This window comes from Panthera pardus, unplaced genomic scaffold (assembly GCF_024362965.1).
Source record: "Panthera pardus isolate Hobbes unplaced genomic scaffold, ASM2436296v1 HiC_scaffold_11, whole genome shotgun sequence".
Taxonomy (NCBI): Eukaryota; Metazoa; Chordata; class Mammalia; order Carnivora; family Felidae; genus Panthera; species Panthera pardus.
Genome location: NW_026526666.1, coordinates 76,009,173 through 76,078,871, shown reverse-complemented (window position 1 = coordinate 76,078,871; position 69,699 = coordinate 76,009,173). Strand labels below are relative to the sequence as shown.

The window sequence follows — 69,699 nt, the reverse complement described above, 5'->3', positions numbered from 1 at the left end:
TTTTCCTTTGGTTCTATGAACCACCTACATCCCTCCCCAAAATTTCTTTTCTTTTCTTTTCTTTCTTTTCTTTTCTTTTCTTTTCTTTTCTTTTCTTTTCTTTTCTTTTCTTTTCTTTTTTCTTTTCTTTTCTTCTTTCTTTCTTTCTTTCTTTCTTTCTTTCTTTCTTTCTTTCCTTCTTTCATTATCTAGAGGAGACTTCTACTTGCCTGCAGAAAACATGTATGAGCTTGGCATATTTCTCTCTGTTACGACTCTTGCTTGCAAGTGACACAGAACCAAACTCACAATGGATTCAGCAAAAAGTAACTGTAGTAAGAGAAAACCCAGGAGGAGATTGGACTTTGGGGATGGCTTGATTCAGGGGTTTATATAGTGTGATTAATATCCGACCCCTTTCCAGGGCTTGGCTTTGCTCTCCCATGTTGACTTCATTCTTGAGATCCACATAAAGGCAAGATATCTGCCAACATCTCTGGGCCAACACACTCTCAGGTTGGAGTGCCACAGAAAAGAAGAGAGTTTCTCTTCCCCCAGTGCAGGTAGCCAGCATTCTGGGATGGTTTTCACTGGCCTGGTTTGGGATCCATGCTAAGCTCAGAACAGTCACTGAAAACAGGGGATACAGTGCACTGATTGGCCAAGGCTGAGTCACTTGCTCACCCCTAGATAAGGTCAGCTCCTCCCAAAGAGTGTGTACCCAGAGTAGGGAAAGGTGGGTGTTCTTACCAAGGACAGCAGAAGTTGCCAAATTATAAAAACACATCCAAACTCTACTATCAGGGTACTGACAGGAAACAGATGGCACTCAAAGAGATGACTGAAGATAGGTCAGTGAGGGAACTATTTGCACAGATATGGGCAGGGTTGAGAGAAATCAACAAGGTATTATCCAACACTGGGGCTAGCACCCTTGGAGAGCCATTACCACCTCCAGACCCCAAGGGGCAAGGAGAGGGAGCAGAGCTGTTGTAGAAGGGAGTCTTCAAGGGAAGCTACGGTCTTTGGTAAGGAAACACAGCACTGCCAGCACATAGCCTGATAGGGAGAGACTGAGGGTGGGTAGAATAAGCACCTTGACCTCCTTTTTTTTTTTTAATGTTTATTTTTGAGAGAGAGAGAGAGAGAGAGAGAGAGGAGAGACAGAGTGTGAGCAGGAGAGGGACGGAGAGAGGGAGACACAGAATCTGAAGCAGGCTCCAGGCTCTGAGCTGTCAGCACAGAGCCGGACGCAGGGCTCGATCTCATGAGCTGTAAGATCATGACCTGAGCCAAAGTTGGTCGCCCAACTAACTGAGCCACCCAGGCGCCCCAACCTTGATCTCCTTCTATTCCCACATCCCAGAAGTCTCCTACTTATGTCTCCCGTTGGCCAAACCCAACTGGAAGCCAGAGGGCAAAAAAGCCCCACTGATGCAATCCCCACAGCAGCCTCCTGGAGCAGCACACAGAGGGCAGAGAGTGGAGGCAAGCAGAAAACAAACCTAACAGGAATAGATGATGCCTATACCTATATCTCTCTGTATACACACATTATGTATTTGTATGTAAAGTATCTATATATCTATCCAAGTGCTTAGGCTTTCAAGTTAGACAGCCCTTGGACAAGTCATTTCACCCCTCTGCAGTTCAGTTTCCTAGTCTGTAAGTGGGACTAATAAAATGAACTACTTGTTGTGTGAGGGTCCAGTGAAGATAGTCTTTACTGAAGTGCCTGTCATTCACATAAGCATATGAACCATGGCTGTGAAAGTGCTGTATTTGTTGGAGCAAAGGCTAAGCTGCTGTAACAAATACACCCCAACATACAATAACTCAAAGAGAAGTTTATTTCTTGTTTACATAGAGTCTAGGGTCGCTGTCAGGTGGATGGGTGGCTCTCCCTCTTGCAGGGATTTGGGACTGGGACTCCATCTACCGTGCGGTTCCACCATTCCCTGGGATCTCCAGCCAGTGGAAAGGGAAAGAGAGAGTGGAGGAAGCAGACGGTGAGGGTGCCCAGAGAGTTCTAACTGGAGGAGGCCACTACCCCCACCTAGGCTGGAGGGGCAGAAGGGAAAATGAAGTCAGCCAGAGCCCATGCTCACTGCACCTGCTGCTGCCATCACCAGAGCCAACACTGCTGCTGCCCTGAAGGAAGCCAGGAACTCACCCTCTTGGCTGATGCTACAGTCTGGAAGTCTGAAGTCACTTGCTGTTGCTGTTGGACACTGAAAGCACAGCAACCAACATGTGGTTACTCGTGCAGGGAATGGCGGTTATGACCCACAGGAAGAAGCCTACTCCAACTCACTATGGGCAGTCACATGAGAACCCATTTTTTCCTTTCTCCCTCCACCCGAAAGCCCACACCAGAGAAGCAATCACAAGGAAGGGGGTGAGTGCCTAAGAGCTCCCTAACTGCCTCCAGCCGCTGGAGCCTTAAGTCTGCCCTTCACGGGGTGGGGCTGAGAAAGAGCTTTGAGTCAAATGTGAAACGGAAATTTTAATTGAAATTCAAGAACCAAAAGCGATTGAGATGATGGGCTCCCTTGGTCCGGTGCTGATCTTCTTAGTGACCTCCTTCTCCTGTCTGCCATTGCCAATCCCTGGCACAGCTCCTTCCTTACCCTGGCTCTGGTTTGCTTAGCCACTGAGCCCAGGGAATGCCTGGTCCTTTGGCAACCTGCATACACACACCCCAGCAGTCCTGGCCAGCTCTTAAGACTTCCAAGGGCCTTTGGGAATACAGGAGCAGATCAAGGCATTCACGGGCCAGCCTGGCCATTAGAGGAGGTAGACCCACCATAGAGGCCCCATAGCCTCAGTCTGTACTCGTGGAAGACATTTGGCTCAAGTTAGACCAGTGAGATGTTGTCTCCCGGGAATCTGGAATTTTGAATGGAGAGGCACAGAAACCTCAGTGTCTTTACAGCAGAAGCACATTGATCGAAGTGCTCTGGGAGAAAAGTCCTCTGGTTTCCTGCGGGGGGCGCTCTAGGTCTGCCCTTCTGTGAATCGCCTTGGTTGTTCAACCCTGTCTTGGAATCCATGCGCTACTCCATGACCCTTCTAATGTTCATCCCATGCTCTCCTCACTCATCCTCCCTCCCCCCCACCCACACACACACCTTTTTAAGTTAGCCAGAGCTGATTTCCATGGCTTTCAGCCAAATGGCTCAACTAATAAAAGGCCATTTAAGGTCAGAGACGGGAGGTGCAGTGAGAGGCAGATGCCAGCAGAGGGCACTGTGCGCTCACTTAGGCCCCAAAGGTTCTGGAGGCCTTTGAAGGGAAGATGGGTGGAGGAGCCAGGCAGTGGGAGGAAGGCTCTTCCTTGTAGTTTTTTATCCTAGCAAGTGTAGGGAGGACACACAAGATGATGAGATGGAAAGTCGGGACCTTTGTTGCAATTGTATCTATGTCATTCATCTCACTGTGTGACCTTGGACAAGTCATGTAACCTCTTTGGTTTCCCCATTTGTAAAACTGGGATAAGACTTGAAGCTGCTTGATGAGGTTGTCGTGAGGATTAAATAGAACAATGCCTCTTCAGTGCTTAGAACATTATCTGGCCTATACACTGTTAATACATTTTAGCTATTATTGTTACTCTCATCTCACCGAGCACATAATCAAAGGGCCAGAGATAGAGCCAGAAAATGACAAGGGGCACACAAAAAAAGCCTACTGGACAGGAGTCACAGACTTCAGATGATTCCAGAGAATGGGAATGTTATCAGGAGGTCCTCGGTGCAGAGGAAGAGGAAGAGAAGGGATGGAAGGACAATTCTGAGGGCAAAGGTTGGTGGAATGATCTGAAAAAGGGAAATGGGGACACTTACCCCTTTGAGGTGAGAGGAAAGGAAATCAGGAGAAACACTGGAAAAACTGGGGACAGATGTGGAAGTCAAGAGGCTTCCTCCCCTTACACAGGCCTCTAGTCTTTGGGAAGCATGCCATGCGCTTAGTTGGGGTGGTGGGGGTGGCTGAGGAGGCTCAGCTTTCTCTACCCTCACAAGCCTGGGACTTTTTTGTCATGTGAGTCCTACTTTGTCTTCTTTTAGTTTTTACCATTCATCCATTGATCACATATTTATTGGATGCCTATTAAGTACTAAGCTCTGGAAATATAAACGAGTCTCTATTAGTCTGGGTTCTCAACAGAACCAAAAGAAGATAATAAGTAGATAGATAGATTGATTGATAAGAAGAAGGAATGGCTTCTGCAGCTATGAATGCTGAGAAATCCCAAGATCTGCAGTCAGCCAGCTGGGGATTCAGGAGAGCCTATGTTCTACAGTCTGGTCTTTGTCCACATCCGAAGACAGGAGACCAGTGTCCTAACTCAGAGATAGTCAGGCAGAGAGAGCAAATTCTCCCTCAGCTTTTTGTTCTATGTAGGCCTGAATGGATTGGATGCTGCCCACCCACACTGGGAAGGGCAGTCTGCTTTACTGAGGCCACTGATCCAAATGCTAATCTCCCTCAGAAACACCCTCACAGGCACACCCAGAATAATGTCTGGGCACCTCATCGTCCAGTCAAGCTGACGTGTGAAATTAACCATCGTAAAGACCAACATGGCAACTCCTTTCATGCAGTTTATGGTCAGACAGGAGCACCAGACACAACAAGTAAAACAATGACTGAGACAAATGAACAGGGTCTGTGATCAAATAAGCGGGTCCCAAATGGAATGCAGATTGCAGGTTCGGGGGAGCATCTCCAAGAAGATGCCATGTTGAGGATTGGAAGTGGACAGCCAGGGGAAAGAAGAGGAAGAATATTCTGGTGAGGGAGTGAGGCTCAGGGAAGTGTGAGCTCAGAGAAGATCTTTGTGGCAGAAAAAGAAATGAGTTTGCTGAGAGAAGTGAGTTCACTGGATTTTATCCTAAGTACCATCAGACTGTTTTGTAGCTGGGGATGGGCTACACATCCCGAATTCCATTGTTCAGGGTTACTCAGGCTTTTAGCTAGAGACTGGGGCAGGGGCGGGGGGCGGGGGGTGCTGCAAGTAGAGGTGGGAGAATGGGAGTGGTGGAGGGCTGGAATCTGGGCTAGAGAGCCAGCAGCCCGATGGAGAGGGATGACAGGTAAAACTTGGGACAAGGGTCTGCAGACCTGCTCCCATGGCCTTCCATACCAATAACATGGAAGGTAACTGGGAGCTTGACTCCCCGTTCTGGATATTGGGAGCCTCTTGGGTGCTGGGTGGGAAGGTGCCTTTGTATCAGGGTACTTGGTGGGGGCGGGGGGGGGGAACCCTAACGGTAGCCAACCCACTGAGAGGGAAGCACTAAACGTATTCCTCTCCTCCTGGCAGACAATGGCTAGCTAGATTGAATTCTGGGGTCAATTCCAGATCTGAGTTCTAGCTTCTGCTCTTGGGTGAGCATGTAGGAAGGGAAAGAGCAGGGCTCAAGACAAATCTGATTCGAATCCCAACTCTGCCCTGTACTCCCTGCTGGGACTTCTCCTTCACTGATGCTTGGTGTCCTCCTCTCTGAAGTAGGATTAATAATGGTCCCGGGCTCATAGGATTTGTTGTCAGCATTAAACGAGGCAATGGATGAAAAAATACATCGCTCAGTGTCAGGCACATAGCAGGGATTCAACAAATGGAAGCTGCTTCCCTGTGCCTTAGAGAAAGCTCCAGTTTCCAGCTGAGACTAGAGGTGCCCCATCTGGGACCAGGTTGTATGACCTGGGGGGCTCTGCGGCCTAATTCACCCCCTATCTGCAGACAGAGCCTCATGGGGTGGAGAATCTGGCTCCAGATCTGGAAAATGGGGAGGTAGCAGTGGAGGGTGGGGGAGAGCAGAAAAAGGCAGAGTTCGAAGTGATCCGGAAAATATCACACTGTCTCAAAATTGGAAACTCTGGGGTGACTCATGGGAATCGGCATTTTCTGTACACTGAAGTTCGCAGACTACTGACTTGTCTATCTTATCCATTTTCGGCTCTGAAAGACTCAGGCCAAAGGAGGAGAAGCAAAAAGCAGAAGAGTGCGTGTGCTTGGGTGAGGAGCACTGGATGGGAAAGAAAGGCCCCCCGCAATACATTAGATGTACAAAGGGTGAGGTCCCAGGTTTTGACTGCAATGGGAAATGTTTTTCCCCTTTGTTTAAAAAGAACAAACAAAACACTTTTGTCATTTGAATTCTGAGAAGAAAGTTTGCAAGTGGGGAGAGATTTCTAAGTAAATCGCCCAGTTCTGCCCCACCTACAGCCCCCACGATGGCAGGCACTGTGCTACACAGGGCTGCTGAGCAGGTGTGCACCCTTACAACTGGGACAGCTGATGAAATGTTGCCAACTGAACGCCCTAGTTGGCCAAAGGTACACGGTAACTGCACTAAATAGTAAATTATTTATAAACATATGTTGTAATACAGATTCATTAGTTCATTGGGTACCATCATGAACATCGGTCAATGGTCCTCCTAAAATAGTCACTTCTGAGAAACCCCAGTGGCTTTCTCTGCTACTTCGCCCACGTCTCTGCAGACAGCACATGCTGCGTTGCTCATTCTTTATGAAGCGCTCTGTGCTCTAGAGGAATCATCAGTTTATCTTTATCCTCAAATTGCTCACATGTTAGAGCTTCTAAATAGTTTACCCTTTCCGCTGGCTTTCTTGTTGGTGCATTATACTTGTATAACTAGTAAGTGGGCAGGGTTTTAACATTTTCTTAGAAGATCCAGAACTTACAGAAAAAAAATTTTTTTTATTTTAATTTTTATTTATTTTGAGAGAGAGAGAGAGAGAGAGCACAAGAAGGGGAGGGGCAGAAAGAGGGAAGGAGAGAGAGAATCTTAAGTAGGCTCTGCACTACCAACACAAAGCCTGATGCAGGACTTGAACTCACAAACTGAGATCATGACCTGAGCCAAAATCGAGAGTCAGGCATTTAACCGACTAAGCCACCCAGGCACCCCACAGAAAAATTTTAAAGATGAACATCCAGAAGAAAGGGACAGTGGTGTTTGGGTGAATGTTTCTTTTATTTATATATTTTTTAATGCTTATTTACTTATTTTTGAGAGAGAGAGAGAGAGAGAGAGAGAGAGCAGGGGAGGCACAGAGAGAGAGAGGGAGACAGAGGATCCAAAGAGGGCTCTGTGCTGACAACAGAAAGCCTGATGCGGAGCTCGAACTCATGAACCATGAGATCGTGACCTGAGCTGAAGTCAGATGCTTAACTGACTGAGCCACCCAGGTGCCCCAAGGGTAAATGTTTCTTTTATTTTTATTTTATTTTTATTTTTTTAAATTTTTTTTTCAACGTTTTTTTTTTTTTTTGGTTTTTTTTTTTTTTTTTTTTTTTTTTTTGGGACAGAGAGAGACAGAGCATGAACGGGGGAGGGGCAGAGAGAGAGGGAGACACAGAATCGGAAACAGGCTCCAGGCTCCGAGCCATCAGCCCAGAGCCTGACGCGGGGCTCAAACTCACGGACCGCGAGATCGTGACCTGGCTGAAGTCGGACGCTTAACCGACTGCGCCACCCAGGCGCCCCAAATGTTTCTTTTAAATATCAGAAAGAAAAGTCTTCTGAATCTGGGGGAGAAATTTTTTCAAAGATATTAGTAATTACTAGTAATATAAATGTTGAATTAAAAAGTACCCCAATTTTATTAGAAGTTAAAGGCGCCCACCTTCTGTGGCACTTGTACCATTCAGAATGGCAAGCATGTTCGGCCAAAGTTCATGGTTTGTATCAGTCAGGGTTGGAACAAATAAGCGGAAACAGTATGAATAATATAGAAAAAGGAATTCATCAAGGGATTAGAGTTTATGCAACTGTAGGGTTTCCTTAAGGTTGAGGAACCTCAACCTTAAGGTTGAGGGGGGTGGCTTCTCTCTGTTCCCCAATGTCTGGGAAAATCTGACACTGAGGGCTAACATTATCTGGAACCATCTTCACACATACATCAGGTGCTTGATCCTGGTGTCAGTGGGGACCTCAGCTGGGGCTGTTGTTGTGTAGACATGAGACTGAGATCTGGCCAATGAAATATGAGTGGAAGTGATACTGTCTCTTCTAGGCCTGGCCCATACAAACTTCTCGTATGATCCTTTCTCTTTTCCATCTATCAGCTGAATGCACAGGACTTCAAAGACCTAGAAGAAGGTAAACCCAAAGGTGAAAGAAGTCTGGGATTCTGAGGGACTGTGTAAAGCAAAGCCCTCAAAGCCCTGAACCGGACTGTGACATGAATGAGAGATTACTTCCTATTAAGCCATCTACAGTTAGGAGCTGTGTGTTACAGCAGCTAACATTCATTACCCTGACTAATAACCATCTCTGTTCATTTACTAGTTACAGACGACCAGAGGTTTTCATCTGGTGAGATCCGGTGAGCTGTAAACATCTCTAGTGGTTGAGGTCGGCATCCCCACTATTTCAAGAGCCCTTGGCACGGTCACCGTGTCAAGGGATGGTCTCGTAACTCCTATCAGCTAACACGTGTTTGAAGGAATTTTGATGATCTCATATGCCTCTTTCTGACAATGGTCACAACTCATGGGTTTGTTTTGTTGGCGCTTTGTTAGGGAAAAGGGCAATTTCCATTGTCTTCCATCGCTAAGTTTATAAAAGAGCTGATATCTGGATCCATCTCTTTTGTGCCCATGAACATGGAGAAGTGTTCACCTCCCATCTAAAGGCAGTCCAGGGTACAAATGTCTTCCCCCTTGCCGAATCCAACAGTAATTCTATGGTGTTACCCCTCTTAATCCCCTCAATAAGGCAGTTGAACAAACTCCTCCTTGAAACACTTTCTTCATTTGCCTCCTATAACACACCTTTCCTGTAACTTGCTGGCTTCACCACGGCTCCTTCTGCAGGCTCTTCAGTGGCATACTAATAGGCATCTGAAATCAAACAAGCCCAATTAGAAACTCTTGATTAACCCCTCCAGATCCAGGGCGCCCACACGCATCCACATGTCAATCCATAGCACCACTCTGCACCTAGTGGTCAGGCTGGTCACCCAGGAATCATGCTTTTTGCCTCCTTCTCACACCCCCAACCTCTAATCAATCAACAAACCCTACCGACTCCAACTTCAAGGGATATACACCAGGATCAATCGACTTCTCACCGTTTCTGCTTTTACTATTCTACTTCCAACCACCGTCATCTTTTGCCTGGAAGACAGAAAAGCCTTGGAATTGGTTTACCTCCTCCACCCTTCTTTCCACATTGTTTATTCTCCACAAAGAAACCAGAAAGATCTTTAGAAGCAGAAGCCATCCTTTCAATTCCTTAAACATACTAAATTCTTTCCTACCCCAGGGCCTTTGCACTTGTGGGTCTCTTTTCCAGGAACATCCTTCTCATTGAATGGCTATTTCTTATGCTTCAGGTCCAAAACTGCATGTCATATCCCCAGAGAGCACTTATCACCCTGTATGAATTAAGTTCTCCCTCTTGCTGTGCTCTATCACAGCACCCTGTTTATTTTTCAGTAGGACTTGTAACTATATTTCTGTTTACATGTTTATACTGTTGAATCGTCAACCTTCATGAGGCGATAATCTCCATAAGGGCATGTGCTATGGACTGAATTGTGTCCCCTCCCACCAAAATTCATAAGTTGCTCTAACCCCCAATGTATTTGGAGATATATAGTCTTTAGGAGGTAATTAAGATTAAATGAAGGATGGGGTGCAAATCTAGTAGGATTGATGGCGTTAGAAGGGAAAGATCTCTCTCTCTCAATCTCTGTCTCTCTCAGGACATCTGGATGGCTCCGTCGGCTAAACGTCTGACTTCGGCTCAGGTCATGATCTCATGCCTTGTAAGTTCAAGCTCTGCATTGGGGTCTGTGCTGACAGCTTTCTCCCCACTTCCTCCACACCAAGCATACCGACAGAGAAAAGGCCATGGAAGGACATAGTGAGAAGGTGACTGTCTACAAGCCAGGAAGAGGGCCATCGCTGGGAACTGAATCGGCTGGGCCTTTAATCTTAGATTTCCAGGCTCCAGAACTGTGAGAAAATACAATTCTGTTGAAGCCACCCAGTCTGTGGTGTTTTGTTATGGCGGCCCCAGCTGAATAGGACAGGAGGGTTAAAGAACCTGTTTGCTTCCATTTTTTTATCGCTCACACTGAGCTCAGTGACTGGTACATGGTAGGCACGGGAAAATTATTTCCTGAATAAATGAATGGACTCCACACAAGCTACTTGTACGACTGCTTCGGCTGTATATACCACCCTTGTGCTGATCCTCAAACTCGCTAAATATTAGGCCCATGTTAGAGGAAGTTAAAGAACAGCTTTTCCTTTCCCCTGCCCCTTTACTGATTACTGGAAACATCACTGATAGCTTACTGCCCACTTCCCCCTCGTTAAGACACTCTACCCAGAACTTAACTAATCAAGACTGGCCCACAAGATGAAACCCGTGTGCCTCCCCTGGACTAACTGTAACCAGCTCTGGTGAGAAAACGAGGCCCGTCCACTTGGCCCTCGCTCAGGGCTGGGTTAATGGGTAACCAGGTTTGGGGTTTTCCGGGCTCCTTCCTGTTTTCTGTGGAAACGGTGATCTGCAGTGTGAGGACCCGGTGCAGAGAACAGCCTGGAAGAGGTGTGGGTATTACCTGCCTGCCCCGGGTGGGACCGGCGTGGGGAGCTACAGCAGGCTCCAGGACACAGCCCACAGTGAGGTGCTGAGGGGAGCACACAGGCCCGAGTCCCAGGCAGAGCACTGCTGGCCTCCCTGTGTGGTCGAGGGCCAGGCGGCTCCAGGCTCTGAGCTTCTTAGCCCAAGCCCCCAAAATCCAGAGGCAGGCGCCCAACAGCCAAATCTCTAAGAGGCACCTGTCCACTCTCTCCATTAGGTCCCCCAAGCTTTCACCTCCTCACCATCCCCCTGCTCTGCCCTTGCCCCACAGCCCATTCTCCTTACAGCAGCCCCAGCAGCTTTGAACATGCAAGGATGAGGCCACCCTTTTGCTCAGCACCCTCTATGGCTTCCTCCCCCACGAAAGCCCACAGCCCTCCCCACGGCCACACGGCCCCACATCGTCAGCTCCTCACCCCACGCCTCACCCCAGGCCCATAGCATAGAACTCTCCCTGTCACCGCCCTCTTGTGCTACCCTGGCCTGCATTAGTCTGATTATTTCAGAGAAACAGAACCAATAGGATGCACATTATGTATTTAGAGAGAGATTCGTTTTAAGGAATTGGCTCGGATCGCATGGGGGCAGGAAGTCTGAAATCTACAGGGCAGGCCAGCAGGATGGAAATTCAGGCAAGAGTTGATGTAGTCTGGAGTCCGAAGGCTGGAGACTCGCGCAGAATTTCTGTGTTACGGTGTGGGGGCAGAATGGCCTTCTCCCTCAGGAGGACCTCAGTCTTTGTTCTTAAGGCCTCTACTGATTGCACGAGGCCCACCCACATCATAGAGGGTAACCTGCTTTACTCAAAGTCCGCCGACTGAAACAGCGATCACATCCAGAAAGTGCCTTCACAGCAACAGCGAGAAGGTGTTTGACCAAAGAACTGGGCACCACGGCCTAGCCAAGTTGACCCATAAAATTAACATCATGGCGACTCTGCCATTCTTTGAAGGCGGGCACCTTCCTGTCTCGGGACCTTCACCCTCACTCTTCTCTCTGCCCGAATGTTCTGCTCCAGGATACCCACCATGACTCCTGGATATCCAGAAGTTCCTCCCTCCTTTTCTATGGGTTTTGCTGGATGTCATTTAGTGACACCTCCTCTGACAGCCCAGTGCTCCCAGGTTCCTGTGCTGGCTTCCCTGTATGGAGGTCTCAGGTAAGGCTTGTCTCTAAGGCATAGCTTTCTACTAGTACAATCTCACTGTGAACAATTTTGTTGCTCTGGACTAGAAACTCCTTAATAAAAGGATCTTATCTAACTTGGACAGTGGCCAGTGCTTTGGCTGTAATCTCTCTGCTTCAAACCCCACCCCTCTTCTATCCTGGGCTTTGTGAGGCTGGAGCTGGGACTCTGAGGCCCACGTTCTGCTTTGCTAGCTGGCTCCCTGTTGGGGTCTGCCAACGAGGCCACTACAGACTGCCCTAAGGGGATCTGGGGTTTGTTTAATCAGATGAGGTGGGACGTGCACACACAGAAATGACTGTCATGAAGGAGGATGCTTAGTCACGGTCCCTAGAAACAGGAAGACAAGGCACACCATGCAGGGCCATGTGGGGGAAGCACCAGGGTGGGTCAGGAGGGAGAGGGAGTAAGGGGAAAAGTGGGAGGAGTATTGATTGATTGCAGTTTTCATTGGAAGGGATGGGCAAGGCAGGGCAAGTGGGTCTAGAATTGGCTAGTGTGAATAATTTCAGTGGGCTCTGGGGTATTGGGGCTGTCCTTAGTTGTCTGGTACCTGGCCCTGGGGCAATTAGAGCAGGTGGATAGTGAATAGTGGCCCGGAGTGTGAGAGCCCACTAGAGGACGTGGTTGGCGTTCAAGGCTCCAGACTCATGGTTGGTTTGCATATGAAAGGCATGGTCTAGGGCAAATTGTGTGCTATCTCTAAAGGCGGGTAAGCTAGCCTGGAGAGGGGCAGTCCCTCCAGAGGCAGTAAGGCCCCAAGACACCAAAGCATCAAAAATAAAAAGGCATGATTAATATAGGCATATCTCATTTTATTGTACTTCGCTTTGTTGTGCTTCACAGATATTGTGGGTTTTTGTTTTTGTTTTGTTTGTTTTTTATTTTACAAATGTGGCAATGCTGCATCAACGAAATCTGTTTGCCCCATTTTTCCAACAGCATTTGCTCACTTCGCATCACTGTGTCATATTTGGGTCATTCTCACAATATCTCAAAATTTTCATTATTATATTTGTGATGTATTCGTGATATATTATTATTATATTTGTGGTGGTGATCTGTGATCAGTGATTATGACTCCCTGAAAGGTAAATGATGGTTAGCATATTTTAGCAATGAGGGTTTTTTTTTTTTTTTTCGGTTTATTTTGAGAGAGAGAGCATGCACACACACAAGCAGGGGAGGGGCAGAGAGAGAGGAGAGAGAGTGAGAATCCCAAGCAGGCTCCAAACTGTCAGTGTGGAGCTTGAGCCCGTGAACTGTGAGATCATGACCTGAGCCAAAGTCAAGAGCTGGACGCTTAACCCACTGAGTCACCCAGGTGCCCCAGCAATTAAGTATTTTTTAATTAAGGCATATACTTTGTTTTTAGACTACAGTACAGTGTAAACTAATTGTTTAAAAAAAATTTTTTTAATGTTTATTTATTTTTGATAGAGCAGGACCAGGGGAGGGGCAGAGAGAGGGGGAGACAGAGGATCTGAAACAGGTTCCACGCTGTCAGTGCAAAGCCCTATGCGGGCCTCGAACCTACAAACTGTGAGATCATGACCTGAGCTGAAGTAGGACACAACCTACTGAGCCACTCCGGTGCCCCTAAACTAACTTTTATATACACTGCGAAGCCAAAAAAATTCCTTTCACTCGTTTTATTATGCTATTTGCTTTATTGCAGTGGTCTGGAACCGAGTCAGCACCGGGTCCAAGGTGTGCCTGTACAGGGAGGGAGTGTGCAAGGATGGGGGTGGAAGAAGAAACTCCCCTGCATTGTTGGCCTGTGAACTTCCCATGGGCTCTCCTGATGGCTTCCACTTTCTGTATCACTCCAGCGACGCTTTGACTCCCTGGTAACAGCAGGGCCTCCCCGCAGCAGCAGCTGAGTCCAGTTTACAATTTCCTGTCACTTGCAGAGCCAGCCCCATTGTGCTGTCTCAGAGATACCAGCACCAGGGAGTCAGCGCCCTGTCCCCAAGAGGTCTGGGTCTCAGCCCCATGGAACCCTCTTCCAGATTCAGAGACACCAGCATCCTCCGAGTAGTGCCCAACCTTTTGAGGCCTGCGTTCCAGCTCTGCTGTGCTTTCCTCCAAACTTCCATGAGGTTCGATTACTCACACCTCTTCTCTGAGCTCCTTCAGCCCTGGGGGTGGTAGCTGCTTCCTGCAATTGCTACCTCTCGGTACCTTGATGGTTTTTTTTAACTGTTCCTTTAGTGACTTCATTAACAACTTTATACTTAGTTAGCCATGATTTATATTCAGTTCTCTCTGTTCAAATAATTGGTGGGTTCTGTCTCCGGATTGGACTCTGGCTGACTGAGAAAATGTGCCAGAAGGGGATTTTTTTTTTTTTTTTGGCATTACTTTGGTTGTGTTTTTGGATAGAACTCAGTGCTAACCTTACCCACAGACAATGGCATGATAGCAATCTGTGGCATGAGAAGACTTCACAATTCAACAAACTATGAACCACAGTCAACTGACTATTGACTATTGACTATTGACTATTGACTATACTCAAATGACTGTTGAAAATGCCAGTGGGGCACCTGGGTGGCTCCGTTGGTTAAGTGTCTGACTCTGGCTCAGGTCATGATCTCACGGTTCATGAGTTCAAGCCCAGCTTGGGCTCTGTGCTGACAGTGTGGAGCCTGCTTGGGATCCTCTCTCTGCCCCTCCATCACCCTCTCTCTCTTTCTCTCTCTCAATAAACAAACAAACAAACTTTAAAAAAAGAGAAAATACCAGGGGACAAAGTGGCTGTTTCACTTGGTCATTACAGCAGTAATGACAACCACAAGTACCATGGTATAGGAAGAATATTTTTTTTATGTTTATTCTTGAGAGAGAGAGACAGACAGATCATCAGCTGGGGAGGGGCAGAGAGAGAGAGACAGATCATGAGCTGGGGAGGGGCAGAGAGAGAGAGACAGATCATGAGCTGGGGAGGGGCAGAGAGAGAGAGACAGATCATGAGCTGGGGAGGGGCAGAGAGAGAGAGACAGATCATGAGCTGGGGAGGGGCAGAGAGAGAGAGACAGATCATGAGCTGGGGAGGGGCAGAGAGAGAGAGACAGATCATGAGCTGGGGAGGGGCAGAGAGAGAGGGAGAGACAGAATCTGAAGCAAGCTCCAGGCTCCAAGCTGTCAGCACAGAGCCTGACACCAGGCTTGAACTCATGAGCTGTGAGATCATGGCCCAAGCCTAAGTCAGACTCCCAACTAACTGAGTCACCCGGGCGTTGCAGAAGAATTCTTTTGAATGCACCAGAGTGCTTACAGAAAGAAGATGATGAGCTCACATGAATCTTCAGCTGGAATTATGACTGCATTTAAGGAGTAATTAACATATCTTAAAAATGGATGTGTGAATGTCTCAAAAATGGATACAACCATTACTGCAACTTTGCATCTCCTCATTTGGGGGAGAAGATTAGATGTCTCCATTTGTATGAAGGACGGTTTTATTTTGTTAGGTAGAAAGAGTTGTTTTCATTGTCTTATAGGAAGCTCAAATACATGAAGATGTGTGTGTAGGGATGCTGAATAGCCAAAGGGAGGGATGGTGCCATTCATTAAGCTGTTGTCTCTTAACTCCAACTCACCCTTCCATACTCTGCCCTGCGATGCTGGGGCAGGGACCCTGCCAACCACATCTCTGCTTTGTCGAAAGCAGGCTCCCTATGGGCTTTGTCAGTAGGGGATACGAGGGATAGCAAGGTTGAAGGAAGAAGGAACTGGCTTCTTCTCCTGCGTGGCCCAACCTTTATTATCCAGCAAACTTCTTCACCACAGCCACAGCAGATCCCGTGGGGCTTGTGAATCCGGTTTTTGGTTTTCCCAACATTTGGACACTAGCCTTATTGTGTTTCACTCAGAAACCCCAACCACAGCTGACCAGTACCCCTACTCAGAGATCTGAGTTTCAGCTCTGCCCGGCCCCTCCACTAAGCTTGAGTTTTAAACCTTCCCTTTGCTCTCCTAGCCCCGATGGTGGTATTGCTTCCAATAATTGCTTCCTCCCAGACACCTTCTTCTGTTCGTGCCCTGTCAGCTAAACGGTTAATAACTTCATACCTCGGTGACAGTCCTTTAGATGAAATTCCCTCTGCTCAAAGAGTGTGGTTTCTGTATCCTGATCAGACCCTTCCCAATACACATACCTTAGAATGTAGCACTGAAAAACATTTGTTGACTAGCAATAACACTTATTGGGTTCTTACGACCTCAGGCTTTGTTCTAAGTGCCCTACAGGCATTATCTCATTTCATCATCAAAGTAATCTTATAGATAGGAACTATTAGCCCTAATAAAAGGAAAAATCAATACTGATACGTAGTGAGTATTAAATGTAATGTACTGCCAGGTAAAGCAGGGCAACTTGATCCAATACGGAAGTTAGGCCATGGGAGGGGCACCTGGGTGGCTCAGTTGGTAAAACGTCCAACTCTTAATTTTGGCTCAGGTCATGGTCTCACAGTTGGTAGGATCCAACCCCGTGTTGGGCTCTGCACTGACAGTGTGGAGCCTGCTTGGGATTCTCTCTTCCCCTCTCTCTCTGCCCTTCCCCTGCTCGAGTGCACTCTCTCTCTCTCTCTCTCAAAACAAACAAACAAACAAACAAACAAACAAACAAAAGAAATTAGGCCATGTGAGATTGTATCTTCAGATGAAGTGTTAGCAAACAACTCAGGAAGCAGGAAAGGTTTACTTTGAGGTAGACAATATACAAGGGCTGAACAGGCCCTGTGAAAACTGACTCCATTCAAAGGCAAAGGTGAGCTTCTAAGGGCAACAGCCCCAGTTTCAGAAGGAAAAGTGATTGGTTGGTTCAAGTAAGTCTCTAGCTTGTCAGCACAAGATTGTTTGGTGTGGAATGGACCTGAGCCCCCATTCCATTTGTGACTTGTTGGAACTTTACTGACCCAAAAAGTCATCGGGTTGAGTCCAAATAGGACAGTTGAGACACAGATCACACGTATGGCAGGCTCATCACCAGGCTCTTCGTTTTGCTGATTCTGATTACTTCTCCCAGAAGCAGTTGCTTTGAGCCCTGACCAATGCCTTCTTGCCTTTTATTAGCAATATAGTCTCAGAGACTTGCAGCAGGTAAGCCTATCTGCAGACGCTCAAGACTTAGCAAACATTTCCTTATCATCTCATTTCTACCACGAGGAACCCGAGCTACAGAGCAGTTAAGTAGCCTCCCCTTGGTCACGCAGCTAGTCAGTGAGAGAGCCAGACATTGGTAAGTAAGTCGGTGGCTTATTTTTCACAGGAATCAATTTCCTGATGCCATTTTCCCCTGCAGGTGCTCATGTGGACCAAGCCTTCCTGGCCAGGCAGGTTGACCTCAGAATTGATACATTTAACCACTTTGTTCTACTGCTTCTAAGGAGGAGAGAGAGGGAAAGAGTGGGAGAGAGGAAGAAAGAAACGAAGAATATAGTATTGTTAAGAGCATGGACTCTGGTGCTAAATAGATCTACATTAAAATCCCAGATTTGACTTACACCACTTACAACTTTCATGAACTAATTAAGTTACTTAGCTTTTTTAAGGCTCGGTTTTCTCATCTATAAAATGGGAAAAACAATACGTACCTAAAATGGCACTCAGTTTAATCTCTTTCAGATAATTTTTTTAAGCATACCAATTTATGATCCATGACTGCCCCCTAGAGGTAAAATTAAAAATTTGCACTCTATAATTATGCTAAATACAATTCCTGGAAAGCTCTTTTCTTCCCAAACTGTCCAGCAGAAAAGCCAGTAGTGTCTGCAAATCAAATGGTCCAATAACCACTGGTTTGTGGTGTCTCTGATCTCCTTGAGTTGCAATATCAGGCATCTCCAAATGTAATCAGCAAGGCTTGTTGGGGCGCCTGGGGGGCTCAGTCGGTTAAGCGTCTGACTCTAGGTTTAGACTCAAGTCATGATCTTAGTTTCATGAGTTCAAACCCCGTGTCTGGCTCTGTGCCGGCAGCGTGGAGCCTGCTTGGGATTCTGTTTCTCCCTTCTCTCTGCCCCTCCCCTGCTCACGCTGCCTCTGTTTCTCTCAAAATAAATACATAAACAAAACAAAACGGAATCAGCAAAGTTTGGCCAAGTTGGGTACTGCAGGGCACCATGGCACCAGAGAAGTGTGACTCCCACGAAAAGTCAGTTACTCACTATCAACAGTAACAACAGCACACACAAGACACGAGGCAAACCCAGATATCTTTACAAATGAATTTCTGACATTTCAAAGAAAAGGAAATCATCCCCACCATACACAAACTACTTCGAATAACAATAAAAGGAAGGAAGGAAAGGAGGAAAGCAGGGAGGGGCGAAGGGAGGGAGGGAGGAAGGAAAAGACACCTGGATGGCTCATTGTATTAAGTGGCAACTCTTGGTTTCGGCTCAGGTCATCATCTCGTGGGTCGTGAGTTCGAGCCCATCTCATGGTTCGTGAGTTGGGCTCCGTCCTAACAGTGCAGAGCCTGCTTGGGATTTTCTCTCTCTCTCTGCCCTTCCCACACACACTAGCTCACACTCTCTTTCAAAATAAATAAACTGAAAAAGAAAGAAAGAAAGAAAGAAAGAAAAAGAAAGAAAGAAAAGAAAGCTGACCAATTCACTTTATTAGGTTAAACTAAGTCCACAATCCTTTATCTTAAATTCTTTGGGGCTGAGGAGCTTAGAAAGATAGTGTAATATGTAAGTTGTGTATAACACCCCAGCAAAGTCTGAACCAGCTCCCACAATCAAATATGTTAATATTTTTGCGGTATAACATACTAAGTGGGGTAAATAAATGCTATAAATCGGCTTGCATCAATTCAGATCCGGCTTTGCTGCCAACTGAGTTTGCTGGAAAAGTGCTCTCCCAAAAAAGACACCTATTGTTAGTTCTCAGAACTCTGAATTTTAGAATTGCAGGTAAAGATCGTGGGCCTACTAAGGAACGGATGCCAAACAAACCTGGGATGCTAGTATGAGGAAAGAAAATTTAGCCCAAACTTGCTAATATATTTGCAAAACTCCTGAAGTACAATGCTAGCATATAGAATCCAGCAGTGTATAAAACAAACAAACAAGCATATAGCATGAGTCTTTTCTCTCACATTCCTTGACATCTACTTTCAAAATATATCCAGAATCCCACCACTTTTCACCGCCTCCACGGCTATTCCCCATGGTCCACGCCGCCATCTCTCAACTGCATTTCTGTAACAGCCTGCTACCTGACCTCACTCGCCACAGAAGCCAGAACGGTGCCAGTGAAACACATCAGGTCTTGTCACTCCTCCAAGCAAACCTGGGGTGTCTTCCCACTTTATTCAGGATGAAAGTCAAGATTCTTACAATCACCTCCAAAGCGCTACGTGATCTGACCTCCCGGCGGTCTTTCTGGCCTCACCTCCTGCTGCTCTCCCTCAGCTCACACCACTTGAGCCACAAGGGCCTTGGAGTTCCGTGAACGGGAGGGAAGACAGGGAGATGTGAGAGCAAGCCCCACGCTAAACACCACGGGTTCCCACTGCTCTTACCTGAAATTCACCAGTTTTTCATGAATAAACACTTCTCAATTTGTTATGTAGCTGAGGCACAGGGGTGCAAGACCAACTGTGCCAGGTATTAGAGACAAAAATCAAATATACATACATATATGTGTGTGTGTGTGTGTGTGTGTGTGTGTATACATATTGTTTTTTTTTTTTTTTACATTTATTTATTTTTTGAGAGACATAGAGAGACAGAGCGCAAGTTGGGGAGGGGCAGAGAGAGAAGGAGACGCAGAATCCGAAGCAGGCTCCAGGCTCTGAGCTGTCAGCACAGAGCCCGACATGGGGCTCGAACTCACAAACTTTGAGATCATGACCTGAGCCGAAGTCGGATGCTCAGCCGACTGAGCCACCCAGGCGCCCCTATATAGTTTTGTTTTGTTTTTTTTTTTTTCTAATTATACCACACCCACTTAAAGGATGCCTGGTCAGATTCTTCTTGAGAGTGACCTTGTTGGTCTGGAATAGTGACAGGTACCCGAGGAGATCCCATAATCAGATCTCACAGCCTCATTTCTACAATCACCTCCCTGGTTTGGCCTGAGACTGGCGAGGCCAATGGGCACAGGCCTTGGTGTCAAAGTGGGAGAGACAGACACACCTGACCACAGTTACAGGGTGTGGTCCAGTTGGCTTCTGGATTTGGCAGCTATGGCTTCTGTCTAAAGGGGCGGGGGTGGGTGTGAAGCTTAACAGGGACTGGTGGATGCCTCCAGAAGGAGGAAAGAGAGAACCAGAAGAGCAGAGGCAGAGGCGAGGGAAAAGGGCATGTAGTAAGGGCCGGAATTGGTATGGAGGTTGGTGTTGACTTACATCCAAGGCCCCTTGTCAAGGGCTCTAGGAGCCTTGTTAACTATCAGCAGCAGGGTTTAAGAAGGAGCTCTGGAGAGTTTAGATGTATTTTGAAGAAAGATCACCCTAGGAAAAAGCTGGAGGGTGGAGTGGAGGTAAAAAGCCACCAACTCTGGGGCACCTGGGTGGCTCAATCGGTTAAGCAGTGGACTTGGGCTCAGGTAATGATCTCACCGTTCGTGAGTTCCAGTCCTGAGAGCCCCCTGCCCCCCCCCCCCCCCACCTGTGGACTCTGTGCTCGTGGCAGGGAGCCTGCTTGGGATTCTCTCTCTCTCTCTCTCTCTCTCTCTCTCTCTCTCTCTCTCTCTCTCTCTCACACACACACACACACACACTAAATAAATAAGTAAATAAATAAATAAATAAATATTAAACAAAGATTTTTTTAAAATGGGTTTGTCTCGTGTCTGTAGCAGGTTGTCCAAGGGCACGCAGGCGAGGGTGGCCCATAGTTTACTGGCGGTTTTTTATTCGCGGAGCCGGAGGATTCCTCCGAGCTCGGTTTGCCCCAGTACCGCCTACCGCGCCCGGGCGCTGCAGCTCACTCACGGCAGGGTACCTCCCACCGCCCCGGACCCCTGACTGACAGCCAGGGGCGAGGTCTGTGAGCGCCTAGAGGCGGGGGCGGGCCCGGAGGGGCGGGGCCTTGCGGAAGGGGGCGGGCTGAACTCCGGCTTCCGGTGGGTGAGCGCGGTAGCAAGATGGCCACCACCAAGCGTGTGCTGTACGTGGGTGAGCAGGCCCGGGGTTAGGTGGAATCGGGGCGAACCCGCAGGGAGTGGGTCCTGGCGTAGGGCAGGACGCGTCTACGAACGCGGAGGGCAGCGAGCAGCTGTCTAGGCGGGATCGATGGCGGTACTGCTTTGCTTCAGGGAGTTAGCCCGAGACGTAACAGTCTTTCCCGCTCCCTTCCGGGACGGCTGAGCTCTAACAGGAACCCCTTCACCCACTGGACCCGGAGGATTGGTAGAGGAATTTTATGGGGCTCCAGATCCTCGCGCTCATTCATTTTATAGACACTCACTGCAGCTCTGGCTCAGTCCCGGCTCCTGCCCTAAAGGAAGGGGTTCCCTGACTAACCGGTAGCAGTGAGAATAACCTCAGTAGCAAAGTTTGATGAGCGCTTTGTAGCCCAAGTAGGGGCAGTTGTGTTTACCGAAAGGGAGCAGCAAGAGCAAAACCCCGAAGATGTGAAAGAGACTTATACGTGGGACGAAGGGGTCATCTTGGGAGAAACCCAGGGAATTGAGGAAGCAAAGGGAAAGTTGGCCGGGCTCGGTTATCAAGAGTCTTTTGTGTACGCTGTTAAGGAGTTTGTATTTTATCCTGAGGACAGTGGGAAATCTTTGAAGGAGTTTAAGCAGTGAAGTAATGGGTTAAAATCTGCATGATCCCAGGATCGCTCCAGTTGGCTGTGTGGAAGAGAGGGAGGGCAGTTAAGCTATTGAAGTAATCCTGGCGCTAAAATGGGCGTCTGTGAGAAGGGTAAAGAGGTGTGTTTCCTTAAGTATGGATGAGGGAGCAAATGAGAAGGGTGCTTATGTACCCAAAGGACTGGATGGAACAGCCCCTCTCCTTGGCTGTCGCATGCTAACTGGGCTGCAGGGACTTCTCAAGAGAATGGAAGACGGTGGTTCAGAAGGCACTTGGCTTCTTTGCAGGTGGGCTGGCAGAGGAGGTGGACGACAAAGTTCTTCATGCTGCTTTTATCCCATTTGGAGACATCACAGATATTCAGATTCCTCTGGATTATGAAACAGGTGAGTCCTTTTCATGCCTTTCATGTTCAGAATACTAAGAGGAAAAAATTCTAAATATGGTTGACATGTAGAAAAGTTCAAGAGGGTGCCTCAGTAGGGCAGCATGATAGTGATCTTGATGGAGAAGGAATGTTCTGAGTCTTGTGGTTGTAAGCTGTAACATAACTTGCAGAGTTCCATCTGTTGAGTGTGAGATAACAAAATTTTCAATAGCCCAGTAGGAAGATAGATTTTGAGCTACAGGGCGATCAGACTTCTTTCAAACTACCTGCTGGGTACCCTACCACCCCTGCTCCTTTCTTGGCAGCTGCACTGTTAATCAGGGCACCAGGGAAGCTCAGCCCCAACTGAGGGACTTTGGCCCCTGCTTACCTGGGGGAGTTTTCCTTCAATTGCTATCACAGGTACAGTGCAGTTTTTCTTTCCCTTTCTTGTCTTTTTTAAGATTGGAGTTTTAGGCCTAGATCAGTCATCGACCCTGCACGATTATTAGCAAGGTCTTTAAACACTCTGGATCTGGGATCTTTATCTGTAAAAATCAATATGGGCATACTTTGGAGATATTGCAGGTTTGGTTCCAGACCACTACAATCAAACCAGTATCGCAGTAAGATGCATCAAGTTAATTTTTTGCTTTTCCATATAAAAGTTACATTAACCTATACTATAGTTATTAAGTGTGCAATAACATGTCTAAAAAAGCAATGTACCACCTTAATGAAAACATATTTTATTGCTGAAAAATGCTAGCCATAACATGAACTTTCAGAGAGTTGTAATCCCTAATCACAGATCACTATAACAAATATAATAATGACGAAAAAGCTTGAAATACTGTGAGAATTACCAAAATGCGACACAGACACAAAATGAGCAAATACTGTTGGGAAACTGGTGCTGACAGAATTGCTTGGTGCAGGGTTCCCTTCTCAGTTTGTAAAAGATTGTATCTATGAGACACAACAAAGCAAAGTGTAATAAAACCAAGTATACCTGTAAGGTTATAGTGGTTCTCTAAAGTTAGTTGGTTTAATTAAGTTAGCACTGTTGTGCTTGGCCTTTTAAGTTAGGTCAACATTTTTCTGAGGGTAAAGAGTGAGCATGCTAATCCAGGTTTTAAGATTCATGCTTTATGCACAGTTGATGCTCAAAATGTGTATTTGGGACCAATAATTGATAAGTTAAATAACTTAATTTTTCTACTTGCCTTGTATGCAGAGGTTAAGGCTTTAATTTGGCTTTGGTAAGAATTGAATCCCTTAAAGATTAAAAGTACAGTTCATTCTTTAGCCATGTTTTCTAAAAGACAGAGTTCAATATTACTGGAAATATTGTTCAAACCGGGAAGAATCAAACAAAGAAGGAGAGTCTTTCTTACAAAATAGTGATTGGGTAGAATTTCCAATGTCGGGATATGGCATGTGATTGACTTCCCTGTCCTTGTGACCATATTTCTTCCCATTGCCCCCAGTGGTAATTACTTGTTTTTGTTTTTCCTTTTTTTTTTTCCTTTCAGAAAAGCACCGAGGATTTGCTTTTGTTGAATTTGAGCTGGCAGAGGTGAGAAAATTCTGTGTTACTTCTGTTTATTAGTCTTTGTTTTGTGTTAATGTTGTTACTGATTACAAAGGGAACCAGTCTCCATTTGGTTAGGTGTCTAGGCCTCTTGCTGAGGCTTCCATAGAGACATGAAGTGCTGCTTAATGGAAAGCTTCCCATCTGTTAATAACATTTAGAGAGTTAACAACACAGACCTGCCCTTCTTGCTCTGCACAGCTCCTGCAGCCCTGCTCACTGAGCATTCCTGCCTGGCCACACTGGTGATCATTTCTTAGGTCTTCCTCTAGATGGCAAATTGCTGAAGTGCTCTTTGTTAGACACACATACAACCAAGGCAGGAGGTATAAGATGTGACTTTTTCCTATTTTGTTTTAATTTTGTTTTTCTGCTGCCATGTATGCAGTTAGACACCATAGGAAGCTAAACTTGTACCTTGTCTTTTCTCGGCAGGATGCCGCGGCAGCTATTGACAACATGGTATGGCTGAGAATCTTCATTCCTAACTGAAGTTGCTTTTTGGTGGTACAGAGAGTCCTTATGCCTAGATTGGTTTGCCTAACCTCCAAAGTTACAGGGTTGCACGGGGAAGTAAAAGTTGTCATCGTATGCAAATATTTGCTGTGAAATGATCACTTGTAAGATTGGTCCTTACTCAAACGGCCTTCCCCATTTACCAGTGATATAAATTCTAATCATCCCTATTGGCCAGTCTCTCACTGACTGCCCCATGTCTAGGATAATCGCAAACACTATGTAAGTTGGTTGCACAGTGAAATCACACGTTTTGCAAAAGAGGCAGAATTTCATGAAACATCGGACCAGTGACAAGTAAGAAGAGAAGTTCAGTAAGGGTAATGGCAGGGTGTATTACTGCTGTGGAAGATTTGAATACCCTGGAGAAGACTTTGGGAATAATGATGAATTTCTAGAGTGTTTGTGGCGTCTTTGTGATTTTCATATCAGATATGACGTGCAATAATGTCATATACTGTTGACAGAATTTTGTTGGAAAACCACTGCAAACTCATCAGCACCCGTTACGTCTTTGCTCTACAAATTAGTACATAGTTAAACCTGAAATTTATAAGAAATTTATTTCCCTTACTTTTAGTTTCACCACAACAAAGTCCTGGTCCTTTTTTTTTTTTTTACCCCCCCCTTCTCTTTTTACTCTGAATTTGTCTTCACTGCTCTAAATGGATTTATGATAAGTGACCTTTCCCGGTACTAGTTATCTTTGGATGATAAAGTTCTCCTTTCCTCCTGTTCTGGTACCCATTCACAGAACATATTCCTTAGCCCTCAGAGATCATTTCTCACCATTTCAAAGCAGATCTTGACTTTTGAAGGTGAACCCAAGTACTTGGAAACTGCAATTACCTGTGTAATTCCAGAGCATTCTGGAGTTACTTTCAGGAGCACCCCCGGGGCGGGGGGGTGGGTGGGGGGGTGGGGGTGGGAATTGCAGCCCCTGGGCTGCTGTGTGGTAGGCACACAGCTTGTTGTTAGCGGTCAGGGATTCAGGGAGAATAAAGCATGAGCATGTCTCAGATGTATTAGAAGCAAATGCAAAGCTGTCTGACTCTCTTTTAACCTGACAAGAGTTTAAGCAGCTGGATTTTCGATCTTTTCAGAATGAATCTGAGCTCTTTGGACGGACAATTCGTGTCAATTTGGCAAAACCAATGAGGATTAAGGAAGGCTCTTCCAGACCAGGTGAGCGGGGACAACCACAGATTCCACATCACATCCTCCATTGTGGCCTTAGTCACATTTTTATTCCTGTTTACTTGGAAGTAGGCACTGAATACCACTCCAGATGGATAGTAGAGGATGGTTCACGTTGGCAAAGGGCATGCGCCACCTTTGTGGGGAATGAAAAGAGTTTGAGCTTCTCAGAGTGATTGTCTGTATTATAAGAGAAACCCTGCCCGATCTCTTCTCTTCCCCAGCTTCTCGGCACTTTGCTCATCAAGGCTGGAACTGGCAAGGCTGTGCCTTCACCCTTGATGTAGTTTTTTTTACTTAATTCTTGATGTCGTTTTTTTTTTACTTAGCCTCGTACGAGCTGGACTTCAGGGCGGACATTCCCGTTGGGAACTTTCCTTACCCTTGGGAGTTCCTCAGCAGAAGTGTCTGGCTCAGAGGGCCATGGAGTATGTTCCACTTTGCCGACCAAAACAGCTAGTGAGCAGCTGGCCGTTAGCTTGAATTTCTTAGCATTTGTTCGATTCTTCTCCTTTCAGTGTGGTCAGATGATGACTGGTTGAAGAAGTTCTCTGGGAAGACTCTCGAAGAGAATAAAGAGGAAGAAGGGTCAGAGCCTCCCAAAGTGGAGACCCAGGAGGTGAGAGTGAAGGCATGCGCTTCTATAGGAGACTTTTTTTTTTTTAAGTTTTTATGGAAATTTGCAAATATATACACAAAAGCAGAGAGAATGAAAAGCAGACTCTTAGTGTTGTGACGAAGGTGGTATTGAGTGAGTGAGTGAGAGGCTCTAGTTCTTTTAGCCTTGTGCCCTGTGTCATAATGAGCTGCTCTGGTCTGCCTAGTCCCGTGTTGGGACTGCCTACTGACGAGGGGGAAGCCTGAGGTGAGGAAGGTGAACGAGTGGTCCTCTTCACCCCTCCTGCCCAGTCCCTCCTTCACTGAAGTGCTTTACAGAGGCTCACTGTCTCCCTGTCGCTGCCCTGATTCAGAGGAGGCAGGCCAGCCTCCTTCCCTCAGTCTGTACACAGGTTCGAGGCTCTCCCTTCCCAGGAGGAGCCTGCCAACACTCCCTCCTGACTCTAAGCATCCCTCCCTGGCTGGCTCCCCGGGCTTCCCCTTTCTTCCTTGTGACTGTTGTTCTCTGGATTTCATTCTTGGCTCATGGTGTCTGTCTCCCTCTCTCCATCTCCCCTCCTCTCCTTGGTTGAAATTTTTTGTTTTAATGTTTATTTTTTGAAAGAGAGAGAGAGAGCACAAGCGGGGGAGGAGCAGAGAGAGGGGGAGACACAGAATCCGAAGCAGGCTCCAGGCTCTCAGCTGTCAACGCAGAGCCCAACGCAGGGCTCGAACTCATAGATCACGAGATCATGACCTGAGCTAAAGTCAGACGCTTAACTGACTGAGCCCCCCGGGCACCTCAGCAGTCACTGATTTTTTTTTGCAGCCTCTCCCATGCTGTTACCTTTCTTGGCCTCTGTTTCTAGTGTCCAGCTTTCAGATCTTTCGGCTGCAAGTCTCACAGGCAGCTTAGAGTTGCCCAGCATGAGTGCCCTCCTCTCTCTAATCTTGCTCTCCATCTTGTCAATTTGCCACCATCCAGCCGCACACACACTGTCCCAAGCCAGAAATTTGGTTGCAAAGCAGAGCACACACATGGCCTTCACAGTCCAAGGAGTAACCTTAGATCCCCCTCTTTAGAACGGCCAGCACATCATCAAATGCTGCCAAGTGTTCTCAGACTTTCCTGAGTCCCCCTCCTTGGTTTGTCCCATTGCCCCAGTTAGCCTCTCCTTGTGCGGATAATTGCAGAAGCTCCCTAACTAGTCTTCTGGCTGCTGACCTCTCTCTAGTCCTTCATTGAGACAGACGGAATGACCTGTTTAAAGCACAGACTGAGTCGGAATCTGTGACTCCCTCTCTGCCACTCCCCAGCTCATGCTCTGCCTCTCAAGAAATAAATAAACATTAAAAAAGAATTATAAAAAATCAATAAATAAAGCACAGACTGAGCCCCTGATTCCTGCTAAGACTTCTTCAGTGGCTCCCATTGCCTGTCCCGAGGAAGAAAGTTGGGGTGTGCTCCCCAGTTCCTGTCCTCTCACCTCACCATCTGTCTCCCTTCCACTCTCCCGCTCCGGTCCCCACTTCAAGCTCAGGAAAACCAGTCTCTGTTTCACTGTACGTCTTTGCTTTTGTGCAGGCTACGCCGGTGTTTCTTGCCTGTCCCTTTCTAGGCAGTAATTCTGTGAGTGTAGGGGCCTTGTATTAAGTATCTTATTAATTAAAAAGTGAGGTGGGTGAATGTGGTTAAGAGCGCGGGATCGGGGGTGGGGTGGGGTGGGATGATTTAGGCCTGAATTCCGGCTTCACCATTTAACCACTTCTCTGACCTTGGGCAAGTTACTGAACTTCATTTTACCTCAGTTTCCCCACCTCTAAAATGGGGATAAATAGCAGTACTGATTGATCTTTAGGGTGGTGGTAAAGACCTGATGAGCTAGTATATGTATCCTTCAGAGAATAGTACCCTGTACTCGGCAAGTGCTGTGTGAATGTTTGCCGCTGTGGTTGCTAGTGGCAAATAATAGTAATAGTATCCTCAGTGCCAGCGGGCGACCTCAGTGCACTGCTTGACTTTTCTCTTTGGAACACATGTGACCCCAGCAAATGTCTCCTTATCCTCTTCTTAGCCTTGTCTCCTTGGGGTGTAAATCAAGGCCCCTGCCTCCCCCATTGTCTTCTGAGCACACCAGAGGGCTGCCCTCCCGGCTTCCGTTGTAGCCAGCCTGTGGGTGCGCAGGACTGAGCATAGAAGGGAGGAGGTGGCGTCTTATTTAATTGGAGTGAGGTGGGTTTGAACGTGTCGAGAGCTACCTTCTGTGGGCCAGAAAAGTGTTCCGTGACCGCAGGGCAGGGTGAAGTGAGCTCGCGTGTCTGAGGGTAAGTGTGATGAGGTAATGAGCCTGCGGGGTGGGGCTCAGGTTAGCTGGTGCTGAGGTGTCCTGTCACTGGGTGTCCGGCTGGGGGCTGCGGCCGTGGCCTTCCCTTTCACGGCCCAGGGCCTTCCCTGCCAGCATCTTGCTGCAGCCCGCTCGCGGCTGTTGGGTTCTTGGTGCATATTCGGAATACTTGCTCTCCTACTTGGGGGTCAGAGTTCTCCCCAACTTAATGATTTCTCCTGCACCCAGGGAGAGCCTGCTGCGAAAAAGGCCCGATCAAATCCTCAGGTGTACATGGACATCAAGATTGGGAACAAGCCAGCCGGTCGCATCCAGATGCTCCTGCGTTCAGACGTTGTCCCCATGACGGCAGGTGAGTGGGACTTCGGGCAGGATGCCGGTGGCTGAGCAGTGGCCTTCCCAAGGTCCTCACTGCCACAGTTCTTGTGCCCTTGACACTGTCTCTGACCTGAGTTGACTTGAGGCATCTCAGATCCTGGGATCTAGGAACAAAAGAGTCGAAGCAGGCACTTTTGAAGCTTTATAGGTGCTGGTTTACTATTTTTTTAACAATAATTGTTTTGTTTTGTTTTGTTTTTAACACAAGTAAACATGTATCCATGCTCAAAACAAAACAAAAAACAAGTACCATACACACGTACTGCAACAATACTGACGGCAGTAAGTTGAAAACTTAAATGTTTTTCCCTCTCTCCACATCCAGTTTTACTCTCCAGAACTAACTACTGTTAACGAACAGTTTCTTGAGTTTCTCGTGTAAATATTGACTTCTGTTTATTCTTTTTTTACATCTAGTTTCATTATGTAGGCGTCAGTTTCACAAAGTTTGTCATGAAAAACCGCACTCCCCTGGTACTGTGCCCCTGCCCTGGGCACCTCCCTCCACCCCCCCAACACCATCTGCTGCTCCCCAGAGGCAGCCAGTTTCAACTCTTAGCTGGTTCTTTTGGTTTTTGTATTGGTAGATGAGAGATTTTTTTTTTTAATGTTTTTATTTATTTTTGAGACAGAGAAAGACAGAGCGTGAGCAGGGGAGGGGCAGAGAGAGGAGAGGGAAACACAGAATCTGAAGCAGGCTCCAGGCTCTGAGATGTCAGCACAGAGCCCGACGCGGGGCTTGAACTCATGGACTGGAGATCATGACCTGAACCAAGTCGGACGCTAAACTGGCTGAGACACCCAGGTGCCCCAGTAGATGAGAGATTTATATTGCTGCTCCCTGGTTTTTTCATTTTAGACATCTGTTGGCTCTTCTACTTCAGGAGATAAGGAATCAGCTTTTTAAATCCCTTTCCCTGCCCCGTTATCTTCCTGACATATATAGTTGCCATAAGCTTGGTTAAGTTGGAGGTTATTTTAACTATTTAACATCATACTATAGTAATTGCCATTCACACAGAGCATTTTGTTTTCCTGGGATCTGTAATTGTCTTGTTTTCACGCAAGCTCTGTCTATGCATTTATTCCTGATGCTCTCCCAAATTCTGCTGCCTGCGTAAATCTCTCCTCATGTTCACACACACCAGATATTCTGTCGGTTTCCCTCTCCTGTAGAAGTCCTCCTTAGAGCCTTCTAACTCTCTTTAGCCTGGACCATTGCTTTCCCAGCCTGCTGCACAGCTAGTGTCACGGGCTCTCCTGTGTTCTCTGCTGTCTTCTTTTTTGGTGTATTCCCTCATTTTAGTAGAAGACATGCTTCTGTAGCATCTGCAGGAAAGAGCTTGGGAGGTAAGTTTTTTGAGACTGAAATCTAAACATAAGTACCTTCTCACTTGACTGATAGGGTACAGAATTCTAGAGGAGTCTAAGGTCATTCTGATTCTTGGTCCTTTATATAAAGCCCTTTCTTTCTCTCTAGTGCTGAGCTTTCCAATACAGTAGCCACTAGGCACATGTCACTGTTTAAATTAAATAAAATTAAAATTAATTTCCTGAGTTACACTAGCCAAGTGCTTTTCTTTTTCTTTTTTCTTTCTTTTTTTTAATATTTGTTTTAATATTTGTTAATTTTTTTAAATATTTGTTAATATTTTTTTAATATTTATTTCTGTGAGAGAGGGAGACAGTGTGAGCTGAGGAGGTGGGCAGAGAGAGAGGGAGACACAGAATCAGAAGCAGGCTCCAGGCTGTCAGCACAGAGCCTGACGCAGGGCTTGAACCCACAAACCGTGAGATCTGAGCTGAAGTCAGACGCTTAACCAACTGAGCCACCCAGGTGCCCTCCAAGTGCTTTTTTTTTTTTTTTAATTTTTTTTTTAATGTTTATTTGTCTTTGAGAAAGACAGAGTATGAGCGAGGGAGGAGCAGAGAGAGCGGAGACACAGAATCCAAAGCAGGCTCCAGGTTCTGAGCTGTCAGCACAGAGCCCAACACGGGGCTCGAACTCACAAAACGAGAGATCATGACCTGAGCCAAAGTCAGATGCTTAACTGACTGAGCCACCCCCGAGTGCCCCTACACTAGCCAAGTGCTTAAGAGCTGTTAGATAGCCCTGGCCTAGAGGCCCTTAGGGTGTCTGTGCTGTGTTCTGAAACCATGTGCCTTTGGATAGATCTTACATCCATCATGCTGGATATTCAGTGGGGGACCTACTGTATTAGTTTTCTATTGCTTTTGTCACTGATTACCACAAACTTAGTGGCTTTCAGCAACACAAATTTATTATCTCCCATCTGGAGGCCAGGTCACTCCCTTACTGGAAGCCCTACAAGAGTATGTTTCCAGGGGCATTCAGGTTGTCAGCAGAATTCAGTTTCCTGCATGTGTAGGACTGAGGTATCCCATCCTTGCTGCTGTCAACTGAAAGCTATTCCCAGTTTCTGAAAGCTCACCACTTCCTTCCTCCATCTTCAGAGCCAACAGTGGTGATCCAGTCCCTCTCACATTTTGAATCTCTTAGCCAGGAAAAGTTCCCCTGTTACAGGTTCATGATTCTGTTAGGCCCCTCTGGATAATTGGGGCCGAGGTCCATCCATAACCCTAATCACATCTGCAAAGGCTCTGTTGCTATATCACGTTCTCAGGTTCCAGGGACTGGTATGGATGTCTTTAGAGAGATGTTTCTCCTGTGTACCACACCCACAGGACAGTGTTTTATCCTCTGGTTGGGGAAATTTCTTTCAATTACTTCTTCACTTTTGTCCCCTCTGATTTCTCTCTTCTCTCTTTCAAGAACCTTCCTAAGTGTCTTTTGTTTTTGTTTTTGTTTTGTTTTTTTTAATGGCGTTCTGTGCTTATTTCACAGAGGTGATAATTCATCTTTCTGGGGACATCACTAAAGTTTTGTCTTCCTGTGGCTTATGTTTCAAGTCCCTTTTTCCTGAGTTGTTATGTTTTGCTTTCTTTTTTGGTCTGTTTGTTTTGGTCTTTGCTTTTCACGTTAGATGCCTTCCTCATCTTTAAGAATGGGGCCCTAACAATCTGCCCGGAAACTTCCTAGGCATCAGTAAGGCTTGCCGGCTGAGGCTTTCCACCTGTGGGATGAGTCGGTTGGGGTCTTTCTCTGTCAGACCCCGGATGTTCGTTCCCTGACTTCTGTTCTCTTTGACAGCACAGAGTCCTCTGAGAAGAGTCTAGTCTCCTGCTAGAGGCTCTTATATCCAGCTGTTTGCCATCTTGGTCTGGAGAGACGGGGGCAGTATGTAAACTTTCACTTGATCTCCATTTGTCATTACAGTACCTCTGCCCTCGGCTACATGTAGTATAGCCAGTCCAGAGACCCTCTGCCTTAACCTACCAGAGAGAGTAGACCTCCAGCCAGCTACTGGGGAGGAAGGGGTTAGCTACTTTCTTAACAGGCTTTCAGCCAGCTTTCCTGTTTTCAGAACCACCTTTACCCTGTACTTGAGCTTTTGGCATTTCTGCAACATAAAGCGAGTTGCTTCTTGGCTCTTCTGACTTAAGAGCCAGCTTTCCTTTTTTTTTTTCCTTTTTTTGAATGTTTCAAATTTTTATTTAAATTCTAGTTAATTAACATATAATATTAGTTTCAGGAGAACTTAGGGATTCATCGCTTAGGGTTTGCCTCACTCTTTTTTTTCCCCTTCCCCTGTGTTCATCTGTTTTGTTTCTTTTTCTTTTCTTTTCTTTCTTTCTTTTTTTTTTTTTTGAGAGAGAGAACGTGCAAGCAGGGGAGAGGGGCAGACAGAGAGGGAGAGAGAGAATCTTAAGCAGGCCCCATGCTCAGCATCATGGTTTTCCCAATGCCGCCCACCAGCTCCTGACCCTGCATTCCAATCCTGAGACAGGAGAAGGTGGTGCAGAGCTCCCCAGCCGCCGTGCCCACTGCACAGCCCATCACAAAGCACATCTTCATGTGGTCAAAGCAGCTCGGCTGGGACTGTCTATAGGGCTCTACGGCCACTGGCATTTCATTCTTGGCTTCGGTCACACTTCTGCGTCTCACGTGGAATGCAAGGCGAGGTGTGCCCAAAGCCTGAGGAACTGCTCTAGTTTTTAACCTCAGCATCTTTTCCTTTCTCCCCACCAGAGAATTTCCGATGCCTGTGCACCCATGAGAAGGGCTTTGGCTTTAAGGGAAGTAGCTTTCACCGCATCATCCCCCAGTTCATGTGCCAGGGCGGCGATTTCACGAACCACAATGGCACTGGGGGCAAGTCCATCTACGGGAAGAAATTCGATGATGAGAACTTTATCCTCAAACACACGGGACCAGGTGGGACCCGATTGGGGCGTGGTGGCGCACGGGGCCAGGCCAGTGGCTTTGTGGGTGGAGGGCTCAGTCTGCAGGCGAACTGGTTAATGATCCAGCACCTGCATGTGGCCTGGCTGGTGTCGGGGAAGCGGCTTCCATTCACACACTGCCCATCCTCCCTGTCCGCACTCCCTGGGGCCCGCCATGTGAGCTCTCTTAGTCCCTGAGCCTGGCTGCCCCATCTCTGTTAGATGTTCCTCTCTGTCTTAGTGGTTGGTCCCCCAGCAACTGGAGAAAAACAACTGTACTGAATGGTCATCTTGAAACTTACGACCACACTTCTTCAGGGGCCCCTGGCAGCGTTACTAGAGTCCCTAGTTACTAATGCTCAGTCCCAGTCAGAGATGACGGTTCCTCCCTTCGCTCCCGAAACCTCCATGTCACCCTCCAAGCATGACCTCCTGCGTCTCCTGACACGGGCCCGCTCTGCCTTCCCTCAGGGCAGGGCACGAGCTGTGGTCCGGACCCCATCCTTGCTCCCCTACCTGGGAACCGGGCTCCTGTGGTTGTCCCTCTGCTGCCTTGTGTAACCCACACCCTCTGCCCCGCTGGATCAGCCCGTCTGTGTAAAAGCATATGGTATCTGTGTTTTAAAAAACTCCTTTGACTTGTGTCCCTGTTAGCTATCTTCCATGCCTCTCAATCCCCTTGAGTAAAACTTCTTGAAAAAGCTGTGTAGACTCCCTGCCTTTTGTTCTCTCTATGCCCCTTCAGCCAGACTTCTAGCCCCACCTTTACTGAAACCACCCTTCCCACGATGCCAAGAGCATCCATCTTGCCAGTAGCCAGCTCGTGCCACCTCCCGGCAGCATTTACACTGCGCCATCTACAGACATCCCTCCGACGGCCAGGAGCCAGGGGAGAAGGAGCTCACGTGCTTGTTCTCTCTCCCCCAGGCCTACTCTCCATGGCCAACTCCGGCCCAAACACCAACGGCTCCCAGTTCTTCCTGACGTGTGACAAGACGGATTGGCTGGATGGCAAGCACGTGGTGTTCGGGGAGGTCACAGAAGGCCTGGATGTCTTGCGGCAGATTGAGGTGGGTGGCTTCCCCGGGCCCTGGGTGCATAGCCCTGTGGGAGAGCTGGAGAGGGGCCACGGCTGCTCCCAGGGAGGGCTGCTTCTGCTCAGGCAGGGGTGGGCAGATGGGGAGGGTATCCCTAAGCCAGTCCTTACTCTCCACCCTCCCGTGTTTCTCCCCCTTTTCTGTCCCCACAAAGGCCCAGGGCAGCAAGGATGGGAAGCCAAAGCAGAAGGTAATCATTGCCGACTGTGGGGAGTACGTGTGAGTCCGCAAAGTCTCGGCACTGCCCCTGCGTATCCAGGAACTGTCAGCCTGGGAACCAGCACCTGAGGGTGTCTGTCCCCTTTGTGGCAAGCAGGGGTTTGTGTCATGGCCCTTCTTGGACTCAGCTCGGAGCAACTCTTCTGCAGGTACGGCCTGGGCTCCCTCTGGCTCTTTCCCAGGCGTGGCCGTGGGCCTGGGAGCCGGCACAGGGGCCGCCTTCCCCACTGGACAGGCTGTGCGTGGCCTTTTCCGGCCTTTGCTGCCATGGCTTCTCCTTGGCCTGCCAGTGTGGCTCCTGGATGTTTCTTCTAGTAAAATAAATCCTAGTTCCTGTACTGCCGAGTCCAGCTAGTTCCTAGCAGTTGTCAGAGATTATGTCTGTGGCTAAGCTGTCCTGCTGAATTAGGCTGGCAAAGGGATGGGGCATAGCTTTACTCCCTTGGATAGTTCCCTGAGATGCCAAGTAATAGATCTTCAAGCCAGGTTCCCTTGTCAGATCATTGTCAGAACGGTGGAAATCAAAGAGAGTGGAGAAATTCCTGTCTTCTGCTGCCTGTGCTCCTAAACTCATGCTGGCTAGTCTTGTAGGCAGCAAGCATAGTTACAACTCTCAGCGATTCATGTGTTTATTTCTTCATATTCACTCTACAGATATTAAGTAAGCTCTGTGCCCAGCGTAGGGCTTGAACTCACAACCCAGAGGTCAGGAGCCACATGCTCTACTGACTGAGCCAGCCAGGTGCTCCCATTCTACAGAATTTTTCACACAATATTTTAACTCAAAATGCCTTCTTTGTGCCACGTACTGTGCTTATTTGTCTGGAGACAGGATGTCACCCAGCTACCTGGGTCTAACCAACCTGCTGCCTTTTTTGTGAATAAAGTTATTGGAACACAGCCACATCCATCTGTTTACATATTCTCTATGGCTGCTTCCTTATCACAGTGACAGAGCTGAGTAGTTGGTGACAGATACTATATGGTCCCCATGTTAAAACTCTCCAGAGAAACAGAACCAATAGGATGTGTGTAGACATGTGTATATATAGAGATTTATTTTAAGGACTTGGCTCCATGACCGTGGGGCTTGCAAGTCAGAACTCTGCCGGGCAGGCAAGCAGGCTGGGACCCAGGGAAGAATTGATGTTGCAGGTCAAGTCTGAAGGGCTGTCTAGAGGCAGAATTCTTCCTCCCTCTGGCAAGCTCAGTCTTTTCTCTCTTAAAGGCCCTCGACTGATTGGATGAGGCCCACCCACATTTTGGAGAGTAATCTGCTCTACTTCCAGCCTGTTGCTTTAAATGTTAATCACATCTGAAAAGTACCTTCACAGCAGCATCTGGACTGGTGTTTGACCAAAAACTGGCCGTGGTGGCCCAGCCAGGTTGACCCACAAAACTAACCAACACAGACTCAAAGCCTAAAATATTTATGACATGAACCTTTGCAGAAAGTTTGCTGATGGCTTAAACAAACGGTCCCACCCCATGCCGAGCTCACAGTCTGGTCCTCCTAATGCAGCCACTGCTTGGAGCTCAAGCTTCTCTCTCCATGCTCAGCCAGGTGGCTTTCAAGCATCCCTCACCTGCTGAAGGCCTGAGCAGGGACGAGCCCTGTGGCCACTAGGCACCTCTCTGGTTGGGTTGCTAGGACCATTCAGAATCCATGGGGCTGGGCTTTTTGATGTTAAGATCTGGACGAGCCTGGTGCCTCCTGGCCCTGGTGACCCCAGGATAGCTCCTGTGAGGGATGTTGGCTGAGCTCCTACTTGGGGTTTCTGTCTTCCTTGTGGGTAGGATGTACCACATGGTTACCCTTGACCCTACAGAGCTCCCAAAAGAGACCTTCCCTCAAAGCACAGGCCCCCACTCTGAGGGCAAACTATGGCCATCACAGGTCAGCCACCAGGAAAGGATGTGTATAAAAGGGTATAGCACAGCCACCTCCCAAGAGGGGACTGACTCCTATGATGACCTTGTTGCTTTCTCTTGTTCCTTGGTAGCACCCACTGGGTGCCAGTGCCCCTCCCAGTGTGCTACGGACCATCTGCAGGTGTTATCCCTGTATCCACAGCAGAACCCTATACAGAGGTAAACCAAGGCCTGGGTGACATGGCTACAAAGTCCCAGAACATGGTAGAGCAGGATAGGAAGCTCAGCCCGCCTCCCCGTAGTTAAGTGGGGTCCTGGGAGGTTTATTGGGCTCTAGCCTCGGCCTATGGCAGGGGGCCCAAGGCCCTCAGGGAGACACATAGTCCCTATAGTTGGCCTGGACCCTTTGGGGAGACCTAAGGAAACAGGGTTCTTCCCTGCCAGACAGGAGGTGCCCCAGAGCCTGGGGAGCAGTGGCCTGGCTACCTGATCAGCTCCTCACAGCATACTACCAAACCTGTTACTTGGGAAGGCTCTGGTCCTTCGGAAGTGTACCCAAGGGTGTCTGAGGTAGCTTCCTGGTCTGCATGTGCATTGCCTCAGCCCCAGCACCTCAAACAGGGCTGGGTTTTGCCAGTGCACTGACTCCTTCAGGTTGTGGCCCCAGAGTTGGTCCCGTGGCTGCTGTAGTTTCCTCTTTGACAGCACATCAGCCCTCGGATGTGGCTGGCTGTGATGTCACAGTCCCAAAAGCCTGCAGCAACACTCCAGGAAGGGATTTGGGACCTACTTTTTAGTTGTGAACAGTCTTGTAGGCTGCGGGTGTTAAAAACCAAGAAAGCCATGTTTTCAAAAAATATTAACAGGAAAATTTCTACTACATAATGAAGTGGGAAAAGCATATTTCAAAGCAATTTATATGATACGGTGTGATCCCAATTTTGTAAAAATACTTATCTATAACATGTAAACCTCTAAACATGTGTATCCTAAGGAAAAAGCCTAGAAACAAATTCACTAAAATACTGTGTTTATGAATCATACAACTGTGACAATTTCAGATTTTTTCCCCCAATTTGTCCTCCAAAACTGCATTATTTTTGTAATAAATGAAAAACCTGTTTTTTAAAAGATGGGTTGAGTGCTTTGTACCTTTAAGCAGGCTGGTGGGATCCCCTTGCCCCTGGGAACATGGGAAAAAGGTTCACAGCCTTGGCCATAACCAGGCACTTTCCTCAGGCCTTGAAAGTAAGTGGGAACACAAAGTCCTCCCTCCAGAGACTGCAGGGTGTAGATTTTCAGGAGAAAGCACAACTCTGAAATAAGTACACCATCACCTGCAGAACACATTCTGGACAAGCACAGAAAGAGATCAGCAGATCCTTTTGTAATGTCAACAGGTACCAGTTGCTAAGTGTTTTTATGGCAGACATTGTCCTAAATGTGTATGTACATATCTGATCTTTCCAATAGCCTTGGAAGGAAAGAACCAATATCCTACCCTACCATAGAAAAGGACCCAAGATTCACATCCATTTGGCTCCAAAATGCTGTACTCTTGCTGTGCTGCCTCTGTTCCTTTGGTAATTTTCCAGGACAGGTTACCTCCCCACCTGAGAAAACCCTGGACACAGATGTTGTAATAACTTGGCCTCCAGGCCAGCATTGCACTGCCAAAGCCGAGACTGCTCTGCACGTGTCCTCAGCCTTTTCCCACATGCCCTCCCTTCTGGCAACAGTCCTTGATTCCTCGTTGTCAGTGGGCCTGACCAACCACCCATATGTATCCTTCGGGTCCCGTGCAACCAGATAAACCAGCCATGCCCTAAGCAAGAGAAAGGGAAATGGTGGCATCTGTGCTGTGTATCTGCCAGCCTGGGCCACCCCTGCAGCTGCCATGCTTGGCTCAGCAAACGGATAACTGGAAATCTAACATATGCGATAAATGCATGCAGTATCATGCAATAAACAGGGCATAAAATGCAGGAGCTTTGTGTCCATTCACAATGGTTTCACTGCTCAGGGCTTTCTCCATTTGATCTCATTTGCCTGAATGGCAGAAGTTGCTGGAAGTCTGACCCAGGAAGGCAGGCAGAGGCTTCCTGTTTTTCAGTTGTGCATGAAAAAGGAAGATTACAACCTCCAGTCATTCCTGCTGTGCCCAGCCTGACAGGTGAGGTATATATATCCCTGTCTATAAATCTTTGGGTGATTTGACAGACATTCCTGGTGTACCCCTAATTGTGTTGGGCTATTGGCTGGGCACAAAAGATGCGAGGGTGAAGTAAAGAATTGTCAAAATAATTGGCTAATTTTAAACTTACATTAGCCTAAAAGGTCATCTTTGATGTTAGGAAGATGGAAGTGTTAGATAAGGACTAGAATGGCAAACAGTTCTATATTTTATACCAGCTCTGATCTGTGACCACCACCTGAGCCCCCCAGTTCAAGGTTGTGAGGCAGCATCTGGGCTCAGTGTGAGAAAGGGTTGGCAGACAAGATTTCTAGCAGAAGGCCCTTTGGAGACCAGAAAGCCGAATGTCTTCATGTACACATGGGAAAATGAGACCCAGAGGAGGAAACCATCTACCCGGTCAGCTCTCTTAACATCTAGGCCAGAGTTTAGATCCTTAACTGATGGGGAACTTTCCACCTTGCAGACAGTCTGGACCTGCTCTCTATCCCAGAGTCTCTTTCTCTGTACTTGTTCCACAGTCCATTCCAGGTCCCTGTGGAGGGGCTGCTGTCCTGCAGCAGGGCCCCTGGCCTCCACACCTGCTGCCAGGCCTGATGTCCGGGGCCCCTCCTCAGGTGCAGAGTGATGGCAGAGATGCGCGTCTTTGGGCACAGGGGTGGTTCCGCCTCGGCTGGGCTGTGCCTGTGGGTTGGGCGGGCCCAGGATCTGCTTTTAATGACAGTATTTCAGGGCTCTGGCAGCTGGACTCTGTCTGCTCCAGCAGGTAAATTACAGGCTTAGCAAGTCAGAAATCAAATAAACACTCCAGCTGCCTGTGGCGGCTGCTCCAAGGAGAACAGTGGTTTCCGGGAACCTTCACCCAGGTCAGCCTAATTACTGCCTGTCACTCCCGTGGGACAGGGACCTTTTCTTTTGTCCACAGGCCTAGAGAGACAGGACGGCACTCCTGGGCACACAGGGTGATGCAGATTATGGTGACCAGCCTGATTTTGACAACTGGACATAAGCAGGTGCTGAGAAAACCCTGCCCTTGCCCCACACCTGGCCCCAGGCTGCCCAGTGTCCCAGATGCACTGCAGTGGGTGAAATGGATTGCTCCTTATGGCAGAAGATGGCAAACAGTGGAGTTCTAATACCAATCATTTTGAAGTTCTATCCAGATTTGGAAGCAAAAAAAATCAAGATTGATTATTGATGTTTGCCATGCCAAAGGGAAAGGGTAGTCATGTCATCTGTTCTCAGCATCGTCATCCTGAGCCACCCAATTTCTCTACCATGCTAGGCTCAATAAAAAGAGAACTTTTCCATGGAGCTGAGCTCAGCATGGTGACAGATAGATAGGTGAATGAAACCTCCCCAGTTTTTTGTTTCTACAAAGGCCAAAATCCACGCACCGCAGCTCTTCCCCGGATAGCAGAGGCAGATCAACGCAGTAAGATCGGGAGAGACAAATGCCATTGGCCTGAGCCCTACGTCATGTGGTTCATTCAGCTCTTGAGTTGGCACACGTGCCTACCTGTGGCTAGCAGTTTGATGATTCAGATCCACAACTACACAGCAATGAGGGCAAGTCCACACTCTAACAAAAGTGCCCAGAAATACCTGGGAGGGGCAGGCAACCGGAGGTAGACTAGACTGTCTACACACATCCAAGCCTTGTAATGGATAGTAAAGAGCCCGAGGTAGCCATTTTGGGTTCTAGGTGCCCCTCAGTTCACCCCAAATCACCACAAGCCTGGACCAGCAATGGACACGGATAGGTCCTCAGATGGGACTTTTGTGTCAACCCCAAAATGCTGGTCAGCACGTGCTTTTCAGGGAGGAGGCTGGGAGAGAACCTGCTCAGTGACTCAGACCACCAGACCTGGAGGCCAAAAGATTTTCACAAACCTCAGGCAGGGAAGGGGCAGAGAGGCCTGGAGAAGATCCAGCCCTGGCAGGAAGAAAAGAAGGGCATAGATATGTTGATCTCTGGGGGCCCACCCCTCCATCCCCCCCACCCCGCCGAGGTCAGGCTGGGTCTGAGAGTTTCCTGCATCTGGAGAGGGGCCCGATCCAGGTGGGAGGCTCTGCAGCGGCGGGGCCGGGCCTCAGTGGCAGCCACAGGCCCTGACCACCATGTTGCGGTGCTTGCGCAGGATGACATTGTTGCTGCTGTCATAGTAGAGCACGGAGGTGGCGCTCAGCTTGGTGGGGGCGCAGCACGCCTTGGGGACCGCGTCCGGCTTCATCAGGTGCACCTGGCCAGGGGAGGGACGGCAGTCAGGTGTGAGTACCGCGGCCTTCTCCCACGACTCCCAGGTCCCACCGACCCCGGAGTCTCCAGCTGCTCACCCTCCCCGGCTCCATCCTCTGCAGCCCGGGCTGGCGCTAACCTGTAGATGTTCCCCACCCCGCCCCGCTTCACCCCTTCCCCGCACCAGCTGGCTCCCTCCCTCCACATTCACTCCCCTCAGAGGCCACGACCCGCTCACTGGTCTCCAGCACATGGCGTGCCCGGTGCCCAGTCCCTCTGCCGCTCCACCCCTCTGGGGTCCCCTCCGCTCCTCCCATGTGCTCCTGTAACGTCCCTGATCATATCTTGTCCCCATTAGCTGTTTGCCATCTGTCTCCCCTCCCAGCTGTGAGCCAGTGAACGATCACAGAACAGGAGAGACCTAGAATCCTAGGTCCATCCTCGTGTTCAGTGCTGTTACTCCTCAAGGCACTTGCCACCCCTGATAACTTCTAAGGCAACTACTGTTCTGGGCCGACCAAGACGGAGGGCACGGAGGCCCCGCGTGGTGCCCAGAGTCGCATGGCTCTCAGGTGTGGCGGAACTTGGACGGGGTGTGCTGACCTGCTGCCCTCTGAACAGCCTTACTGCCAGGAGAGAGCCTGCCTGAGGAACGGCCCATTTTCAGCTTCCTAAAAATATTTCTCCCAAGCCCTGGCAGGACGAGCCGCAGTTTACACGGAACTCCGGGTCAGGGCCCCCCACTTGCAGGCCCGAAGGCGGCCCGAGGCTGTGGGGAGGCAGGAGAGAAGAGGACACCTGCTCCATCCCTGTGTCGTGCAGCCCAGGGCCCCCCACCCTCTCGGACGCAGCCGAGCAGGACCCGGATGAAGTTGTCTGGTGGGGGAATCTGTCTGGCCCCCACTCCCCTGTGCCCAGCTCTGAGCCAGCCTGCCGGGAGGACACCAGCTGGCTCAGGGCCCAACAGCCTCTCAGGGGCCCAGGGGGAGGCCGAGGCCGCTGTGGGGATGTCCAGCCAGACAGGACCTGGGTGCCACTGCTCCCAACTTCCCCACCTCCAAATGCGGTGGCCCGGTTTGGCCTTCATGGGCCCACGTGAAAAACTAGGCAACACTGCCTGCCCGCCCAGCCATGGGCTCTGAATGACTGGGAACAGGGGAGGGTCTTGCCCGAGTCAGGGTGCTGGAGAGAAGTTGGGCACCGCGGGGGTACGGCCTTTCTGAGACCTCCCCCACGCCCCAGATGAGAGCTTTGTCAGATGAGTGACAGAAAGAAGGTCTTTTATTCCATCTGGCACCAAACAGGATGACTTGGGGAAGCTAATGTGCCATTCCACCCAGCTCGTTTTTGAGCCACCGGGAGACCAAATCCAAGGGTCTGTCACTTACTGGCTGTGCATCTTTGGGTACAAATCGCGCATCTGTGGGCCTCGTTTTCTCCTCTGCCAAATGGGTAGAATGGTACTTTTCTCATTTCCAACACAAATGTATCTAGGACATGTGCCTTGTGCCAGCTCTGCCAGCATGGGGCACAGAAATGTCCCAGACATAGTCCCTGCTTTCACAGACTCAGTGGGGAGGGAAAGGGAGACGGGGAATATTCCAGCAGACAACCAGGACCCACCGGAGCGGCACAACAAAGCAGGCCTTCAGCACTGGGAGCATGAGCGTGGTGATGACCCCTGGCAGGGAAGGGCCACAGACATGAGGCGTGCAAGGGGAGCAGGGGGTGGCTGGGCCCAGGGCAGGGGAGGAGGCCCTCCAAGTGGAGGGCACAGCAGGTGCAAAGGCAGGAAGGTGAGAAACAGCCTATGCAGGGAGATGAGGGTACTAGAACATGTGGGGACACTGGTGAGGTCGGCAGGGTGGCTCACGAGGGGTCCTGCGTCCCAGGCCAAGGGCTCAACCTTCCTCCTGGGAATGGTAGGAAGCGAGACCAAGTTTCTCAACTGAGAACGAGGTACTAGGTTGTGCTTTAGTGGGATCCCCAGCTGCTGTGTGGAGAAGGGCTAAGAGGATGAGCCTAGAGGGAAATGCTTCCTTCTCTTGCCTTCACGACACCCCAAGTCCCCCATCACTGCCCGGCCTCCCCATGGAGGAGGCCAGTCCTCACCTCCGCTCCTGCATCTGCCGTCTCCCCAGAGAAGCTCACCTGTTCTCAGGACTGGAGGGACGGCCCCATGCCACTCTGACATCCAGAGCTTCAGCCCGGCCCCTCCTCAGACCTGCAGGTCCCGCTTCCCTCCCGGGCCCACCTCTGACCTCACCTTCCCAGCACCCCATGCCTCCCTGCAGCCCAAGCCCACCCAGCTATCCTGACTTGGGAGCTGCACACCCTTGTGGGCCAGGAGAACCATGTGTGTCTCATCACGACCAAGCTTTTCCCAGGAAAGCAGTCCCTGAGGGCAGCAACTCCCACTTGATGTGAGAAAGGCAGTGTGACCACAGGGTCAAAGCTGCTGTTAGTGATGTTTACTCTCACTCAGGGGCATCACTTAACCTCTTACTAGATTAACATAGGGGCAGGGACACCAGGAAGTAGGCTTCTAGGTAAACGTTCTAGAAAGAAATCTCAATCCTATTATCAACAAACTTTTAAAACACTTAGCAATAAACAGCAGCAACAATGCTCCTCACAGAAGCTATTATTCGGCATTTAAAGGTACCCCAGACAGCATCAAAAGCATTTACTTCCTGTGGGAGACACAAAGAACTAAGGGACCAGGAAAAAGACAAGGGGGAGGTGAACAGAAGGGGGGGGCAAAGCCCAGCCCGTCACCCAGGCCACACCTGTAACGCTCTCCTCATACACCGTGCAGCAGGTGGCTGAATGCACATGCCTGTCACTCACCCCACAGGCATCTGTGTGACGGGAGGCCGAGGGTGCCAGGGGACACGGTGATGTGTGTTTAGAGCACACAGGTACACAGGTGGGATGCACATGTTATGTGTGTGTTGTGGTGTGATGGGTGACCAGAAGCAAGCATGTCTTGTAAATCTGGGTGCCCACATATGTATGTGAATGCCTTACACGTGCATGTGCAGGGCACGAATCTGGGTGTGCACAAGCAGTCAGGGTAAGTCGGGTGTGTGTGGGTTCAGATGCCTGGGGTCTACAAGTGAACGTGGCCACATAGGGACCAGTTCCTGTACAGACATGGGAAGTTAACTGCGTGTGCCTACAGTGAAGGGTGGGGAGAGCTCCCTGAGACCCGAGCAGGCGCTTCCATCCACCTGGCTGCACGAGCCCTCTCCCCGTGGGTGGGGACAGGATGGACGCGGTACTGACCAGGGACTGCAGGATGGCGTGGTTGGTGGCGTTCATGCACGAGTCCAGCGGGAAGGAGCACTCCCCCTCACAGTAATAGGCCGAGTACCCTTGGGGAGCAATGACCCAATCCTGGGGGGGAAAGAGGAGAAAGTGAGTGCCATCCAGATGCCCCCCCACACACACTGAGCCCCTGAATCCAGCACACGGCACAAGACGACTCAGGGCTGCCCCTTACCCACCTGCAGCCCCAGCCCCATCAGCCAAGCCTAGGGTCCCTGCAGGCAGGCTCCCCCAAGAGGCCTGTCGTCCACCAGGAGACCCTCTGCAGGCAGGGCTGGGCACAGCTCTGTCCCCTTCACGTGCACTGGGCATCATCCTCCCCACCCGCCCCACTGCCTGCATCTTCTAGAGCTGCTGTCCCAGCAGACGTGCACACGCACTGCCCTCCCAGCCTCGGTTTCCCTGTTGCAGCCCTGACACGTTCTGGCTGAGGATTCAGACTATCCCCATTTCCATGGTTTTCACCAAAAAGCACCTCCTCACTATAAAAGAAAGACATATTGCCTTCAGAAAACACTGAAGAACCTAATGCATGAGAAAATTAAAGTCACCCATAATTCTAGATGCCCCTGGAGATACACCTATCATCTCTGGGTGGGGACCGTCATGTAAGAAGGAGGAGAGTCAGAAATTACCAGCCAGCCGAGGTCCTGGAAGCTAACGTAGAGTTCGTGCCGCCGGCAAACCTGCCGGCCGTCGGTGCCGTGAACGTCATCTGCAGGGACAGAAGCCAGGTCTGTTCTGGGGTTCCTGCTCTGGGCAGCTTCCACAGGGAGCTCCCAGGGCGGGGGACACCCCACCGGGCACACTTGGGGAATAAATGAATGCAGTGAAACAGACGCATTTGATCTCGTTAAGCCCATCCTACAGCTCTGCTGGTGTCATGACCCAGCTCGAGAAACTTCGATGGCTCCAGGTGGGTCCGATAGCTACAGAGGAACCCTGCACTCACCCCAGCCTCCCCTGAGTTCCAACCTGTGGGCCCTCCTGATGCTTCAGTAAACAGCCCAGGGGACCCTGGGCCATCAGTGGCTCCTTTTCTGTACTGACCTCATCCCACCTCTCCTGCCGCCCCCATTCCCCGGGATCGAGTGGCTCACGGAAGCCAAAGGGCGGACTCCCCGTGGAGGAGAGGAGGGCAGGAGGGCAGGAGGGCAGAGCAGGCCCACTCCTGATCCTGAGGGCCTCAGTCTGCAGGGGAGACCTCCGCATAAACAGTTGTGCATCCTGCAGGGTCCCCAGGGGCTGTGCTGCCCGGAGGATGGGGCACCTGATTCTGATGGAGACTTCTGGAAAAAGCCCTGGGAGCCAGGAGAGGGCAGAGAAAGCACTTCTGGGTGGCAGGGACGGAGAGGGCAGAGGCTGGTCCACAGGACAGTGCTGGGGGGTGACCCCCGGCCTGAACCTACTGAGGACCCAGAGGGTTCTGTCCCCTCCAGGTGGCTCCCGGGCCCCGCCCCAGGCCCCTCCCGGACCTCACCAAAGATCCCCGGGAGTTTGTTCGGGTGTGGCAGCTCGTTGGTTTTCTTGGGCGGCCTCCTCTTCAGGGGCCTCGCTGCCCGAGGGGCTCGGACGGGACCAGGGCTCGCCCTGAAAAAAGTGACCAGGAAAGGCTGTTTGGAGCCCGGCGCCCGTCGCCCCAGCAGGCCGGCCAGGCCAGGATCCACGCTGTGCCCTGAGACGGAGAGAGGAGAGAGGGCGATCACTCACGGGCAGGGGCCGTGCACGTGGGACAGCGGGGACCCTCCTGCCAGGGCCTGCTCGGGCCCAGGAGTGTGGAGGCAGAGGGCCTCAGTTTGCTCCTCTGGAAACAGGAGTCCCAGGTCTGAGGGAGATGGAGGGAGGGGGGCCTCGCGAACACAGGGTCGTTACTCGTGATAATGGTGAAGAATGCCATCTGTGAAGCACTTTATAGGTTTTGAGTTAGTTCATACGCGTGACCTTATGTGTCTCCACAGTCCCCCTGGACCTCATGCTTCGCTGAGAAACGTCACAGCCACTCTGCCGGGGGCTCGCAGAACCACGGTTCCCATGTCCATCTGAGCGCTCCGAGGCCCGAGTTCTCCCTTCCACCCCATACGTTCTGGGGGTGTGGATGGATTTATGACCCAGCAGATTGGAGCAGCCACCAGGATGCACCCAGGGCTTGCTCTGCCCAGCACTGCCAAGAGCAGGGCACTAACTGTCCCCTGACATCCACAAACGAGACCCCGGGTTCAGTGGGGCAGAGACATCTGGCCAAAGTCCTGGAGCCGCGGTTCAGTCAGATCCCAAGTTCTTACCCACTGAAGGTCTTACTCCCGAGTTTGTGGGTTAAAAAAGAGAGAAAAGGCTGTGTGGGCGAGACATGATGGGGACCTCCGGCTTGGAAGAGGGACACCCCTGAAAATGGGATTTGACCCCACAGCTGCTTAGAGATGAGGATGCCCTGAGAAACACACTCACGATCCCTGGAAATGTCGACTCCACCAATGAAACCAACTTCCTGTACCTCTTTGTATTTCCAAATGACCTCTTGATTTCTTAACTGTCAAAGTAACACAAGGGCAACTGTAAGGTAATCTCTGGGGAAGAAATATCACTCAGAAACCTCTGCCCACCCCACCACATCATTTTCATCTTTCTGGAATATTTTCATGTCACCTGAACTTTTACACAATGGTCATCTTAACAAAGAAGTCTGTATGTTTTCCAACTTTTTCACATAAACATGTTCACTGCTGTTAAAATGTCTCCACTATGAACGTTTCAAATGTATAAAATTCCTTTGAGAAAATGTACCATAATATTTAGAGATTAGCTTAACTTTAGACATTTAGGTTATTTCCCGGCTTTCATTAAAAGACGAGAAAGGGGTAGATCTCTTCATTCTCATTTCCTGTGGAATTTTCCTTTTTCTTTGTTTGAATGTTTCTATTTTTCCGAGGTGGGGGGGGGGGGAACGTGAGTGGGGGAGGGGCAGAGAGAGAGGGGAACAGAGGCTCTGCAGTGGGCTCTGTGCTGGACAGCAGCGAGCCCGTCGTGGGGCTCGAACTTACAAACTGAAACTGTGAGATCGTGACCGGAGCAGGAGTCGGATGCTCAACCAACTCAGCCACCTAAGAGCCCCTCCCACGGTATTTTCTTAAACTAAACGGCAGGAGGTGATTACTGACTTTTATGCTCCTTAAAACACAGTGCCAACTGCTCTACTTCCTGTACATCACCTCAGTGTTGCCACCCTGACACACACACACACACAGGCACATGTACGCACGTACGTATGGAAACACACGTGCACTTCTCATACAGGATACAGACATACACATACACGATGCTACATGTCTGTTCCATTAGCGGGTGTCTGATTCACTGTGAAACCATCCCAGTCCTGCTCAGCTGGCAAAGGTCAGCCCTTAAACAGCCGGGCTCTAGACCTGGGGCCCCGGGCCAAGTTGGTTGAACTAATCAGTCCAGAGACTAAACTTTGATCTATGACATCACCTCCCACAAACAAATGCACCAGACACGTTAGAGGCACCGCTCAGGAACGATCCTGCTGGGACGGGAGGGGGGTCAGCTGCAGGGGCTGACACTGGAAGGAGCCTTGGGGATACGGGGGTGGTTACTCCTCCCTCACTTCCCCCCACATTTCGTGGCTCGTTCCCGAGAGAAGGCTCCTCGGTGAAAGCCTTCCTGTGGGATCATCCGAGCTGCAGGAATTTAACGTAAACATCAGTGAGGAGGGCGTCCGAGTGCCCGACAATGGAACCAGACCTAACTCAGGACTCACAGAACATGCAAGAGAAACACCAATGATCTCCTTTTGTTTTTAATTAAAGCTATATTCCTAATGAGAGAATAGTCTGTCTGGCGGTAGCTGAGTCTGAGACGCCAGGAGAACCGGTCAGACGAACGGACAGGCATGATGACACCCCTTCTGGGTGAGAGGCCGTGGCGAAAATGAAACACACCCTCTGACCAGGGCTTCCTTTCCCGGGTCAGGCGGCCACCTGTTGCATGGGTCTGAGGTTCGGTGACACGGCGAAGGGCTGCCCGTGCTCTGTGACGTCGTCCACGGTCAGCCCGTCCCAGAGCTCGATCAGCGTGGGGCCTTTCTTCTTGTGCACGTCGAACACGGCCTTGTCAGTGATGATCCGGTCCACACAGCGCCTCCCGGTCAGCGGCATGGTACGCTTCTCCAAGATTTTGGGTTCGTTGGCCTTGGTGCAGTGTGCCATGGTGACCACCACTCTGGTCTTGGGACTGGACACCAAGTCCATGCCCCCCCCCCCATGCCTTTCACCTTCTTCCCGGGTATCATCCAGTTAGCCAGGTCACCGTATTTGGAGACCTGCATGGCTCCCAGCATGGTGAGGTCAAGGTGCCCCCCTCGAATCATGGCGAATGAGTCACCACTGGAGAAGAAACAGCCCCCGAGGAAAATGCTCACCGTCTGCTTGCCCGCGTTGATGAGATCTGCATCCACCTCATCTTTGGGTGGGAACGGCCCCAAGCCCAGGATGCCATGTTCACTGTGAAGATGAACAGTCATGTCCGGGCTGATGTAGTTGCTGGCCAGGAGCGGGATTCCTATGCCCAGATTGGCATACATGCCTTCCTCAAATTCAAGAGCTGCCCCCTTGACAATTTGGGCCCCGGGGTCATCTGCAGACTCGGCTTTTTCATCGTGCTCCTTCCTGAGGGCTAGATGCTCAATTCTTTTCTCGTGTTTTTCTCCCTGAATCACGCGGTCGACATAAATGTTAGGAACGTGGATGTCTTCGGGGGCAAAGGTCCCCACATCCACGGTTTCTTCCACCTCCACCACGGAGGTTTCCGCAGCTTTGCACATGGGCACGTTGAAATTCCTGGCGCTTTTTCTGAAGATGACGTTCCCGGCGCGGTCGGCCTTCCACCCCTTCACCAAAGCAAAATCGGCGGTGATGGCCTGCTCCAGAAGATAGTGGTGCCCGTGGAACTCCCTCACCTCTCGGGGCTGGTTCATGATGGCGATGTGGCCGTCGGGCACGGACCTGATGGGGGCGCCTCCCTCCTGAACCAGGGTCCCGTAGGCCATGGGAGTGTAGAAGGCGGGCACCCCGGCGCCCCCAGCGCGGATGCACTCGGCCAGGGTGCCCTGGGGCGTCAGCTCCAGCTCGCCCGCCAGGTACCGGCGCTCGCACAGCGTGTTCTCCCCCACGTAGGAGGAGATGAGGCGGGCGATCTGCTTGGCCTCCAGTAACAGGCCCGGCCCAAAGCCGTCCACGTCCACGTTGCTGCTGACCACGGTCAAGTCTTTGACGCGCGTGCGGAGCAGCGCCTGAATCAGGTTCTCTGGAATCCCGCAGAGCCCGAAGCCGCTGACCATGATCTTGGCCCTGTCCGCGATGTCTTTGACGGCCTCCACGGGATCCGCGTAGAATTTGGCGCGGGTGCGAGCGCTGGTGGCCAGGCAGCGCACACCGCCCTCGGCCTCGGCCAGCGTGGGCCCCCAGCGGCTGGCGGGGACGCGGTGCCCGAGCGCCCGCGCGCGTGAGCCTCTGGAGGACGGTCATCATGCGCTCCGGCTCCGGGCCCCGGACTGAGACCGGCGGGGAACAGGCCAACGCCGGCCGCCACCACCGCGTCACAGAGCAGGGAGGGCGCGTGGGGCGGTGACGCTCACACCGGGTGGCCCCGGCGCCCCTGCCCATAGTGAGGGGCCCCTCCCGCAAGGGGATTCTGGACCCTGCGTCCCCTGCTGCGGAGGCAGCGGCGTTCCTGAGGGGAAGACGCGACACTGAGTCCTAGGGGTTGGCGGCAAGGCCGCCCGTGTCCAGCCCAAAGCCCCGGGGGCAAGGGAGGTCCTTCGCAGAGCCCTTCTGGGCACACCTCTCCCTGTTGGACACCCCCAACTCTGGGTGGTCCCCTTCCTTCTCCGTCACCACACCCTTCCCTGGTGACCTGCTCCAGTCCCCTGGCCCTCAGGCCACGCAGATGGCTGCGCTTCCCACACCTGCGCCGCCCGCCCCCGCGCTCACCTGTCCTGGATGACCGGCCATCTGGACGTCTACCAGGGCTCCCGATGACCTCACTGCCAAAGAAAGTGCTCTGGGGTTGCTGCCTCAGACCTGCCCCCTCCTCTTCTTTTACTCAGACACAAATCTATTAAAAATGGGCCCCTGGCTCACTCCACATTTTCCGTGATACCTCTGCGGCCCACTTTTCTCCATTTCTGCCGCTACCGACAAGCTTCTCCCCACTCCACCTGCACACTGGGTGGCTCCTGAGCCTCTGTGACGGCGCTCTTGTCCCCCACACACCACCCTCCTTGCTCACGTCAGGGGCGGGCCGTTCTGGATACATACGGAGAAAGGTTTTATTTTATCCTAGTTGAGATTTACAGAAAAACTGCACCGACAGCCCAGAGTCCCCGGATACCCAGAGCCGGTTTCCCCTGGGAAATGTTAACATTTAAGTTAGGGCCGTGGCTTTGTCACAACTGATGAACCAATATGATAAATTAACACGATACATATTCGGATCTCGCCGGTCTTCCCCATGTCCTCTCTCTCTTCCAGGGTCCCCGCCCGGATCCCACATGGCCGTCAGCTGCTGCAACTGCTCAGGCGCCTCTGCGCTCTCACACGAGCTCAGACTTGCTTTGTAATTATGACGGTTTGCAGAAGGACCTGAAGGGCACTCTGCAGTACGTCCTTCCGTTTCCGTTTGTCTGGGTTTTTCTCACGGTTAGACGGGGTGTGGGTTTTGGGGGGAAGACCACGAGATGGAGGGCCCTTCCCATCCCTTCATGTCAAGGGGACACGGGAGGTACGTGACATTCACGTGAACCCTGATCACCTGCCGAGGCAGCATGCTCAGCTTTCTCCTCTGTGAACTTACTTCCCCCACCCCGTCCCGACTGTACTTTGGGAAGCAGGTCGCTAAGCGTTGTCACACTGAGGGGTGATGTCCTCCTTGGGGGGGTGGGGGGGGGTGTTTTCAGAGGGCTCTTTTCAGATCCTGCCATCCTCCACTGCTATGAAATACAGGGAGCTACCCCCCACGCTCCAACACCAGGCCCTGGTTTACCCACAGAGGGCCCGGAACGCCTGGCGGGCTCAGTTGGTAAAGCATGCGACGCTTAACCTCAGCATTGTGAGTTGGAGCCCCACGTTGGGTACAGACATTACTTAAAAATAAAATCTTGGGGGCCCTGGCTGGTTTAGTTGGTTAAGCGTCCGACTCTGGCTCAGGTCATGATCTCTCAGTTCACGAGTCTGAGCCCCACATCAGCTCTCTGTCATCAGTGCAGAGCCTGCTTTGGATCCTCTGTCCCCTGTGCCCCTCCCTGGCTCACGCTCTCTCAAAAATAAATAAACGTTAAAAAATAAATATAATCTTAAAAAAAAAGAATGCGCCCTGCCAGCTCTCAGTCTCCTCTCCCATCTGCCCTGGCCCCCCCTGCTCCAGCCTCGGCTGCCCCTTCCTGCAGCTCAGATACGCCAATCTTGTGCCCACCTTTGGCCTCTCCATCCCACCTCCTGCCATAACGGAGGCTCTTCCCCAGATACCTATGGCACGAATGAAGGCGTGATCCTCATTCTACAGATGAGGAAACGGAGGCTTAGCAGGTAAGTATCCTGCAAGGTCACCGAGTGAGAGCGCTGCAGGGCTGGGATTCAAGCCCAGGCCTCTCTGATCAAGTCTGAGGGTATATCCGCTTCCCCTCCTGCCCTGCCCAGTAGGGGACCTCCCACCCTACACGGTTGCTCCTGGAGAGGGAAAACACAGACTCTCTCTTAGCAGCTCAAGCGTGGGTTCCGCACAAGGAGAGGAGGGAGAGCACTGGAGTAGGGGGCCCCCTGCTGCGGGAACCTGGCCCCTGCACCCCGCTGACCCCCACGGCGGGGCAGGGATCGTCACCCCAGGTGCAGGGCTGAGAAAGGCCAGGCCTCCAGGGCCCAGGGAGGGGGCTGCAGCCCTATAGGCTGCCAGCAGCGCCAGAGGAGCCCCCGGGAGAAGGTCTGCCGCCCAACCCTGGGCCTCACCATCGTCCGTTTCCACATAGAGGCGGAGCCCCAGGTCCTTGTTCCGGCTCAACAACCAGCGGTCACTGGCTGCTGTCACGTCCAACACCAGCCAGCCCTCGTCCCCAGCTCGGAGCGTCTGAAGATCCAAAAAGAACAAGTCAGACTCCCTGTGGACACGAAAGAACAATTAACCGAGGGCTGGCACAGCTGCCTCTGTGTTTCTAGGGCCCTCCTGTGGACCACGAGTGGGCGCCTGCCCACCCTCGCGCCGGGTGCCTCACTCTCCTCATCTCACTGCATCTACCCCACAAAGGTGTTACTGCGCCCACGCAGCGATGTGGAAACTGAGGCTCAGGAGCTCAGTGACCTGCCCAAGGTCCTGCCCCAGGACAGCGGGGCACGGACTTGCAGCAGGACTGGTTCTGGGTCACTCCCCACAGTGACACGAGGCCTGGGGTCAAGTATCTTTCTGAGTCTGGGGGTGTGCTCTCCAGGGAGCTCCCCTTCTGTCCTCTGGGACATGTCCCCTCCGGGGCTGGGCCCGATACACCGACAGAGGCTCGACCGGGAGGCGGGGCGTGGGGCAGGCACCTGTTAGACTGCTCTTTGACCACCTCGAACATGCTGACGTGCAGGGTCCCGTTGAGCAGGTGGGTGCTGGCCATCTTGTAAATCCGGAACTCAGCGGCTGTGACCATCTCCCCCTCTGGGATCTGGGTCAGGTCAAAGCGGAACTCCTTCCAGTGGGGCTCCTGGTGGCCCAGGGTACGGTCACGCTCCACTGCAAGACAGAGCGGGACCGGCGGTCACTCGTGTTCTGGGCTCGGGCTGGGGGTGGGCGGAGTTGGGTGGGAGCTGGGGGCCGAGGCAGCCTGGGTGGTGACGGCCCCCTCCTCTGTAAAGGGGCTTGCTCCCAGGCTCCGCCCGCTGGGTGCTGAGAAGGCTCAGTGGGGCTACATGGTGAGGCGTCTGCATAGGACCCAGCATACACCAGCTCAACGAGAGCAGCCTTCACTTCTGGCCCCTGAGTCCCAAACCCGGCCTGCCATCCCCATTCCCTGCTGGCACTGGGACCCGAGGGTGAAGTAGAGGTCAGGTCCCTCCTCTGGGAAGACGGACATCAGAGCCAAGGCAGAAAAGGGCCACGTAAGGGTGCAGACATAACTGAGTACATTTCTGAGCCAGGGGCTGTCCAGAATCTGCCGATGTACATGCATGGAAGCCTGGGGAGGGGGAGCCTTTGCAGCTGACACGGGCTGGGCCTTGAGGGGTGAGAGCGGATGTGTTGAGAGAGAAGGACACTGCACAAGAAAGGGGCCAGCCTCAGCAAAGGCCTAGGGCTGAGGAACAGATTGTGCCAGCAGGGGAAACAACAGCCATAAAACACAGCAAAGGGTGAGATGATGGCAGGCCCCGTTTGGGGACAAGGGGAAGGAAGAAGGAGTGCCGGAGGGAGACTCAGAAAGGAACAAGGAGTAGCAAGTAGGAGTGACAGCTCCTGGAGAGACCTGGTCAGGGCCTGGGGAAGCTGGACAGTCCCATGGTGTGGTGGGATCTGAGCAGGGTTCCCGGAGGAGGGGACATCTGAACTGGCCTTGAAGGATGGGACAGAGTCTTGTCGGGTGGAGAAGGTGGCAGGGAAGGCATCCTAGGCAGAGGGGACCCCAGAGGCACCGGTGTGGGGTGCTGGGGCGTCCACAGAGCAGCAGTGTGGGGGACGGGCCCTGAGTGGCTGTGGCCTGACTGCGGAGGGCTGGAATTCTGGCCCAGGAGCGTGGGCTGTGCCTCTGGCCGCTGGGGTTCAGGGCTCTGGGCAGCAGGGGCGCAGTGTGGTTTGGGGTGGGGAAGAAGGTATGTGTGGAGGGGCAGGTGAAGCACAGGCTGGAGGGGGAGCCAGGGCGGCCTGGTGGCGAGGCTGGACTGTCTGGGCAGGAGGCTGTGGGTGGCAAGTCAATCCCACATCTCCCCAGCTGCCCGGAAGTGCCCAGGACAGTATATTTAGTACCGTCTTACTTTAGCCTCTTGTCACTTTCAAACACCACAAATCTGTGTTTCCGGAAAGCAGGGGTGGGAGCCGCCCAGCGCCGTCCTCAAAACCCAACACTGAGATTTTAATTACATGTCTCTGAGTCTTTTAAAAACTCTCTCTCTCCGGCTACTGGGCTCAGTGACCACAAGTCACCGGGCCGGTGGCGGAGGCGGATGTGGGGAGCACTTCCCGTCCTCACGGTGAGGACCTGGTCTGGTGATGGACAAACAGCTGGGCTGGGTGGGGCCCGTGGACGCACATTTGGACAGGAGGAGACGGGCTTCTCATCCCCAGCCGAGGAGGAGAAGAAACAGAACGTCCATCCTCTGACAGCGTGCCGGACACGCGGCAAATGCCCACCCGTGGCCCAGGCTGTTGCGGAGGCAGCATGACCCAGAGCGGATGCGGGTCCTCCCACACAGGCAGAGAGCGCGGAGGGCAGGGTTCTGGACCCTCACCGAGCGATGCACGTCAAGAATATGGACACGCATGTCCCCTCCCCCCTACAGACATACTCACACTCACACACACGCACAGCTTTGGTGACAATTTCCATCCACTCGAGGACTGCACTGACCACCCTGTTATGTGGCTGTGTAATCCCGGTCGTGCGGGATGACGTAAGTCTAGGCTGCTGGCTGTCACAGGGTGCAGCACAGAGCACGAAGGAGGGTGGCTCAGTCACACCCTTCACCTGTGTCCTCTCAGAGCATCATAGATGTATCTGCTCCCAAGGCCCAGTGGCGGCTGACAGGCGGGTCCTGGGGCCACTGGGAATCTCCGTGTGCAGGCCTGACACTGATTTCATGCTGGATCTGGGGACTCGGGGCACAACCCGTGAGCCCGCCAGCTCCTCACCCTGCGGCCTCCCTCCCGTGCTGACCTGGGGGGCCAGGTGCGCTGGGTCGAGAGAGCCTCATGTACCTGCATTGACCCCAGTTCCCAGCTTCCATTGTGGGTTTGTGAAATCGATGAGGCACCCAGTAGTTCGGCACAGGAAACTCCCCACCCTGGCTGTTCCAGGTAAGCACTAGAAGGGACATTTTTAGGAAAGTAATGCTCTTCATCAGTAATTAGTGGTATTTCCTGAAGTGTGGAACTGGGTAAAGAACACTCCTTCATCTGACAGTTGAGAGGATGCGGAGAGATAACCTATGGATTTGCCTCTTTTTCTGTGGCTGTTGCTTTGAGTCAGTAGAGAGACTTTCCAAAAGCTGGTGCTCTGGGAAAGCATTTTCGGGGACCTCTATGACCCCTTTGTTAACAGTGCAAACCAAGCCTACTTTAGCCAAAGAGGTAGCTTAGGGCAGCACAGGGAGCTCTGACCAGTGGTCAGGACATTCACTGCAGGCCTGACCCTGCACCAACCAGGTACGTACTTGGCCTCGTCTCCTCTGTGAACTGAGAATAAGGGTACTGCCCAGCTTTCCTCACTTTATAAACAGTCAGACAATGGACTGGGAGGGGTGGCCATTCAACAAGAGTTCTTGAGGAGCCTGACTTGCAATCTCCCTACATTGTGCTAAGATGTGGTACCCTGGTACCCTCAGGAGGCCATGTCAGAAATTTCAAAGCTGGGGGGAGGAGAGGGAAGGAAGAAGTGGAATGATCTTTTCCCAAATAAATGTGTTAACCTGCCCATTTAATTTTCCTTAGTTTATCAAGTTCAATTTATAAACAAATTTATTAAGTTCTTACTATATGTAAGATTGTTCTGATAACCCAGTGAAGAATTGGGCAAAAGACATGAACAGACACTTCTCCAAAGAAGACATCCAGATGGCCAACCGACACATGAAAAAATGCTCAAGATCACTCATCATCAGGGAAATACAAATCAAAACTACAATGAGATACCACCTCATACCTGCCAGAATGGCTAACATTAACAACTCAGGCAACAACAGATGTTGGCAAGGATGTAGAGAAAGAGGATCTCTTTTGCACTGCTGATGGGAATGCAAACTGGTGTAGCCACTTGGGAAAACAGTATGGAGGTTCCTCAAAAAATTAAAACTAGAACCACCCTACGACCCAGCAATTGTACTACTAGGTATTTATCTAAGGGATACAGGTGTGCTATTTCAAAGGGATACGTGCACCCCAACATTTATAGCTGCACTACCAATAATAGCCAAAGTAAGGAAAGAGCCCAAATGTCCATCAATGATGAATGGATAAAGAAGATGTGGTATATATATACAATGGAGTATTACTCGGCAATCAAAAAGAATGAAATCTTGCCATTTGCAACTACATGGATGGAACTAGAGGGTATTATGCTAAGCGAAATTAGTCAGAGAAAAACAAATATCATGACTTCACTCGTGAGGACTTTAAGACACAGAACAGATGAACATAAGGGAACGGAAGCAAAAATAATACAAAAACAGGGAGGGGGACAAGACATAAGAGACTCTTAAATATGGAGAACAAACAGAGGGTTGCTGGGGGTGTAGTATAAGGGGAGATGGGATAAATGGGTAAGAGGCTTTAAGGAATCTACTCCTGAAATCATTGTTGCAATATATACTAACTTGGATATAAATTTAAAAATTAAAAACAAAACAAACACAAAAACAAAAAAACAAAACAAAACCAAAAAAAAAAAACCCTAGAAGATGGCCTTCAGCTGGATCCTGAGCATGCTGGGACCCTGATCTCAAATTGCAGCCTCCAGAACTGTGAGAAATAAATGCTTTTCTGTTTAAGCCAAAAAAAAAAAAAAAAAAAAAAAAAAAAAAAAAAAAAAAGACTGTTCGGAGCACTGGGAATACAGTGAATAAGACAGGTAAATTGGGTCTCTGTACTGACAGAGTTTACGATCTAAGGGGGAAGACACAATATGAACAACAAAACAAGTAAGATAGGCGATGCTGTTTACATTGTGAGTGAAATATAGAGGGTTATAGGCTCAAAAGTAATGGCAACAGGGAGAGGGTACTTTTCATAGGGTGCTCAGTACAGCCTTTGCGAGGTAGGTGAGAGCAAACATGAATATTCTCACACGTTGCTGGTAGGAAGGCATTGGATAGAGATGCCCGCCTGGGTGGCTCAGTTGGTTAAGCATCCGGCTTTTGATTTCAGTTCAGGTCATGATCTCACAGTTTGTAAGTTCAAGCCCTGCATCAGGCTCTGTGCTGGCTGCTTAGGATTCTCTCTCTGCCCCTCCCTATTGCTCGCTCTACCTCAAAAATAAATACACATTAAAAAAAAAAAAAGGAATGCATTGGAGAGGAATTTGGCAATATCCTTTTGCAGGACCATGGCAAAATTACATATGAATTTACCCTTTAACAACACAACCCTTTGTCGCACTGGCAAAAACATGAAAGGCCACGCACCAAGTATTTACTGGGCATAGGAAACACACAGAGCGACACCTGGCACTTCTAAATGTTTATTTTCTACATAATTATAAAAACTGCCAAAAATGATCAAACGTTGGACCAGCTGGTCTGGGGAACCGCAAATGAATTTACTTTCTGATTCACCTTAATGTGGCTTCCAGAATAAGAAACAATCATGAATCACCAACATGTGTTGATAGGACTCTTGGCCTTCTCCCTCAGTCTCTGATAAACCAACCTCCACATCCCATGTTTGGGAAAGGCCCTTTCTGTGGGGAGGTTGTGGCCTCCGCCCTCTATGACTGCCACCCACAATCTGCATCTGAGGCCCTGCACCACTCATGGGCCAGGTCTCCAGATGCCACACCCGGAGTCTACCAGTCCTACACCAACAAAAACTTTGGCTATTTTTGTGCCCTGGACAAAATTTAGAGTCATCCAGAAGACCTAAATCTGTCTTGTTTCTGACCATAAGTAAGCCACCCAGAGTGGCTGTTAAGAAAAGAAAATCTGACCCGTCTGCCCTCAAACCCTTCCCCAGCCCCACAGGGCCCCTGGGAGGAGCCCAAGCTCTGGTTCCAGGACCCCCTGAGCTGACCTGGCCCAACCTCATGGCCTCCTCGGCCTTCCGGCTGCAAACACCCTCCCTGGACACCCTCCCCAAAGCGCTCTCTCCTGAGTTGCCCCCATCCCACCTGGTCCAAAGGCTACTCTCCTCTCAGTCCAGCTGTCAAGGCCCCCTCATCCTGCTCCAACCCCACACAGATCAGCCTGCCAGCCTCTCCCTTTCCCCAGTCCCAGGGGTCCCCATCTCTGCTCCACGTGCCCTTTTGGATGGTGCACAATTGAGGGCAGGACTGCACAATGTGGGGTGGAAACGGGAGGCTCTCAGTGAACTTCCACTGAGCCCCTTGTGTTCTGGGGGCCCAGAGAGGGGATGTGTCTGCTGGTTCTTCCCAAGGTCCCTGGGACAGCGGCTCATCATCCAGCAGCCGCTGCCCCTTGGGTTGGCCATGCTGCCGGTCTGGAGTGGCCTCCGTGTCAGAGTGTGCCTCCATCAGAAGCTACTCACGTTGTCACTTTGCCTTGGGACTGGCCCCCCTTTGCATGGCCAGGCTGCTAAGGGGGAGGGCAGGCTCCCCAGGGTCCCAGAGGCAGATGTGTGGGTCCTGTCTGGCTGGTCCTGCTTGTGACAAGGGCGAGGGCCCCTGCCCCTTCAGACCTAAAACAAGACCCAGGTCTCCATGGCCGGTGCAGGCCCACCAAGGGGCTGCAGAATGGACCACCTACCAAGTCTGCAGCTGAAGGGCTTCTTCCTCCCACCCAGAAATCTCGGTGCTTCCCAGAGGAGGCCAAGGCTCCATTTCTAAGGTATTTTTAGTCAGTTTTCATTACCGACTTTTTTCAAGAGCTGTTTCCATAAATGGTTCTGCACTCATGATTGCTGGTCCAGGCCTCCGACGGCTTCAGACCCCAAATTAAAAGGGAACACCCGCACACTCCCCCACATCAAGTCTGTCAAGGCCAAAAAATAGATCCGAGGAGATTGAGCAAGGATACGATTCCCCAGTGCAAACCCGAGGGAAGAACTGAACTGTGGGACTTTTCCGGAAAGATGCGGTCACAGTGACACATCCCTCTCTCCCGTAGGGAATGGATTTCCGTAAGGAGATGGATTGGGTGTACCTCCCTGCCCTGGGCCTCACCCCTGGAGGAGCCCCCATCAGTGGGCAGGGGTGGGCACATTCTTTGGTCAGAGCTGGAAAGGCCTCCAGGGCAACCCTGCAGACATGGGGAAACTGAGGCCCAGAGGGGTAAAGACTTGCCAGGGGTCGTACGTCAGGTGAGAGCCCTTCGTGTGGACTTTCAGACCTGCAGCTGAGGTAAAATGAGTGGCCCTAGCTTCCCTCCAGGTGGTGATACTGGGATGGGGGGGGTCACCTGTCAATGAGGTTCTCCTGTCAATGGGGCCCCCCCCTGAGAATGCCTGCTGAAGCCACCTTCTTCCAGGCAGGGCCCTGGGGGCACTGGAGGTCCCAGGAAGCGCCCAGGGAGATGCCAAACCCGCTGTCAGCCTCCACAAAGACAGTGAGGGCGGCCCTGCTCTGCTGCACCGACCAGGCCCAGACTCCTGCCCCTGCTCTCAGCTCCCTGCCTCCAGCTGTGATCGTCCTCCCTCAACCTTGCCAGTCTGCCCTGAGTGCCTGCCATGCAGGGGATGGGGTGCACGGGGTGGGGGTGCCCCAAAGACTCAGATCTGTCCCTGTTCTCAGGTCGTTCATGGTTTCCCAGGGAGTAAAACAGGGGCGAGACATGGCCCTGAATGAGACTGGCAGAAAGTGACTCAAATCCTAAGAGAAATACACACGATGGGGATGAAGGCTCTAATCATGGAGGGTGCCTTGGGGAGCAGGGGTCAGAGAACACTTTTCTAGAAAACGTATTTGAGAGTGGTGGAAGAATTCTGACAAACAGAAATGGAGGAGAGTATTTTAGGCAAAGGCGCAGAGGTGGGAAATAATGTGCCACCTCCCTTTTTATTTATTTTTTTAATTTGATAGAGAGAGAAAGAGCAAGCAAGCACGAGTGGGGGAGTGGGACAGAGGGAGAGCAAGAGAGAATTCTGAGCAGGCTCCACTCTCAGTGTGGAGCCCCATGCAGGGCTCCATCTCACGACCCTGGGATCCTGACCTGAACCAAAATGAACAGTTGGACACTCAGCTGACTGAGCCAGGCTTCCCTCAGCTCCCATTTTTTAAGCACTGAACTGTGTCAGGCATCATACTGGGCATGTCACACATGCCATTTCTATTAATGCATAATTGTATTAGCTATCTATTGCTATGTAACACAGTAACCCAAATGTAGCAGCTCAAAACAAGAAACATTTATTATTTCACATATTTCTGAGGGTCAAGAATCTAGGCACTTAGCTGGGTGAGTCCCTCTCAGGGTCCCTTATGGGGTGACAGTCAAGTTGCTGGCTGGGGCTGCGGTCTCAGAAGAACTGACTGGAATGAACACATCACTTCTAAGCTCACTAATGTGGCTGTTGGTGGCAGGGTTCTGTTCCTCACCATGTGGGCCTCTCCGTGGGATTGCTCACAGCATTCCCGGCATGACTTCCCCAGACTCCACAATCTGGGGCGTGGAGGAGTGGTGGGGTATAGGACCCAAGATGGAAGGGGCAGTCTTTTATAACCCAATCTCGGAAGTGACACATCATCACTACTGTCATATTCTATTGGTCACACAGACCAGCAATGGCAGAGTGTGAAAGGGGCCTACACAAGAACATGAACACCAGGAGGCGTGACCACTGAGAACCAGACTGGAGGCCACGACAACTCAGTGAAAGAGATATTATTCACCCCATTTTATAGATGAGGACACTGATGATCAGGGAAGGTAACTGATTTGCATGAGTTCACAACCAGGAGCACCCAAGGTGGGGTGAGAGTCTAGGTCTGTCTGATTCCAAAGTCTGTATTTTCCCTTCATCCACAGCCTCACCAAGTTGGAGACATGTCAAGGGAATACTGTGTGGCTCAGCTGGGCCAGAACACTAGACACTGAGTGGCAGACTCGGGGAACCTGAATTCAATTGTGACACGAAGGAACACACAGAAGGATTCTGAGCAGGGAAAGCTAGCAGTGGATTTTCACTTGAGGAACTGGGGTTCCAAAACCCCAAGAGCTTTTTTACCTCCCTGCCTCCTCTCGCACCTTCTCCTCCCACCTCTTTCTGACTAAATTCTACCCTCCCTCAAGGTCCAGCAAAATGACACTTCCTGCCAAGCCCTCTCTGTCCCCCAGCCAGGACACCATTCTTCCTCTTCTTTGGGCCTTGTTCGTCTCCCACAAAATGAAACACCGTGTCTCTCTTGTGCTGTACTGAACCTCCATGCTCCTGTTTGTTGAGTAGGTGAAAGGCCATTCCTCCCATTTTGCCATAATTTATATGGACTTGTCTCTGGGCCCACCTTTCCCACTCTAATGAGCAGACCTCGGGCGGGGGCTCTACTTTGGAGGAGGCCCCAGGATAACCAGGAAAGGGAACAGCACACAGTAGGTTCATAGTAGTGTTCATTAAGGAATGGCCACAGACTGAACAACCCAACTTTCTCCATCCCCAGGTCTCCCAGCCTTCAACTTCCCCCCAACCCTTACTGTATTCAGAGCCCAAGGCTGCTGGGAATAAATAGCTGCTTGCTCAGGGTATAGAGGCAGCAGTTAAAGGAAATAATTGGGTTTTACTTCTGGTCTTATTACCAACTAGCTGCCCTTGGGCTAAAAGCCAACAGACAAAGCTAATACTTATTGAGCATTTAACAGGTACTGTTTCAACATTTTACACAGATTACCTCATGTGATACAGCAATCCTGTGAGGCAGGAACTATTTATTATGTCTCCCCTTTTGAAGATGAGGAAAACTGAGGCACAGAGCATTCACTAACTTACACAAAAATCATATAAACAGTATCAGGCTTCTGGGCAAAAGACTGAGTCAAGACGTTCAGTGGGAGAGTGTTCTCGGTAGGGAACAGAGGGAGCAGCACCAAGCATGGCTGAACAGTGATTTGACCACACAAAGGCTCAGCCCATTCCACGTGCACTGGGAGCCCTGGGGCTGGTTGCTGGTGCCTTCCTGGAGACAAGGGACTGGACATGTACGCCCCCATAAACCAACCATTAAATGTGGGGTGCCGCCACGGAGGGTGGCTAACATCGGATAAAAAGCTCCTGGGGGCCTAGCTGATGGGTGCCTACAGAAGGACTCGGTTGCCAGCAGCCCACCCTCCAGGCAGCTGGGCAATGGATGACTCACTCCTGAAGAGAAGATGTGCGAAACATCACGACACCCACTACAAACTGCAAGTGGTGGAATGGGGATCCAAACCTAGGCAGCCTGAGCTGACCAATGGGCTGCAGGTCCCTAAGTAAATGGTCGGGCTGGGTTTGAGGGGGGGGGCGAGGTAGGGTGCAGAGAAACATGGCAGGCCCTTCCCCCATAACGCTGGCTGTTAGTACCGAGCACTGCCAGGCACTTGCTAAGTTTTTAAGTGCTTAACCTATTTAAGTGTTGCACTAGGGACACAGGTAGATGATCCCAATGTTAAAGGTGAGGAAACTGAGACGCAGAGACTCTAAATAACCTGTTCAGTGTCTCACAGCTCTCAAGCGGCAGAGCCAGGGTTGAAGCCCCATGTGTCCTCCTCCAAAGTAACCCACCACTCTGGCCTCCCACCTGCAGGGCTGACCCTCCTCACTGCTGTGATCCACTCTTCACATCCGCCCCTGTGGATCTGGGTACCCAGGAACTGGGCCAGTCACTAATACTCCTTAAGACTCAATTTCCTCCTCTGTCAGCTGGGGGAGGTAGTAGTCATTTACCTCAGAAGGGTAAAAAAAACACTGAGGAGATGGACGTAGGAGTCAGTTGTCAGGGATCCACAGGGGACACCAGCCTGGTGGACAGACAGGGTTTTAGAGAAAAGGGACCCACCTTCAACTCTTGGAAAGAGAAACCTTTGGAAACCATCAACAAAATGCAAAGGTGACCTGTGAAATGAAAGACAATATTTGCAAACCACATATCTGATAATGAGCTAATATCTAAAATATATAAGGATTTCATTCAACTCAAGAGCAAAAAAAAAAAAAAATCCAATTTAAAAATGGGCAGAGAAACTGAATAGATATACTTCCAAAGAAGACATACAAATGGCCAACGGGTACTCGAAAAGGTGCTCAGCATCACTCGCATCAGGGAAATGCAAATCAAACCACGAGATACCACCTCACACCTGTTAGAATGGCTGTCATCAAGAAGACAAGCGATAACAATCTCTTGTTGAGGATGTGGAGAAAAGAGAACCCTCTGGCAACTGTTGCTGGGAATGTAAATTGGTGCAGCCACTATGGAAATTATCACGGTGGTTCCTCCAAAAATTGAAAATAAGACTACCATATGACCCAGCAGTCATACTTCTGAGAATACATCCAAAGGAAATGAAAACAAGACCCCAAAGAGATATCTGCACCCCCATGTTCACTGCACATTATTCACAACAGCCAACATATGGAAACAACCTAAGTGCCCGTCAACAGATGAGTGGACAAAAAGATGTGGTATGTAGATGTAATGGCATATTATTCAGCCATGAAAAAGGAGATCCCGCCATTTGTGACAACACGAGCTGCACTTTGAGGGCATTATGCTAAGTGAAATAAGCCAGACAGAGAAAAACAGATACTACATGTTACCACTTCTAAGTGAAATCTTAAAAAAAAAGAAGAAGAAGTCAAAATCACAGAAACAGATAGCAGAAAAGTGGTTGCCAGGGGCTGGGTGGGGTGGGGCAAATAGGAAGACATTGGTAAAAGGGTACAAACTTTCAGCTATAAGATGAATAAGGTCTGAGGACCTAATGTAAAACATAGGGACTATAGTTGATAACACAGTATTGTGAAATTGAAATCTATAAGGTGATGGACGTGTTAATTAACTAAAGAGGAGAATCCACGAACAATGTCTATGTGTATCAAATCACCATGTAGTATACTTTTGATATCTTAGAATTTTATATATCTGGGGCGCCTGGGTGGCTCGGTCGGTTAAGCGTCCGACTTCGGCTCAGGTCATGATCTCACGGTCCGTGAGTTCAAGCCCCGCGTCGGGCTCTGTGCTGACCGCTCAGAGCCCGGAGCCTGTTTCAAATTCTGTGTCTCCCTCTCTCTCCGCCCCTCCCCTGTTCATGTTCTGTCTCTCTCTGTCTCAAAAATAAATAAATGTTAAAAAAAATTTTTTTTAAAGAATTTTATATATCAATTATATATCAGAAAAACTAGATTAATTACTTTTTAATAAGAGATGCTACCTTTGGACATATGGTCACATTAATAGCTTTAAAGATGGATAAAGGATTTACTGTTAAATGAAAGACAAAGTAGCAAGACTGGACATTTATGTCATACTTTGTAAAAAAAAATAATAATAAAATGTTAGAATCTGTATTGATAAAATGTCAGGGCAGGTTGGGAACTCTACACCAAAGAATTAGAACGCTGGTTTTCTCTGAAGTGGAGAGAGGATTACTAGGGGCTTCCATATTGTATATTTTTGAACATATGGTCTAATTTTGTATAATGAAATTCTACAATGAATTTATATGGTATGAATTTTTGCATTATGTATATAAATCCTAAAACAAGGAAATTTTAAAAATAAGATTCTCAGTTTCCAATATATATTCAATATAGTCCAATTCAGCAACACTTACTGCACCTAATGGTGGGCCAGGCCCAGGTCTGGGCAGAGAGGCAGTGTCTATGTAGGAGAAGAGCAGAGGAGACAGGAAGGTGACCTGCTGGGTGGCCTTGGGAAAACCACCTAACTTCTCTGAGCCTCACTCTCCTCTTTTCAAAACAAAGATGTGACCTTAAGTGTGATGCAAATGAAGAGACAGACTCAGAGGTTCTGAGCAAAGGGTCCTCACCAGGTGCCATCTTACACACTCCACGAACAGCTTGCAGGGTGGGCTATTTTACACGAGTGTCTCCATTTTACAGAGGACGAAACTGAGGCTCTAAGAAGTGGCCTGGAGAGCCCAGATCACACTGAGACTCAGTGGTGGCATCAAGATGCACAGGTTAGAGCCCCCCACCCAGGTCCTGTCTGCCCTCCCACTGTCCATCCGCTCCTGGGCTCCAGAGCCCCCCCTGGGGGGGGGGGTCACTGTCTAGACCAGTGGTCTAGACAACCATCTTTGTGGCTTAAGTATTCCTTGCTCCCCACTAGGAGGCCAGCTCCGCAAGGGGAGGGACTTTGTTTCGCTCACTGTCCTATCCCAGGAACTAGAAAGAACTATGTCTGGCACAGAGCAGGTACCACATGACTATCTGTTGAGTGAATTCATGAAAAATGAAAGAGTTCCCTAGTAAAGAACCAAAGGAAGTACCTTCAAGGTCACAGGGCTGAGCGGGACGTGGGCCAGGTCCCTCATTCCCACTCAGCCCTGCCTCTCCCAAATCCAGCGCCTCAGGTCAACACCCCCTGTCCTCGGCTGCCTGAGGCACGGGAATAAATTAGTCTGGTCAGAGAAGGGTCTCGACAAAAGTGAAGATGGCTTGATGCATTTCTAGCTAGACCTCTGCCTTTAGGGCTGTTTGTGCCTCAGTTTCTCAACCTGGAACACGGCATCTGCTGGCCCAGCGGCTGGAGGTCAAGAAGGACCAGGACCAACGTGCGGAGTTGGTCTTTCTGGCCTCATTCCTCCCTCCCCGCAGGCTGGGCCAGCCTGAGGCGCCCAGGGAGCAGCCAGTCAGACCCACGCTCCAGCCCAGGGGACGGGGTGGTGCCATGAGGAGGTGCCTCCAACACGGAGCCACGGGGTCAGGGCCGGGAGGCCCTGTGTTTTCTGACACCATCGCTGTGGACTGGATGAGAAAAGAGGTCCAGAGAGGGAAGGGAGGTGACCTGGGACAGGAAGGACTCAGTGGCGAGCCCAGGCGGTACAAGAACCTGGGTGTTGCCTCCCAGCTCAGGCCTCTCCTCTCCGTGAGCACAGGGGACACCCAGGACAGGTATCGGCCCCCATTACCGTGTCCTGGCCAAGGGCAGCCAAGAGCATATAGGTGGAGACTCACTGACAGGCCAGGCAGGGGCCCCAGCTCTGACCATAGTCCTGGCCTCCCTAAAGAGACACTGTCAGCCATGACACGGGCTTCCTATAGCACCTGCCTGGGCACAGAGGCCTGACCCCCGGGCCAGAGGCCTGTGGGAGGCTAGAGGTCTCTGGGTCCCACAGGCTGCCATGGACGGTCAGAGGCCCAGCAGGCAGCAGGTCTGGCTTCTCAGGACCCGGATGAGGCCAACAGGAGGTGGAGCTGGAGGCAACAGGTGTGGGAGCCTGGGCGTGGGTGCTGACACCATAGCGACTCTGCTATTAGTCTCGGTGGTGGTTCAGGGGCCTGGGGCCTGGGCCTCCAAACAAGGAAAGAATCCTGGTAGGTGTCTAATCCCCCCGCCCCCACAGCCCAGGTAATTACCAGTTAAAACTACTCAAATTGAAGGAGTTGTACTAGTGCAATTAGCACATCAGAATAAAGGAGGCCCTCTGACAGCTGGCTGGGCCCGCCCACAGACCGGGCTTCCACTGAACAAAGATCTGCTTGTTAATCCCACAGCGTCAGAGGCCTTCGATCTTCGTGAAACACACAGAGATGGCGTGGGAAGAAGCTGGCATCTGGAATCCACAGCCCCTGGATGATGTCATGGATGCGCTGTGTGGCCCTGGACTGGCCATTTCACCTCTCTGAGCCCATGAAAAGGGCTTGGGGTGGCTCAGTCAGTTAAGCATCAACTCTTGATTTTGGTTCAGGTCATGATCTCATGGTTCGTGAGTCCGAGCCCCGCATCAGGCTCTGTGCTGACAGCTCAGAACCTGCTTGAGATTCTGTCTCCCTCTCTCTCTGCCCCTCCCCCTTCTCCCTCTCTCTCTCTCTCTCTCTCTCTCTCTCAAAACAAATAAGTAAACGTTAAAAAAAGAAGTGTGGGACATTCCCACACATCCAACCAAGGCTGGCCAGCAGCTGGGAGGGACCAGAGTCGGGAGCAACCAGGCCCAGGCTCACCGACCAGAGGCATGATTTTCTGTTCCTCCCATCTATCAACTGAACACACAACAACCCTGACGATGCATTGATCTCTAGGAGCCCCACTTTACAAGGAGGATCTGTGGCTCCAAGAGGACAAGGGATGTGCCTAAGACTACACAGCAGAGGCACAAGAGGAATCAGATGTGTCTGAACTAAGGGTGATGCTTGATTCACAACAGCAGCTCCCACCAAGGCCGTGTGCGCCTTGACCATGGGATGCTGGGGAAGCAGGACATTGGCCGGGCAGTGACTCACTAATGGATGGGGTCCATTCTCAGGATAACTGTATCTACAGCCCCTCTTGGTTCTGAGCCCCAGGTCAGCTTGTTCTGAGGACAGGCCTCAGTTTTACACATGGTCTCCATTATCCCGCATCCCCCACCCTGCCCTCTAACCAGGAAGGTGGCATTCACTGGCCCAAGTCCTGTGCCTGGCACCGGGCTCTCAGCAGAGGTTAACAGCCGCTTCCTGCTGTTCCCTCACCTCAGGCACCCACCAGCTCGGGGCTGGGGGGGGACAGAGGCCTCCTTGGCTGTCCCCTCGGCCTGCCCCAGTGTAGGAAGCAAATGGCTAAAGACCCCACAAGACCTGCCGCTGCTCCATCCCCTGGGTTTCTCTGCCTAAACCCCTCTGGAAGCTCTCTACACCCTGAAAGCCTGCCCTCCTAACAGGAGAAAGAAATATCAGCTCCTTGAGGAGGTGGATGTAGGGCTACCTCCTTGTCCTGACTGGGCCACAGAGAGGCTGTGCTATCTTGGGCATAACATTGTCTCTCTGAGCCTCAAAGTCCTCATCGGGGAGATGGGGATGAAGATCATGTCTGGTAACAGGGCTGTCGGGAAGGTCAAGAGTGACGCTGTGGGTGAAGGGAGGCTGTTGGCCTTGGCAAAGGTCTTCTCCCATCTAAGCCTGAGCTGTAGTCCCTGCGCCCCCAGATCCAGTCTGGTGTCTGCTCCAGCCCTGACCCCACAGACAGGAGGCAAAGCGGATAGGGGACAGATAGTCAGGACTGCAGATTAAAGAGCATTTAATAATAGGAAAGACATCTTTGAAAACTAACCATAAATGGCTCCACGACTTGTACAGAGTTTCTGCAGAGAGGAAGGGCTGGGCTTTGTGTGGGAGAAGGAGGGGTGTCCGAGCTGCCCACCATGTCCTTCCACAGCCTGGACCTTCACAGCATGCCAAGCCACGTCCCAGGTGCTGCGCTCAGGGTGACAAGACCGCCGACGGCCCCACTGAGCTCAGAGTCCACTCCTTCCCCACCCGCTGCCCTGACAGCCACACCCTCACCTACAGGGGCTGGGGCTCTGACCAGGGAACGGGCTGCTGTGGACTCATGACATCTTGGGCTCTCATCTCAGCTCTGGGCACTCTGATGATGTCACCGGGGCTTTCCACGCTGAACTTTGTCCCTTTCTCCAGTACTGCCCTTATCACTGTGGCAGCATCCCGGCCTGTTTACTCATCCGTCTCCCCAGGACCACACTGTCTTCCTGGCACTGCCCGGTCCACCCGACATGAGATGATTCCTACCCTTGGGTGTTTCCAGGGGCGGGACGAACGCGCACATCGTTGGGACTCACATCCGCGTCTGTCGGAGTGAGCGGGGCCCACAGCCCTTGGACTCGGCCGCCCTGAGCTCCGCATTCCCAGCCCTCTGTGGGGGCGTGGCCGCGATCAAAGGGGCGCGCACCGGCCAAGGCGGTCCCCTGGACCCGTCCGCACCCGCGCGTCCACCCGGTGGTCTGGTCGTACGGTCACCGGGGCCCCGGACGCCCACCCCGACGGCCTCACTCACCCATGTTGACGAAGCTCATGACCAGGTCGGCGCGGCCCGGGCGCCGCTCGGGGGGGCCGCCGTCCTCGTCGTCGTCGCGGGCCATGGCGTGGTACAGGTCCAGCATGAAGAGCGGCGCCGACGCGGGCAGCCGGGAGGCGGCGGACGGCGCGCGGGGCCGGGGCCGCCCGGGCAGCCCGAGCACCGCCAGGATCTCGCGCTGCATGTCGCGGCGCTCGCGCGGGCCCAGGCGGCGGGCCGGACAGCCGGCCGGGGCGCGCGGGCCGGGGCCGCCGCCGCTCAGCGCGCACAGCGCCAGGCCCACGAGCCACAGCGGCCCGGGGCGCGCGGCCATGGCCGGGCCGGGCGGGCGCTCAGCGGGCGCGCATCCGCTCCGCGGCCGGGCGGGGACCGGGGCCGCGGCCGCCCCGACGGCGGACGGCGAACGGCGGGCGGGGCTCGGGGTCGGCCGCACGGGGCGCGCTCGCCTGCGGTTTCCCAGCACCTGCTGGGTTCGGGCGGCGTGGACGCGGCAGGGGCTCCTTCGGGAGCTGGGGGCTGGCGGCCAATCTGTCTGTGGCGGCCGATCCGTCAGTCGGCTGCTGCCGAGGCCCGCTCAGCTGCAGGGGCGGCGGGCGAGCTCCGGTCTGCGCTCGGGACGACGCAGATCCGACGGCGCCGCTGCAGCTGGAGCTGCGGTCTGCGCTGCGCGCCCGCCTCCGCCGCCCGTGGGCCCCGCGTGCCGCCGTCGGGCCCCGCCCCCTCCGCTCCCGACCAATGGGGGCTCGGGGCGGGGCCAAGGCCGCCGGACCGAAGCCAGGGGGAAGGGGCGGTGGGGCGCGGGTGGTGCAGCAGGTGGTGGTGACGCCGAGATGCCGTCCGCTGTTCGGTGGTGGGCGGGTCCGGCGAGGGGTCCCCTGTCCAGCTGCCGGGTCGTCGGGGTCGTGCTGGGCTCCCCTCCCAGCCGGCACCGTCGGGCGGGCGGGGGGCCTCGGCCTGGGGACACGAGGGTAGCGGGGCAGTCGGGAGAAATGAGGGCCCTGCGCTCCCGCAGGGCG

The 69,699-nt window shown here is 51.1% G+C and overlaps 3 protein-coding genes and 1 long non-coding RNA gene across 6 annotated transcripts; 2 read left to right on the top strand and 2 right to left on the bottom strand.

Moving 5' to 3' along the window:
- The first annotated feature begins 20,865 nt into the window (after positions 1–20,865).
- Positions 20,866–37,195, top strand: PPIE (peptidylprolyl isomerase E). The gene is made up of 10 exons (XM_019430228.2): positions 20,866–20,935; positions 21,865–21,963; positions 23,480–23,523; positions 23,974–24,000; positions 25,158–25,239; positions 25,770–25,870; positions 28,422–28,545; positions 32,683–32,868; positions 33,804–33,946; positions 34,128–37,195. The coding sequence occupies exons 1-10, from the start codon at positions 20,905–20,907 to the stop codon at positions 34,194–34,196; spliced, it is 906 nt and encodes a 301-aa protein (XP_019285773.1). The 5' UTR covers positions 20,866–20,904; the 3' UTR covers positions 34,197–37,195.
- A 3,156-nt stretch (positions 37,196–40,351) lies between these two features.
- On the bottom strand, positions 40,352–69,335 carry BMP8B (bone morphogenetic protein 8b). 3 transcript variants are annotated; one of them, XM_053897057.1, is made up of 7 exons: positions 68,663–69,328; positions 52,413–52,602; positions 51,840–51,988; positions 45,308–45,502; positions 44,463–44,542; positions 43,786–43,896; positions 40,352–40,501 (listed from the first exon to the last, which is right to left on the bottom strand). In XM_053897057.1, exons 1-7 carry the CDS (start codon positions 68,994–68,996, stop codon positions 40,352–40,354), a joined length of 1,209 nt encoding a protein of 402 aa, XP_053753032.1. In that variant the 5' UTR covers positions 68,997–69,328. The 3 variants fall into 3 exon arrangements, with proteins under 3 accessions (XP_053753032.1, XP_053753025.1, XP_053753021.1); XM_053897050.1 differs by having other exon boundaries at positions 51,840–51,957; positions 52,436–52,602; positions 68,663–69,327; XM_053897046.1 differs by lacking the exon at positions 40,352–40,501 and having other exon boundaries at positions 42,837–43,896; positions 51,840–51,957; positions 52,436–52,602; positions 68,663–69,335.
- On the top strand, positions 40,422–46,683 carry LOC128775508 (uncharacterized). The gene is made up of 2 exons (XR_008420214.1): positions 40,422–40,527; positions 45,786–46,683. It is a non-coding gene; the product is annotated as an uncharacterized LOC128775508 (long non-coding RNA).
- On the bottom strand, positions 47,129–49,579 carry LOC109255479 (succinyl-CoA:3-ketoacid coenzyme A transferase 2, mitochondrial-like). Its single transcript, XM_019430227.2, is given in 2 exon segments — positions 47,129–48,098; positions 48,101–49,579. Coding segments are annotated over 2 exon segments (1,368 nt in total). The 5' UTR covers positions 49,178–49,579; the 3' UTR covers positions 47,129–47,807.
- Positions 69,336–69,699: the final 364 nt, after the last annotated feature.

Bases quoted from the DNA above. Each gene is read 5' to 3' on its own strand.
- PPIE (XM_019430228.2), top strand. From the start codon at position 20,905: ATGGCCACCACCAAGCGTGTGCTGTACGTGG. The intron at 23,524-23,973 runs GTGAGAAAATTC...TTTTCTCGGCAG, and splicing joins TTGAATTTGAGCTGGCAGAG to GATGCCGCGGCAGCTATTGA. The intron at 32,869-33,803 runs GTGGGACCCGAT...TCTCTCCCCCAG, and splicing joins CCTCAAACACACGGGACCAG to GCCTACTCTCCATGGCCAAC.
- BMP8B (XM_053897046.1), bottom strand. From the start codon at position 68,996: ATGGCCGCGCGCCCCGGGCCGCTGTGGCTCGTGGGCCTGGCGCTGTGC. The intron at 52,603-68,662 runs GTGAGTGAGGCC...TCTGTCTTGCAG, and splicing joins CATGAGCTTCGTCAACATGG to TGGAGCGTGACCGTACCCTG. The intron at 43,897-44,462 runs GTAATTTCTGAC...TTTCCCCCCCAG, and splicing joins TCCAGGACCTCGGCTGGCTG to GATTGGGTCATTGCTCCCCA.